Below are 69,555 nucleotides of genomic sequence, written 5' to 3' on the forward strand. Positions count from 1 at the left end.
TGTATTTTTGAACGGTCAAAGTGCCTGCAACTAAACAAAGGTCCTATGCAGAAGCTTGATAGAAAAAGGAGAGTTTAGGTGCAAGGAGTATGGAACTATGGAAAGCAGAGACTTGGTCAGTGCAGCAGTGTCTGTCTTTCTGTTGCAGGATGCGCGTGGTGGAGGTTGCCGGTTACCCAGTGCTGCTGGTGAGGGAGCATTTGCAGATCCTTGCGATGGGAAGCAAGTGTCCTCATGCTGGAGCACCCCTCTGCAAAGGCAAGCTGGCTGATAGCCCTACGCAGGGGGAAATCAAAGTGGGCCTGACCCCTCGCTATTGACATGGTCCAAACTCCAGGCCAGGGCCCACAGCAGTAACAGCTGGAACTGATCTGGGAGATTCCTTTCCAAGGGAAGGGTTGGCCTGCCATCTGAACGTGCCATCGTGAGTCTGGATCCTGGAGAGGCTATGGGCAAGAAGCTGCTGTTGGCACTCATTTCCCAAACATTGCATGGGGAAAATCAGGAGCCAGTTTGATGCAGTGGTTAAGTGCATGGACTCTTATCTGGGAGAACCGGGTTTGGTTCCCCAGTCCTTCACTTGCAGCTGCTGGAATGGGTCAGCCATAGCTCTCACAGAGCTGTCCTTGAAAGGCAGCTTCTGGGGGAGCTCTCTCAGCCCCACCCTCCTCACAGGGGGGTGTCTGTTGTAGGGGGGAAGATAAAGGAGATTGTCCCCCGCTCTGAGATTCAGAGTATAGGGTGGAGTATAAATCCAATATCTCTTCTCCTTCTTCAAAGACTTCAACAGGGGGTTACGGAGGGCACCCTCCAGTACAAACCCCCAGCCGTTTGCATGTACAAGAAAGAAGGTATAGAAGAGAAGGCATCTTGGATCATTTGGCAGAGCTACTTTTGACCTTCTTGGCTGTCCCCTGCCCAACTGCCCGCTTCCCCCACATCCTGTTGTCATCTCCTTCTGAATTTCAGGCTTCTTGAGACATGGGCGGTTGCGCTGTCCCTGGCACGGTGCCTGCTTCAGCACCCAGACGGGTGACATTGAAGAGTACCCAACGCTGGATTGTCTTCCCATTTTCCAGGTGAGCACAGACCGGCCTGCCTCTTCACCTCTCTGGAGTACTTACGGCTAGCTGATGGAGGGGAGAGGCTGTGGCTCAGTGGCAGAGCACCTGCTTGGCATGTAGAAGGTCCCAGGATCAATCCCCGGCATCCCCAATTAAAAAGGACCAGGCTGGAGGTGATGGGAAAGGCCTCTGCCTGAGACCCTGGAGAGCCGCTGCCACTCTGAGTAGACAACACTGACCTTGATGGAGGATCCGATTCAGGAGAAGGCAGCTTCATGCGGACAGGGACTCCGTTTCTCTGGCTCGGAATAACTCTGTTGATATCCCGTCTACATCTGTTGATTTATTTCTCCCAATTGATCTCAATGCAGATGCCACTTTCTAATGCTGTAGGCGGGATACAAATGAATCAAACAAACAAACAGTGCTGCCAGAGAAAGCTGTGCCTTGGCAGAGAACGGCGTTTCTCAAAGGGACCCAGGGCTGGCGAGACAAAGCTTGCCAGGGAGCCAGTGGTGCTGTGTGGGTGTGCAAGCCAGAGGCAGAAAGACAAGTTACTTTGGGGAACACGGCAAGCAGGAATCAGAGAAATGGGGGGGGGCAGTGAAAAATGGGAGTATTTTGTGAAATCCTCCCTTTCCGTTCAATGATTTGGTCTTTGCAGGTGACAGTGGAAGATGGGAAGGTGTCCATCACGGCCAGTGTGAAGGTATGGACCTCTCCAAGACATGCTTTCTTACTGAAGGAGGTGGGGGTGGGACAGGACATCTTCAAGGGGAGGCCTTGGCCTCTGTGCCTTGTTGTCCCTCCGGAGCAGGGGTGGCCAAACTTGCTTAACGTAAGAGCCACATAGAATAAACGTCAGAGGTTTGAGAGATGCAAGACAGAAAGGAAGGAAGGCAAATAGATGGGGAGAGAGGGGTGGAAAGAAAGCAGCTTTAAATGCAATTCTCCATGTGATTTAAAGAGAGAAATGCCTTCTCCAAGTCAACCAATGAGGCGGTGGGGGCTTTGAGAACCACACGATATGTGTGAAAGAGCCACATGTGGCTCCCGAGCCATAGTCTGGCCACCCCTGTTCCAGAGTGACTGGCTGCTGTATACTTATTTGCTGCTATTCACAGGTCTTACCAACTGCCTTAATACAATCTTAGCGATATCTGTTGCTCAGTTAGAACAAAGTTTGAGTCCAGTGGCACCTTTAAGACCAACAAAGTTAACTTCATTGAAAGACACAGCAGCCAAGAAGGTCAGAGCGCCTGCTCCGGCTGCAACGCCACTGAGGATGTTCTCCGCAGCTGAGAACGAAACGTCTGGAAGGAAAACTTTCTCCAGTAGAACACGGCACTTGAGCCCGAAAGATTCTACAAACCCTAATGATGTTACCAGCCGTGAAAACCTGAAATCTTTGACAAGCTAACTTCCATTTCAAGGTGTCTGAGGAAGTGTGCAAGCACACAAAAACGCATACCCCGAATAAAACTTTGTTGGTCTTCAAGGTGCCAACGAACTCTAACTGCTTCGGACCAACATGACCGCCCACCTGGATCTATTGCTCAGTTACTTATGCCTCTTGACTCTAATTAGCCCTTCCTGACAACACCCTCCTTACCCGCTACCTATACGTAATGGTTGGTGACTCCTGTTTCAATGTGTCTGAAGAAGTGTGCTTGCACACAAAAGCTTATACCCAGAATAAAACTTTTTTAAAAAGGTAAAGGTAGTCCCCTGCGCAAGCGCCAAATCATTACCAACCCATGGGGTGACGTCTCATCATGACGTTTTCACGGCAGACTTCTTACGGGGTGGTTTGCCATTGCTTTCCCCAGTCATCTACACTTTACCCTCAGCAAGCCGGGTAGTCATTTCACCCACCTCGGAAGGATGGAAGGCTGAGTTAACCTTGAGCCGGCTATCTGAACCCAGCTTCTGCCAGGATCAAACAGGTGGTGAGCAGAGCTTGGCTTGCAGTACTGCAGCTGACGACTCTAGCCGCTCTTAAAGGTGCCGCTGAATTCAAACTTTGTTGGCTGGCCGCTGTGTGAGACAGGCTGCTGGACTCGATGGACCGCTGGTCGGATCCAGCAGGGCTCTTCTGATGTTCTTAACTTACCTGACCTGAGATGGCTTTGTACTTCCCTTCCCATAGGACCTGGCCAGCATGGGCAAGGTGAAACCTATGAGCCAGCGAAGCCCACTTGCCAGGCAGGTGGTGCTGCTCCTGGGAGCAGGTGAGGTCCCAAGATCAAAGCTTCCCCTCCTCGGTCTGAAGCAGCAGCTCCAGCTTCTGCCCACCAGAAGAACAGCGGGGATCACTGGCATTGTTTTTCTCTCCTAGGGCCGGCGGCACTGACGTGTGCCGAGATTCTTCGTCAGGAGGGCTTCATGGGCAGGATCCTCATGGTGACGAGGGAAAAGCACCTGCCCTACGATAAGACGCAGCTGAGCAAGGTCCATCAGGGTGGGCCTTGGCTGGGAGGGGAGGGGGGGAACGCAGGAGCTCTGTGCACGCAGGGCAGACTCCTGCTGGGTCATGCTGCCCTCTGCTGCGTGCTCCAGAACAGGGCTTTTTTAAAAGCAGGAGCGCACAGGAATGCAGTTCCGGCTGGCATGGTGTCAGGGGGTGTGGCCTAATATGCAAATCTGTTCCTGCTGGGCTTTTTCTACCCAAAAAAGCCCTGCTCCTGAGGTTCATCCCGTGTGCCAGCGGTGCTTCCCATTGGCTCCGAAAATCTCCTTTTCCCAAGACTCGCCTGCTTGTTCTGAACTATGATTTTTTCCAGGCATAAAAGGGGCTTCTTTGCCACTTGCAGGACATGGGAGCCAAGGCAGAGAGCCTTTACCTGCGGTCCCAGGGTTTCTTGGATGCTCACGACATAGAAGTCTGGAGGGGGAAAGAGGTGAATGTTTTTTTCAAATACAGGTTTTTATTAACAGATTTTCAGTTCACAATAAAGAACTCTGTGATCTATCACGGTGGCCCCCAATCTTTTTGGCACCAGGGACCGGTTTTGTGGAAGACAATTTTTCCACTGGCCGGGGCAGGGTTGGGGGGGAAATGATTTCGGGATGATACAATTGTGCACTTTATTTGTGTTAGTTTGGTGTGGTGGTTAAGTGCACAGGCTCTTATCTGGGAGAACCAGGTTTGATTCCCCACTCCTCCACTTGCAGCTGTTGGAATGGCCTTGGGTCAGCCATAACTCTCACAGTTATGCCTTGAAAGGGCAGCTTCTGGGGTGAGGTCTCTCAGTCTCACCCACCTCACAAGGTGTTTGTTGTGGGAGAGGAAGGTAAAGGAGATTGTGATCTGCTCTGACTCTGAGATTCAGAATGGAGGGCAGGATATCTTCTTATTCTTATTATTACTACTACATTTAAATATGTAATGAAATAATTATACAACATGGCCCAGTTGCTAACAGGCCATAGACCAGTACCAATCCACAGCCCAGGTGTTGGGGACCCCTGATCTATCACATCAAAGAATGCAGCTTTAGTGAGGATATAATTAAGAAATTAAAAACCCCAAGAAAAAGAAAAACTAATTCATAAAGCAGAGAACCAAGGGGCAGTCGTACAATTATACTGAAGAGCACCCAGTGACAATCCATTCTGTTGTCTGATTTTGCTGTAGGAATGTACAAAGAACTGTCCCAATATTGTATTAACGAAACCCAATTCATCAAACTCAACTATTGAGAGCTCATGCTTTTTTGTATTCAGAGAGAAAGTGAGCCCGAAACATATTAGAAACCCGGCAAATCATGACAAAAACTGTTTTTTGGGGAGAATATTATGTTTGGTGAGGTATTCCACTAGTTGTAAGCAGAACACAGTAAAATTTTCTTGAGGACATTCTGTCAGAGCATCAGCGCTATAAGTTGAGAGAGGAGGTGAATATTGAGTTTTGTGGCAAAGTGGGGGGGAGCTATGGATTGGCAGAAGGCCTTGGTCACTCTGGTGGCATTACACCTAGCAGGAGGCCCAGACAGGGTTGTCAATCCCCAGGTGGGGGCAGGGGATCCCCCAGTTTGGAGGTCCTCCCCCTGCTTCAGGGTCATCAGAAAGCGGGGGGTGGGGGGACGGAAATGTCTGATGGGCACTTCATTCTTCCCTATGGAGACCAATTCCCTTAGGGTATAATGGAGAATTGATCCATGTGTCTAAGGCTCTGGAGGGCTGTTTTTTGAGGTAGAGGCACCACATTTTCAGCACAGCATCCAGTACCTCTCCTCAAAATACCCTCCAAATTTCAAAAGGATTGGACCAGGGGATCCAGTTCTATGAGCCCTAAAAGAAGGCGCCCCTATTCATCATTTCCAATGGAGGGAAAGCATTTAAAAGGTATGCAATCCCTTTAAATGTGATGGCCAGAACTCCCTTTGGAGTTCCATTATTTAGTTTGGTGTAGTGGTTAAGTGCGCAGACTCTTATCTGGGAGAACCGGGTTTGATTCCCCACTCCTCCACTTGCACCTGCTGGAAAGGCCTTGGGTCAGCCATAGCTCTGGCAGAAGTTGTCCTTGAAAGGGCAGCTGCTGTGAGAGCCCTCTCCAGCCCCACCCACCTCACAGGGTGTCTGTTGTGGGGGAGGAAGGTAAAGGAGATTGTGAGCTGCTCTGAGACTCTTTGGAGTGGAGGGCGGGATATAAATCCAATATCTTCTTCTTCTTCTTGGCACAACCTTGATCTTGGCTCCACCCCCAATGTCTCCTGGCTCTACCCCGAAAGTCCCCAGATATTTGGTGACCCTAGGCCCAGATCGCCTCTGTAGCGTGCAATGTCTTTTGCCTTCTTTGGCTGATAACACCAGCAACGACCATGGTTCAAAACGTGTGATCTGGCCACAGTGAGTCACACTCTGATGACATCCAAGTTCGATTACTGTAATGCGTTCTGTGTAAGGCTGCCTTTGAAAATGGTCCGGAAAATTCCGCCAAGGCCAAATGTGGCAACTAAGCAACTGTCAGGGGTGAGAGACAAGGCTCGTATCACTCCAGCACTGAAAGATCTGCGCTGGCTGGCCATTTGTTTCTGAACACCCGGCGTCTATACGGCTTTCTTTTAAGAGCCAGGCTGAAATGTTTCTGTTTATCCAGGCTTTTATTTAAGAGTCTGTGTGGAATTTTTATTAAATGACATCTCATAGTCTGTCTTTAGCATGAGAACTGTTTTAAGACCCCTTTCAAGGTACTCCATGATTTATTGCCCCTTGATTTATGTTGTTTCATGCTCTGCCGTGTTTTGAATGCCGGGTTTTCATCACTTTTTATGGAGTTTTCATTATGTTTTATTTGGTAAGCCGCTAGGCAGGTTCCCAGGAGAGGCGGCATAGAAATAAAGAAAGAAGCAGTGGGATTTACCTCAGGTGGCTTAAAAAAGAAAAGGATTAGATGGGCTCATGGAGGAGGGGGTTATAAAGGGGTTTTAGCCAAGGTCACTCGATGGAACCTCCATGTTCTGGGGCAGTGTTCCTTGGAAAGCCCACTGCAGTAGGTGATAGCAAGGCCAAGGAGGCTTTGGCCTCTGTGCTTTACTTGTGGCCCTTCCTGAGGGATCAGTAGAGCCAGTTTGGTGTAGTGGTTAAGTGGGTGGACTCTTATCTAGGAGAACCAGGTTTGATTCCCCACTCCTCCACTTGCACCTGCTGGAATGGTCTTGGGTCAGCCATAGCCCTGGCAGAGGTTGTCCTTGAAAGGGCTGCTGCTGTGAGAGCCCTCTCAGCCCCACCCACCACACAGGGTGTCTGTTTTGGGGGAGGAAGGTAAAGGAGATTGTAGGCTGCTCTGAGACTCTGATTCAGAGAGAAGGGCGGGGTATAAATCTGCGGTCTTCTTCTCTCAGTGTCTTTTTCTCAGGCATACTTGTGTGGCAGAAAGAAGGGATGCTGTTATTTCCAGTATCTCATGTACCCTTCTAGGCCTGCTCAGGGCACGCCAGCATAGATGGTTGTTGCTACAGCCATCCCTCCTTTCCCCTCCTGCTCCACTTGCCCCCCTCCACTTCTTCCTTGATTGCCTCCCCTATCTAAGGTTGCCCAGTCTGTGTTGGAAAATACCTGGAGATTTTGGGGGTGGAACTGAGAGAGGGCAGGGCTTGGAGAGGGGAGGGGCCTCAGCATGGTACAGTGCCATAGAGTCCCCCCTTCTAAGCTGCTCTGAGACTCTGATTCAGAGAGAACGGCGGGGTATAAATCTATGGTCTTCTTCTTCTTCAGGTTGGCCATTGTGGGGAGCAGACTCAATGGACCATGGGCCTGATCCTGCACAGCCAATGCTGCACTTTCTCCAAATCCTTCAGAACTTTGGTCCAAAAATCAGGCTAGGACCAAAAGGCCCATCCTGTTGTGCAGGCCCGGGCACAGACTGGGAAGGCTCTGCCATATCCTCTCTCTCTCTCCCTCTCTTTCTGCGGCTGCAGGTGGTTTCCCTGGATACCTCCAACAAGAAGGCACATTTCCATGACGGGTCCTCCCAGACCTACGACCGCCTGCTAATTGCTACTGGCAGCGAGTAAGTGACTCTTCCCCTCCACCTCCCCACAATGGGAAGGGGCCCCTTCTGTGAGCCAAGGTGGCCTGACGTGGTCTCTCTGTCTCTGCCGAAAGACGGGGCGTGCCACAAAGGTCCCTCCCAGCTGTGCCGCCATTCCCCAGTGCTGGCATTCCCTCTCCTCCTTGGCTGCCCTGCCTATAGTAAAGGACCTGGGACTTTGGGCAAAAGCAGAGGTTAGATGGCCAGCTTTGGACTGGGAAACACCTGGAGGTTTGAGGGGTGGAGCTTGAGGAGGGCGGGGCTTGGGGAAGGGAGGGATTTCAGTGGGGCAGACGGCCACAGAGTCCACCTTCCAAAGCAGCCATTTTCTCGACTGATCTTTGTTGCCTGGAGATCAGTTGTAATCAGTGTTCCCTCTAAGCTGAATTAGCCTGAGCTAGCTCACAGATTTCTAGCCTCTAGTTCACACATTTTCGCCTCAGCTCAGGAAAAATAGCCCCAGGGCACAATAATTTATGCAGTAGCTCACCACTTTAACGCCACTAGCTCACAATTTTAACACTAGTAGCTCACAAAGTCGACGTTTTGCTCACCAGACTCTGCAGCTTAGAGGGAACATTGGTTGTAATCCCAGGTGATCTCCACCCACCACCTGGAGGCTGGCACCCTTCGCTGGGGAGGGAATGAGCAAATGTGGGGGGACTGAGTGGGGCAGCCTTCTTACCCCATGTCCGGAGCAGGGCGGGTCCCAGTTGGCTTCCAATCCCACCGGTCACATGACCCAAGGAAGGCCAATGGCGAAGAGGCCCATGCAGGCTGCATTGCTGGCAATCTCAGAGGGGTCCAGCTCCAGTCTTAGGCAATACTCCCTCTAAACTGTGGAGTCTTGTGAGCAAAAATTCCAGTTTGTGAGCTACTGGCATCAAAGTTGTGAGGGACTGCTTTTATATTGGTGGGGCTACATAAATTCTTATGCTCTGGGGTCATCCTTCCTGAGCTAAGAGGCTAAAAAACCATGAGCTAGCTCACGCTAACTCAGCTTAGAGGGAACGTTGGTCCTGGGCGCAAGGTAGCCCCCTCTCTTGGCTCACCCCCTCCTCAAGCCCACCCATGTCAGCCGGGTCCTCTTTTGCCAGCCCCAAGCGTCTCAAGATCCCCGGCACCAACCTCCAGAACGTGTGTTATCTCCAGACCCCAGAAGATGCCAACAGGATCCTGCAGTTGGCATCCAGCAAGAGGGTTGTGATCATTGGAGCATCGTTCATTGGTAGGAAAAGAGACCTTTGGGGGCTGCTGGGACCCACTAGAGTTTCTCCCCTGGGAGAGCCTCGGCTGGAACTCTGCCTCGCTCCTGCCTCCCTCGGGCAGATGAGGCTGGCAAGCAGCCAGTGAGCAGCCTCTTCCCCCTGGGTTGGCCCTGATCCTGGAGAGAGGTGGGGCACGTCAGCATCACCGCAAGAGCATCTCTGCCTTTCGCTCACAGGCATGGAGCTGGCTGCCACCCTGTCGAGCAAAGCCGTCGGCGTCCATGTGATCGAGAAGACTGAATTTCCATACCAAGGATCCCTGGGGAGCGAGGTTGGAAAGCTCACCATGAAGGTGGGGAGCCCAGTGGGCGAGGGCGAATAAGCGTAGTTCACGATCCCCAAGATGAACCCTTGAATATCATTCATCGAGGCTTCTTTTGGTGGCAGCAACTCCTTTGCATATTAGGCCACACCCCTCTTATGTAGCCAATCCTCCAAGAGCTTACAGAGCTCTTATTATAGGGCCTACTGTAAGCTTTTGGAGGATTGGCTCCATAAGAGGGTTGTGGCCTAATATGCAAAGGATTTCCTGCTACCAGGAAAAAGCCCTGTCCGTCCATCCATCCATTCCCTTTATTAGGCATTTGCCTCACCAGGAGCAAAGAAATATTTTAAAAGAAGATAAGTGAGTTAAAGAGAAAAATGCCTTCTCCAAGGCGGCTGATGGGGGGGGGGGGGGTTGGGGGCTTTGAGAGCTGCACAATGTGTGTGAGAGAGCTACAGTCTGGCCACCCCTGTTTTAGGCTGTGGTAGCCCTACCCAGAATCTGGTGTAGAGGCCATATTGGGTAACGCCCACTCTCCTCCTCCCTCCAGATGCTCCACGAACAAGGAGTCCTGTTCTCCATGAAGACCGAGGTTGCTGAGCTGCTCGGGGAACGCGGGAAGGTCTGTGAGTCTCTCTGTCTGAGCATCACACCTGCCTGCCTGGAGTGTCTCTCCTCTTGGCAATGAACAGGACCAGGAGGCATCCCTGTGGGTTACAAAGGGGCAGAGCTAGCCTAGGGAGGCAAGCCTATGCTGGACACACTAGGGCAAGGGTGTCGAACTCATTTGTTATGAGGGCCAGATCTGACATAAATCAGACCTTGTCGAGCTGGGCTATGTCAGGTTGAGCTGGGCCATGTGTGTGCCTATTTAAGACTAGGTAGCAGAGATATAAACTTTATAAAGGACACAGACAAACACAAAGATTTTTTCCAAAAAAAACCCTTAAAACATGGTTAAAACGTCAGCTCTCGGTCTTAAAGGTGCTTTCTTTGTATTTCTCCCATGGGATCCAGGGAATGGGTCAAAGGAAGCTCTGGCTCTTCCCTAAGGGACTGGTTGAGAGGAGCCTCTGCCAATAGAAGAGAGACTTTGCTCAGTAGCTCTGCTGTGCGATTGAGAGAGCCAGGAAAAACAAGTTCTGCCTTTCTTTCCTTCCTTCCTCCCCAAGGGAGGAGCATCAGCCAGTTGAGAAAAGAGGTTTTGCTCTGTAGCTTCTGTGCAACTGAGCAAGCCTTGCAAAGCAAGCTGTTATGCAGAAGGAAGCAAGAGACAGGGAGATGGAAGCAGATGACAGCCAGTTGCTCGAGGGCCTGATAGGAGCCCTCCGGGGGCCTGATTCAGCCCCCAAGCTGCATATTTGACACTCCTGCGCTAGGGTTAGGGTTGCCAGGTTTAACTGGAGATTAACTGTAACAGGGGGGTCGGCAACCCTAAGGGGCGCCTCCAAAGCATGTGTGGGTTGCCAACTCTGGGTTGGGAAATTCCTGGAGATCTGAGAGTAGAACCTGGGGAGGGCAGAGTTTGCGAAGCAAGGTCTAAGGCCCCAGAGTCCACCCTCCAAAGCAGCCATTTTCTCCAGGGAAGATCTCTGTAGTCTGGAGATCAGCGGTGATTTTGGGATATCTCCAGGCCCTCACCTGGAGGTTGGCAACCCTTAAGGGATCAGAGGGGGGGGTGGCAGGTGCCAGTCAATAATTTGTCTTGTTTCCTCCCTCCAGGTCACTCATGTACTTTTAGCCAACCGGCGCAAGATCACAGCGGATGTGGTGGTGATAGGAATAGGTAAGGCACGGTGGAAGATTTGGGGATTCAGAGGAAGGGCAGCTTCTGTGTAGGGAACATCACTTTGTCTGTTTCCTACACAAAGAGCAAAGCCTGGGTACCATAAGCCCCACCCCTGCCCCAACTCCACCCAAGGCTTGCACTTTAACCCAATCTCAAAAGAGGAAACGAACTTATATAGTAATTTGCTGAAAGGGAGGAGAAGGGTCAGTGGTGAGTCATTTTTTCCTATGGCGAAGAGCTACTTCAGCAGGAGGGGCCCAAACCATGCCACGCACATGCATTCCAGTGAATAACTGTGCTGGTCTGAAGCTGCAGAAGGGCTTTTTTTTGTAGCAGGGACTCCTTTGCATATTAGGCCACACCCCCTCGATGTAGCCAATCCTCCAAGAGCTTACAGGGCTCTTTGTAGAGGGTGCACAGTAAGCTCCAAGAGGATTGGCTACATCAGGGTTGTGTGGCCTAATATGCAAAGGAGTTCCTGCTACAAAAAAAAAGCCCTGCAAAGGTTGAGTCTTGTGGCAACAGATCAGCAAAGTTTAATTCTGGGTACAGGCTTTTGTATGTGCTCACACTTCTGCAGAATAGATCCAGGTGGGTAGTTGTGTTGGTCTGAAGCAGCAGGACACAGTTTGAATCCAGTGGCACCTTTAAGACCAACAAAGTTTAATTTGGGTAGAAGCTTTCATGGACATGCTGTCAAGTCGGCAGATTCAATAACAAGTCTTTGTTGAAACAAGATAACTAGTTTATTGATATTGTTGTTCTCGACTACGTTGAGATTGAAAGACTAAAGATCAGGCAGTAGAATACAATCATATAAGGTATACTTCAAAGGGATTCTTGAGGGAGGGGTACTATGCAGGGTACATTCACACATTGATGTTACTACTTCGTTCTCAGGCCTGGTTTGGCCCTGAGCATCTCTGGCTCCAACCTCCCCCAGTGCCAGGTCTGAGAAGGCTCAAGTAAACCGTTCACATATTCCCATTTCAAAGCAGTACTACATAACAAAGAAAAGGAGGGGGGTAGGGAGAGTTCAAGCTAGCAGCAATGAAATACATTTTGGCTTTACCCAGGATGCTTTTCTCCTGAGCCAATGTTAGGCACAGTCCTGACCAGAGTTTTAAGCAGACTTGACACATGCAGATGTCTTCAGACGGCGCTCGTGTGCAAGAATAAGTTCCCACTTGCATTCTGCGCTCTGACCACAAGGGAGTGCCATTTATGCAAGCAATGGGAAATCAAGGCCCAAGAGAGGCTTGGAGTATCCTGGGATGAGGATCAGGGCCGACTGCACAGGGCTGAGTCCTCTGGCCCAATGGAGAGTTGCTGCCCATTGCTCGACCTCTTCCTGCCACTTGCAGCTCCCAAGGGCAAGCTAAGGCATGTGTCCCGCTATCTAGGGGTGCCAATCCCCAGGTGGGGGCAGGGAATCCCCTGGTTTGAAGGCCCTCTCCCTGCTTCAGGGTCATCAGAAAGTGGGGAGGAAAATATCTGCTGGGCACTCCATTATTCCCTGTGGAGACTGATTCCTATAGAGCAGAGGTGGCCAACGGTGGCTCTCCAGATGTTTTTTGCCTACAACTCCCATCAGCCCCAGCCATTGGCCATGCTGGCTGGGGATGATGGGAGTTGTAGGCAAAAAACATCTGGAGAGCTACCCTTGGCCACCCCTGCTATAGAGTATAATGGAGAATTGATCTGTGGGTATCTGGGGCTCGGGGGGCTATTTTTTGAGGTAGAGGCACTGAATTTTCAGCGTAGCATCCAGTGCCTCTTTTCAAAACACCCGCCATGTTTCAAAAGGATTGGACCAGGGGGTCCAATTCTGTGAACCCCCAAAGAAGGTGCCCCTATCCTTCATTGTTTCCAATGGAGGGAAGGCATTTAAAAGGTGTGCAGTCCCTTTAAAAGTGAGGGCCAGAGCTCCCTTTGGAGTTCAATCATACTTGTCACAAACCTGCTCCTGGCTCCACCCCCATCATCCCCAGATATTTCTTGAATCAGACCTGGCAACCCTGTCTGCCACCCTAGAATGAGAAGAGGGGTGGGGAGGAAGGGCATTTAGGACACTATGACCTAGCAAGCAAACAGCGGATGGAGGCTTGTGGGGGGCAGGGCTGCAACAAAATGCAAACGTCCCTCCCCTTGACAATCTAGCCATGTCCGCCACCATTTGCCACCTCGCCAAAGCAGTCTATTCGCTTTGTCAGGCCTGGCTCTTGACTTCCATTTCCCCCCTCCAAATGGCCCTTCATAAGGCCAGCTGCTGGCTCGCATGGCTTGTGCCCAAGGACGTGGCACCAAGGGAAACCCACGCTTCCCTCCCTGCAGCCAGGCCCGGCTCCTCAACGTCCATCTTCTCTTTCCCCGCAGGGGTTGATCCCAACACCCGCTTCCTTCGGGGCAGCTCCGTCACCCTGGACCGGAATGGCTGCATTCTTGTGGACCTGGTAGGTTGAGGCTGGCAGGGGGCCTGGCCTACACCCCAGGGGCCAGCCCCTGAGCTCTTTTGCTGATCAGGCTCTCCTTTCCCCTCCAGTTCATGAAGACAAATGTCCCTGACGTCTTTGCTGCTGGGGACGCGGCCTCCTTCCCTGTGGCCCTGTTCAACTGGAAGAATGCTTACGTCCGCCACTGGCAGATCGCCCAAGCACACGGTAGCTGACCTCTCTTGTACGGGCTTCACTAAGAATTTGGCTGGTATGGGGTGGCTGGAAGAGGCAAGCTGCTAGTCCTCATGGCCAGGGAACTGAACTTGGAAACACAGGCCTCAGTTGTCTGGTGACGCCTCCAAAGACTGGGGGTGGCAGGAAAAAGGGAAGCTGGAGTCCCTGTTGGGGTTGGGGGAAAGGGAGCAGTTCTCCTTCCAGCTCCTGGGGTCACCCTCTGCTAGCCAGCGGATGCTCTCGAGCACCATCGCTTCTTCAAGTTGCAGCTGCTCTTGCAAGAAAATGTCAGGTGTCCGAGACTGTCTTTGGGAGGGAAGGTGACAGGCTGTAGCCCGATCTCATTAGATCTTGGAAGCTCAGGAGGGTGGCTGTTTGGATGGGAGACTTCCAGGGAAGACTGCAGAGGAAGGCAATAGGAAGCCTCTGCCTCTCTCTTGCCTTGTAGGCTGGTTGGATTCACTGTCAGTCAGTTGCGGCTTTACATACATACATGCAGAGCTTTTCTTTTTAGCAGAACGCACAAGAACGCAGTTCCAGCTGGCTTGGCATCAGGGGGTGTGGCCTAATATGCAAATTAGTTCCCGCTGGGCTTTTTCTACACAAAAAGCCCTGCATAGGCAGACTGGCCTCCTGGGCTGAAACATGGCACCATGCTTGGAGTTTTAAAAAATAGGTGGGAGAAGCGGCTGTGGCTCAGTGGTGGAGCATCTGCTTGGCTTGCTGAAGGTCCCAAGTTCAATCCCTGGCATCCAGGGCTTTTTTGTAGGAAAAGCTCAGCAGGAACTCATTCGCATATTAGGCCACACACCCCTGTCATCACCATTGTTTGGCACCGGGCTTTTTGTAGAAAAACCCCAGCTGGAACTCATTTGCGTATTAGGCCACACCCCCTGATCACACCATTGTTTCACACAGGGCTTTTTTGTAGAAGCTCAGCTGGAACTCATTTGCATATTAGGCCACACCCCCTGACAACACCATTGTTTCACCGGGGTTTTTTTAATTGAAAAAGCCCAGTGGGAACTCATTTGCATATTAGGCCACACACCCCTTGCATCACCATTGTTTTGCACAGGGCTTTTTTTTGTAGAAAAAGCTCAGCTGAAACTCATTTGCATATTAGGCCACAGCCCCGATGGCACCATTGATTCACATGGGTTTTTTGTAGGAAAAGTCCAGTGGGAACTCATTTGCATATTAGGCCACACCCCTTGACATCACTGTTGGTTCACACAGGGCTTTTTTGTATTAAAAGCCCAGCAGGAACTCATTTGCATATTAGGCCACACCCCCTGATGCCAAGCCAGCTGGAAGTGCGTTTGCGTGTTCCTGCCACCCCCCAAAAACCCAGCTGGCATCTCCGATTAAAAAGGACCAGGCAGTTGGAGGTGAAGTGAAAGACCTCCGCTTGAGACCTTGGAGAGCACCCACCAGTCCGAGCAGACAATACTGACCTTGATGGATCCAGGGTCTGATTCAATAGAAGGCAGCTTTATGTGTTCATTGTGCAGCAGAACTCACCTGGGTCACCGCAAACCCTCGGGGAAGGGTCACAGAGTGAACAAACACATGCGACAGAGCAGCGGAGAGCTTTGTTGTCTAGCAGGCTGCAGATTGTGAACCAAAAGGGGGGCTGTGACTGTGAGACAAATGTAGGCTGAAGGGCTCAAACTCCAGAGTCTGGATGGGTGGCTCTGGAGCCCCTCCTTGCGGCATCAGGAACTGGAGAGAGGACGGGGCAGCTGCAGTTCCTGCTGGTAATGGCTGTGGCCAAGACCCCTTTTTCTTCAGGACTGGTGGCACCCCACCAGGCCCTCTCTGTGCCCCAGGCAGCAGTGACTAACATGTAGGAGGCCCAGTCTACAAACTTTCGGGAGCGCCTGCTCTTGGGGTGCGGAAAGGGCTCGGTTTTCAAAATCTTAGACCCAGCTTTTGGCCAAGGTTGCCAGCGGCCCAGCCAGAGCCTCTTCTCCCAGGTGAACTCTCCTCCCCGGCCTCTCCTCCTTCCCCTGCCAGGGCGTGTGGCTGCCCTCAACATCTTGCAGAGGGAAGAGAAGCTGCACACGGTGCCTTTCTTCTGGACCAAGCTGCTCGGGAAGGTCATCCGATTTGCAGGTAAGGACGGTCGGGGAGGGGGAGAGGTAGGGTTGCCAGGCCCCTTGACCTCTGGCGGGGAGGAGGGGAAGGTTGCCAGCTCCAGGCTGGGAACTCCTGGAGATTTAGGGGGTGGAGCCTGAGGAGGGGAACAAGGCCATAGAGTCCAGCCTCCGTTTGCTCCAGGGGGACTGATCTCTGTAGTCTGTAATTCTAGGGCAGGGGTGGCCAAACTGCAACTCGGGAGCCGTATGTGGCTCTTTCCCACATATTGTGTGGCTCACGAAGCCCCCACGCTCTGTTGGCCAGCTCGGAAAAGGCATTTCTCTCTTTAAATCACTTCTCTAAGCCAAGCCAGCCAGCAGCCTGGAGAATGCATCTGAAGTTGCTTTCTTTCCACCTCTCCCTCCCCTTTTCTATTCGCCTTGCTTCCTCCCGGCTCTCAGAACACTTGACGTTCATGCCTTGCAGCTCTCAAGACATCTGACATTTATTCTATGTGGCTGTTACATTAAGCGAGTTGGGCCACCCCTGTTCTAGGGGTTCTCCAGGTCCACCTGGAGGCTGGTTTCCTGAGGGAGAAGGTGGTTTGGATCCAGGAAATAGCAGCCCCTGGTGGGAGAGCAGAAATGTGTGCCAAGGGGGACGGCAGTGCCAGGCGCTTTGCATGCTGCTTGCTGCTGTTGGGCCGCAGGGAGCACCTCCCCTCTTAGGTGGGCCACCAATTCGGTGTTCCCACCTGGTGCTGCCGCATCCTATTTTTGCCTTGGCCAACCATGAGCCCAACAGGAGCTCCCTCAGCCCATTGGCCAGGCTGCTCTCCAACCACAGATCAGGAGATCTCGCCACCTTCTTTTCTCACTTAGGCTATGGGAAAGGCTACACAGACATAGTGGTGAAGGGCAACTTGGACGACGAGAAGTTTGTCATCTTCTACATTAGGTGAGTACAGAATTTCCCGGCAGGGGGATAGATGGGTAGGGAGAGCTGAGCGGCTGCCAGCCACGCCCCTCTCTGGGTAGCCGGAAAGAGCGGCGACTGAGCAGGAGGCCGAGACAGAACGTTAAGAGAAGCCATGTTGGATCAGGCAAAGGGCCCGCCCAGTCCAACACTGTGCCACACAGCGGCCAAAACCCAGGGAGGGCCAGAAGCCCTCCCACTGTTGCCCCTCCCAAGCACCAAGAAGGCAAAGCATCAGTGCCCCAGACACTGTTCTAGCTGTACCTCATGGCTCATAGCCGCCGATGGACCTCTGCTCCATGTGTTTTTCAAATCCCCTCTTGAAGCTGTCTATGCTTGTAGCTGCCACCACTTCCTGTGGCAGTGACACAGGATGCCCCAAGCTGGGGGTGGGTTCTCTCACTGGGACCTTCTCCTTGCACAGGGACAACTTCGTGACTGCAGTGTCCAGCCTGAACTTTGACCCCGTGGTGTCCATGGTGGCTGAAGTCCTCGACTCAGGAAGAAGGATCACCAAGCAAGAAGCTGAGTAAGGGATTCGGCTTTATGCATAGCCCCCCCCCCCCCAATGCTCTTGCGCTCATTGGCAGGACACGCTCCCCCTGTGGCTGCCTCTACATGAGTCCAGTTGGTTGCCTCTGTGGCGGAACCGGCCCGATTCTGCCTTCAGACCCGGTCCCGTCAGCTCCCTATTGAGTCGCCAACTCCTGGAGGGAGCTATTTCTCTTCCTGCCCCTTGGGCTCGCTGCCACCACCTGCTCAGTCCCGGGGTTCAGATTGAGAGGAACAGGACTCCCAATCCCCCTCTCCAGCTGTGAGGCCAGGCCTCAAGGTCCTCTGCCACCCTGCACTTGGGTTTCACAGAGACCTCAGCGCTTCTTTGGGGCACCCCTGGAGGATTGGCACCTTATCCAACTGCATGCCTTCCCCCCCTTCACCTGGGGCCCCCTTCTTAACACAGCGTGGTCTAAAGCGGTCTGGGGATCTAGGTGGTACAGAGATTGACTGCCAGCATTTAAACAGTAAAAATATATTTATTTAAAAAGAGAAGAAAGGAAAAGAAAAACAAAACAAAAACAGTTGCGTTTAAAAGGTTAGCACAGCACAGCACACGCACAGCAAACAGCCTGACAAACAAAATGTGTTATAAACGCGTCCTGCTGGCCCTGATCTAAACTTGTCCTGTCTTGTGAATTACTTAGTCTGCCTGCCTGGGGGCCTCCCAGGCGGGGGCCTCCATTGCTCACCACATGCTCGCTCGAGCGCTGGCTTCCAACTGCCCTTCTCTTCCTGCTAACACACATGCCAAGAACAAAAGCACTTCCTGCCTCTCTAGGAGATTTTCCCCCTAGCGTTGTTGGTTTGGCTCTGGAAGGGAGGGGGGAGTGAGGGGAAGGCTACAAAGCCTGCTGAGGGATTTACTGACCCCTGCCAAATGAAGCACCACCACTGACTAAAATGGCGTTTCTCCACAGCCTCTTTTTCAGGAGTTTGGATGCAGAGAGAGTGATCAGTTGGCAGGATCCACAGGTGGAGATGGAGTCCGCCGCAGCTCTTACCAAGCTGCAATAAATTATTTAATTCAGCTGGAATCTGACTGTCTTTTTTGTGGAAGTGGGAATCAGAGAGAATGAATTCCTGCAGCACAGACCCCAAACCAGACAGCAGCTCCATTGAGAGGATCTGAGTTTTAAAAAATATTATCAGAAGAGCCCTGCTGGAACCCACCCGCGGGCCCATCCAGTCTTAACGTTGTTTTACATAGCTAAGTGGCTCAGTGGAAGTGTCTTTGCTTGGTGTGCGGAAGGTCCCAGGTTCAATCCCCAGCACCTCCAGTTAAAACAACCAGGCAGTAGGTGATGTGGAAGACCTCAGCCTGAGATCATGGAGAGTCACAGATAGGAGCCGTGGCTTAGTGGCCGAGTATCTGCCTTGCATGCAGGAAGGTCTTGGGTTCAGTCTCTGGCCTCTCCAGTTGAAAGGACCAGGCAGTAGCTGATGTGAAAGCAGGGCTTTTTTGGTAGAAAAAGCCCAGCAAGAACTCATTTGCATATTAGGCCACACCCCTTATGTCGCCATTGTTTCACATGGGGCTTTTCTGTGGGAAAAGCCCAGCAGGAACTCATTTGCATATTAGGCCACACCCCCAATGGCACCATTGATTCACGCAGGGCTTTTTTGGCAGCAGCACAGCAGGAACTCATTTGCATATTAGGCCACACCCCTTATGTCACCATTGTTTCACATGGGGCTTTTCACGCAGGGCTTTTTTTGCAGAAGCCCAGCAGGAATTTATTTACATATTAAGCCACACCCTCTGACACCAAGCCAGCCAGAACTGCATTCCTGCTAAAAAAAAAAGCCCTGGCTTCGAGGTAGAGCAGCCGGTTTGCTTGCAGAAGGCCCTCGGTTCAATCCCCAGCATCTCCAATTAAAAGGATCAGGGAGTAGCTGATGTGAAAGACGTCTGGCCAGAAATCCTAGAAAACCACTGCCAATCTGAGCAGACAGTAACGATCATTATGGAAAAATGGTCTGATTCAGTGTAGGTAGTAGATAGATTCATATATCTTAAGCATTGTTCTAGAAGCATGACAGGTCAAGAGGCCTTCCCCTGATGGTACCTCCTGGTACTGGTATTCAGAGCAGGGGTGGAAGTCTAGCAGGAGCTCCTTTGCATATTAGGCCACACACCCCTGATGTAGCCAATCCTCAAGGAGCTTACAAAAAAGCCTTGTAAGATTGGCTACATTAGGGGTGTGTGGCCTAATATGCAAAGGAGCTCCTGCTAGAATTCCACCCCTGATTCAGAGACGCTGTGTCCAAATCGTAGCTCACTACTGACCCTTGGGTCTCTGTAACCCCATTTCAAATCCATCTGGCTTACAGGCCATTAATAGATTTCCTGGTAGCGAAGTCCAAAGTTTATGCAGAAGCAGAACTATGGCCTGGCCTCATGCGGAGTATTCTGCATAGTTCTGGTTGACTCTCTCTTACATATCTCTAACTGATAGATCCAAGTGGGCAGCCGTGTTGGTCTGAAGCAGTAGAACAAAGTAGGAGTCAAGTTGTACCTTTAAGGCCAACAGAGTTTTATTCAGAACGTAAGTTTTCGTGTGCTCCAAGCACACTTCATCAGATGAGGAACTGGGTACAGCGAGCAGAGCTACATATAGCTGGTAGGCAGTGGTTTAGAATGCAAAATGGTACAAATTTAAGACCCAATGACAGAATAGTAAAATTAACAAATTGAGCAAACCTTTGATCTGGGTAGCATGAGCATGCCAAAGCAATAAAACAGTAATATGTCAAAATGTGAGAATGCTTGTCAATCACTATTATATAAGCCTGGGTCAAAAAGAGGGTATTACTTTCTCAGAAGTGTTTCCCATCTAACTAATTTACCTTTTAGCATGTAACGTACATATAGTTCGCCATTAGAAGAAAAATACATTAAAATATAGTGGAAGATGCGTTTATTTTGCAGAGATGGATGGAACAAGTACAGAAGAGGGCAACCAGACTGATTAAGGGGGTGGAGCACCTTCCCTATGACAGAGTCTGGGATATTTCAGTCTACAGGGGAAAAAAACACACACGAAATAAGAGGTTTATAAAATTATGTATCAAGCAAATTAAGTGGACCGTCAACCCCCCAGAACTCAGGGGTACCCAATGAAGTAGTTAACAACACAGGCATCCTTTTAAATCTGGCGGCACCTTTTCTGATTTGGCATTATTCTATGAATGCCTCGGCTTTCAGTAGTTTCCTGGCATGCTGGAGGGATTTAATTCTCTTACTTCCTTCTGTTAATTTCCTTCTGATTAATCCCCCTCGTTTCAGCCAAGTTCCTTCTTTTGAAACTAAAAGTGACCGGAACTTCGGGGACGACTTTCCATTGACACGAACGCCAAACTCAATTGTGTTGCACTCGCTATGCCCAATCAGTGCAACGATATCTACCCCTTATATCGGGTCTTGGGCCCCCATCAGCGTCACGTTCAGAGCTGCTACATCTCTAGTCGGCTGTGTGACGCACGGTTTCCATACACAGTCATTTGTGATGTGTAGAGACCCTGATTCTCCATTTACCCTGTTGATGCAAAGGTCACTGAAGTCATATGGTATTACGACATCTCCTGCTTTAGCCACCTCCCTTATTTCCATCCCAAGATCTCCCTTGCGGTTCCAATAAGGGGGAGGGGGGACCACCCATACTAGAAGATGATGATATTGGATTTATATCCCGCCCTCCACTCTGAATCTCAGAGCGGCTCACAATCTCCTTTATCTTCCTCCCCTACAACAGACACCCTGTGAGGTGGGTGGGGCTGAGAGAGCTCTCCCAGAAGCTGCCCTTTCAAGGACAGCTCTGAGAGAGCTATAGCTGATCCTTGCAAGCTCAGTACTTCCACCCATAGCAATTCAGGGTGGCAGTGGTTATTCCCCTTCAGTTTTCTAGCCTTGTTTTAACACTGTCCTCTTTGATATACAGAAAGCTTCCCCCTCAACATGCCCCTGCTTGGCCCGTCTACCCAATCTGCATCCAGGGATAACAGTGGGCCATTGATTTCCCCAATCCCACCAGGTTTCTGAAAGGTCAACTATCTCTGGTGGCGGGAAGTGCCTTTCAGTCGCAGCCAATACGACCCTGTAGGGTTCTCAAAGCAAGAAATGAACAGAGGTATATTGCCATGGCCTGCCTCTGCACAGTGACCCTGCACTTCCTCGGTGGTCTCTCATCCAAATACCAACCAGGGTCAATCCTGCTTAGCTTCCGAGATCCACAAAGAGGAGGCTAGTCTGGGCCTTCTAGGTTTAGGGCTCATTTTGTAGCAGGAGCTCCTTTGTATATTAGACCACACCCTCCTGATGTAGCCAATCCTCTAAGAGTTTGCAGGGATCTTCTTACAGGGCCTACCGTAAGCTCCTGGAGGACTGGCTACATCAAGAGGGTGTGGCCTAATATGCAAACGAGTTCCTACTCCAAAATAAGCCCTGCTTATAGCTACATTAGGGCGAAATGGCCAGCACTCCAGTTCATTTACTGTCACTCAAGAGGCTTCCAGAATTAGCACAGGAGCACGGGTGCCTCATTTCCCTCTCTAAGGGCCTTCCGACGCCCTTGGCCTTTAGGGTTCCTCACATGGTCCTCCTTCACTACCCTTGTCTGAGGCACAAATTCTATCCCACTCCCACCAGTATCTCCCAGTTTCATCACACCATGCTTTTGGGATGGGTCATCCCAATCAGAGTTTCCAACAGCTTTCCCCCCTAGGAGCAAGTTTAGAAGCTGGGAGGAAGGGTTTAAATTGCACAAGAACCAGACACCTTTCTAAAAACCTAACTTTTGTTGGTAGGCTAAAGGCAACACCAGGGCTTTTTTTTTGCAGCAGGAACTCTTTTGCATCTTAGGCCACACACCCCTGATATAGCCAATCCTCCAAGAGCTTACAAGGCTCTTAGTGCAGGGTCTACTGTAAGCTCCAAAAGAATTGGCGACGTGACAGGGGTTTGGCCTAATAGGCAAAAGAGTTCTTGCTACAGAAGAAGCCCCGGAACCAAATGTTAAACATGCCACATTCAGATCCTTTTGAAACCTAGCTGGGAGTCTCCCTCGACCCCACTCCGAAACAGCGCAGCACCTGTTGTGAAGATTCTCATAATTAAGAGAATGCGAATTGCCACTTCTGGAAGCAACTTGGTCTCCTTGGGGGTCCCTATTCGGGAGGGACGGCAGCAGATCGATGTTTCAAACAAATATCAGCTAGGAAAATGTAACCTTTTGATATATAAAATTTTCCCATTTGGTTGAGACAGCCACAAAACAGCCATCTCCCATTTAGTCAGCAGAGGGAGCTCTAGTTCCTGTCATAGGTATGTGTAGCATATAACTTGAGCACTATACAGGAAGGGGGAGAACTTTGTTGGAAGAGATGGGCGGGAGGGGGGGCAAGGCAGAGATGAAGGCAGCCCCTCTGCCCTACAGGGCAGGGCAAGGCCCTTCTGACTAACTGGACAAGCAAGCCGCTTGGCACCACTCCCTCCTTCCTCTGCACTTCCTCCTAGGCACATGATAGCTGCAGAAGCACTGGAGCCCAACACGTACTTCAGGCACGGCTGAAACACCACCCCAGAGCCAGCTGCATTACACTAGTAGGGGAAGACGGACAAATGCCTCCATCAGAAGCTCTTTCCCCCTTCCTCCTGTGATCCAGACGCAACATTGGGAATTCACAGCCTGCAGGAAGGAAGCCTAGCCCGCCTGCCATTTCAAGTCACAGCGAAATCAAGGGAGTCTTAAAGATAATAACGTTTATTGTGATAGCACAGGAAGGGCGAGGTGGCCCTTCGTCACAGGCACAAAAGACAAGCGTCTGAGTGGGCCGATGGGCACACGTATTGGGAAATGCCGTTGACAAGGGGTGGGTGGGGGGCTGTGAAATGCCAGCAGCCTGGCAGGCCTGTACCCTTTCTATGCAAGGCCCCAATTGACAAGAACACGGTAGGCCCACTTGTAGGAATGGGCAAGAACAAAACCTTTGCTCGGCTGCAGCAGGCGAGCAAGCTTTGGGCTACATCCAGGCTTCCACTCATTCCGTCCCCAAGAAGGCCTCGTGCTGCATAACGGTGACTGGCAACCAAGCTTATTGGACAATGCTGATGCCCAGGAAGGGCAGAGGCCTTCGCCCCATGGCTCAACTCTTCTGGCAACATCTATGAGATACCCGCAGGTTGTCGGCCAGGAAAAGGGAGCTACTGTATGTGCCCTCAACAGAAGGCACAAAAAAGGGAGCAGCTTAGCAGACAAACCCCCTGACACCCGCATAACCCTTTCTCCGTGTCAGCATGCCTTTTCCAACGCCCAGACTTTCCACCCCACCCCTCAGCCAAAGACATTCTTAAAGGGAAGAGGGCGACATTCAGATCTGGGCTCAGTAGCCAAACTCATTTTTTAGCCACAGGAGACCCCAGACTCAGTGCCAGGCATCTCCCTTGGCAAAGCCCTGTGCACAACAGGTGGGCAAGACACCCACTCCTCACGAGTAACGCCCAACTCCACCCAGGGCAGCTTCAAACTCTGGTACTCCTGGGTTGCGGGGGAACCGAAGAGGAGGATTCCGTTCCTTCGCTGCCCGAAGGAACATTCACACCCTCCAGGGCAAAGAGATCACGTATCTCACCTTGGTAGACCCCAAGAGGCAATGCGGGGACAAGGCGGCTCCAATGAGAAACCTCCAGCCGGCCCGCCCAACGGCCTGGGTTCTTCCTGCCAAGCTCCAGCCCAATGCCACATAGGCCAGGCCAGCTCTGCTCTAGCAGAGTGCCGTGAAAAGCTCTTTGGCCTTCCCTCGAGCTTGCATCGCGGAACAGAGCTGATCCCCCAGACTTTGCAGTCCCAGTCCACTGCGCTTGGGCGGCACTCTCTCTGCAACCACCAGGGAAGGCCCAGGACCCTACCCCACCCCCAGAACAAGGGAAGCCTAACCCCTTACCCCTCCCAGGGGGCAAGGCCCGCCCTAGATAGTCTGGCACCCTAGGCAAGGCTAACTTCTGGCGTGCACCCCGCCCCCCAACACTGATAACGTCACCGAGTCACATGGGGGGCACCCAATTTGGCACTCCGAGAAGGCCGGCGCCCTAGGCAACTGTCTAGGGCAGGGACAGCCCTGCAGGGGGTTTAAAAAAGGCATTGAGGAGGGTGCCTGGAGTCTCCAGCCCTCCTTGGATTCAGAGGGTCGCCAAAGGGCTCTCAAACAACCGCAGCTTTCCCCCAGGTCTCTGGTTATCACCAATAGGGCTCCTCGCAAAGAGGGCTTAATCCACCAGGCTTTTAGGGGGGCGTCACTAGAGACACAGGCAGAGAAGAGGCATAGCTATTAGAAGCCCCCCCCCCCTCCAACTCAGATGAGGGACCCCTGGCTGCACACACGCCCCCCCCCCCAGAGTAGGTCAGGGCCTTCAAAGTCTCGCCCTCCCCTCCCCCCGGGAAGAGACGAAGCTGCCACCGCCCCTTCCCTTCCCCCAAGCCGCCCGACTCACCTGTCTGGCCGGCCTAATCCGCTCCGTCGAGGGCGAGGCGCCGCGAGTGGCCACGGGCAACAGTTCTTCAACTGGCAGCTTTAGCAGCTCGAAGGGACATAAAGCATGCCACTGAAGAACTGCTGCTGGGCGGCCCAGAGCCGGCCGAAGAAGAAGAGTCCCGTCGGAGGGGAGCTTCGCCCGCCCCCCAGCCCTCCTGGCCCCGGCCCAAGGCGGCGGCAGCAGCAGCCCCCGCCGGCCTCCTCGCCCCCTGGGCTGCGACATCGCCTGGCTCCGCGCTCCAGGGTCCGCGAGGAGGGGCGCTCCCTGCCGGCCCCGGCAGCCGAAGGTGGCCACTCAGGCCCGGCCAAATGCCGCGCATTCCAAGCGCGCCTGGGCCAGCTGCTCCGCATTCCAGGCGTCTGCCGGCCCCGCCGCGTCTGAACTGGGCTCTCCAAGGGCGGACTCCGCCCCCAGCCCGGGGCTCGGAGGCATGAATCAGCAGCTCCCAGAGGCCAAGGCGAGGCGGAGGGGCCCGGCTCTGCGCCTTGGCTCCGGCCGCGGGGAGGCTCCGTCCTTGAGCCGCGGCGGGGCTCTCCGGAAGGGCGGCCAAGAAACTTCGCGTCCCCCCAGTCCAGGCTGCCAAAGGCGGCAGGGAGAAAGAGAGAGCGAGAGAAAGCGCTGCCGCCGGCCACACGCCCACCCCGCAAGGGCAATTCAGCCGTCCCCCTCGTGGCAGGAGCCGTCGGGGGAGAGGGGAGCCTGTAGGCGGCCGCCCCGGCTCTGCTTCCAGAGAGGGAGGGCAGGCGAGCGGCGGCAGCGGCCAAGTTTCCACCCACTTGGAGCCCCAGAAGCGGCCTCCGGTTGCATAACCAGCGCCGGCCGTCTGCTCCTTGCTTGCCCCGGGTCTGCCAGGAGGCCGGGAGCTCCGGTGGGTTGGGGGGCGGGCCGCCCTCTCTCGCCGCCGCCGGTGGGGGAAGCAGTCAGGGCTTGGCTTCCCCTCTTGGGCTTCTTCCTCCTCCGGCACTCACCGGCTCTCGCAGTCTCTGATCAGCTGGCTGCCTCCGCCGCTGCCCAGGCGCGCCTCCCTCCGATTGGCAAGGCGGCTCAGCCAACCAGGCGTCCGCGAGGGCTGGCTCGGTCTCCGCCTCCTCCCCATTGAGATAAAACCGCGCGACGCCCAGCTCGGGAGGCCATTGACAGAAAGGGAGTGGCCTTTAAAAAAAAAAGAAAAAAGACAAGCAGATGCGTTCGCGAAGCGTGCTGGGAATTGTAGTCCAAGGGGTTCCTCCAGTTCCCCCCCTCCCATCATGCTCCGCGGACTGTGAGTTGGCATTTTCGAGGTAGGTAAACCTAAGGGCAGGCAGGTTTTTTTTATAGCAGGAACTCCTTTGCATATTAGGCCACACACCCCTGATGTAGTCTATCCTCCAAGAGCTTGCAGGGCTGTTAGTACAGGGCCTACTGTAAGTTCCAGGAGGATTGGCTACATCAGGGGGTGTAGCCTAAAATGCAAAGGAGCTCCTGCTACAAAAAAAAAAGCCCTGATTGGGCAGGTGATGGGGGTCTTGAATAACTCGTTTCCCGCATGGTTTAGGGAATTATTTATTTACGCAAGTCGAAAAGAGGATTCTGTAAAAATGCCCCGCTGGAAAGTGTGGGCAGTCTCTTTCCTCTCCCTTCCCCTCTCCCCTCCTCCCGCGCACTGCCGGCTGAAGAACAAGTGACGCAATAAAGATTCCGAGAACTTTGTGGCAAACTGCTGCAGCCAATCAGAAGTGGCTGGGTCGTCAAGGGCGCACCAATCAGAGTAAGCCGAGGGGGCGCGGCCAGGAGAACTCGGCTGAACCCAGTGACTTGGCAATCCTTGCCGGGCGCGCGATGACTGTGCAAATTCTTTAAAGGGCCAGGCGGCTCCGCGCAGCTCCTGCGGCGACCGACTCCTCGCACAGAGGCAGCACTGTTCGGTGCCAGGCGACGCTAGTCTCCGAACATGTGCGGCTTTTCGAACCCTGGCTCTCGCACAGGAACGCGTGAAGCTTGACGGATGGAGGTGCTCTGAGCATATGCAGAGTGCCTTTCCTACTCCCTAAGCTTCCGGCTCGTCATGCCGGCAGAGACTGCATTGCACAGAAGAGCCCCCGCGCTGCATTCCGCCGCTGGGTCTGCCCTTCGCCCTACTAAGCAATAAGGATGCAAAGCAGCGACAGGGCACTCGAGGGACCAATCCGCTCTTTCCACATCTCGGCCACGTGACTCCCACCCGGTGGAGGAGCCGCAGTCGGGAGGGGGTGGGGTGCGGTGGGAGGATGGCGATTCAGACGTAAGTTTTTCCCCCCGGGAGGAGCGGTGGGGCTGGCTGTTAAAGGAGCCGTGCTGCGAGGGGAAAGGAGTGGGGGGGGGGCGTCTGGTTTATGCCGTGCAGCCCTGTGGTTACGTTCAGAAGCCGGAGAGAGAACGTTTCAGGCTCCAAGATCATGCAGTGGCGACTTTTCGTCCAGACAACTTCAAAGGGAAATTCCAGCGTGAAGCCGCAGAAGCAGAACTCATCAAGAAATGGTCCTGCATTTCCCAAACCCTGGGATTCCTCGCCCATGACAGCTGTTGACTAGCTTGGCAAAACACACAAAAAAGATTGTGTTAGAATGTAGTACTCCTATTATCAACGGCCTCTGCTCTGGTTTATATTTGGATTTCACACAGTAGTCTCACATTTATACTTCCTGCACTTTTCTGGCCATTACAACTTTAGAAATACAAATGAACAGTAAATTGTAATATAGACTTAGTTTGCCCATTTATATCCCATCTTTAACAAAACAGTTTTCATAGTGGTCCTCTTCACCTGAGAACCAGTTTGGTGTAGTGGTTAAGTGTGCGGACTCTTATCTGGGAGAACCGGGTTTGATTCCCCACTCCTCCACTTGCACCTGCTGGAATGGCCTTGGGTCAGCCATAGGTCTGGCAGAGGTTGTCCTTGAAAGGGCAGCTGCTGTGAGAGCCCTCTCAGCCCCGCCCACCTCCTAGGGTGTCTGTTGTGGGGGAGGAAGGTAAAGGAGATTGTGAGCCGCTCTGAGACTCTTCGGAGTGGAGGGTGGGATATAAATCCAATATCTTCTTCACCTGTTTATTTATTTTATTTAAAACATTTTTATACAATGTGTTTACCCAATTGGGCCCACAACGCAGCAAATGTAAAAACATATAAAACAATTTTTTAAAAAATCAATTTAAAATAGAAGAGATTGGGTTTATACCTCATTCTTCATTGGGAGTCTCCAAGCAGCTTGTGTTCTTCGCTTCCTCTCCCCATAACAGACAACCTGTGAGGTAGGTGGAACTGAGAGAGCTCTTGAGGTCACTCCAGCAGCTGCATGTGGAGGAGTGGGGAATCAAACCCAATTCTCCCAGATTAGAGTCCACACTCCTAACCATTACACTAAACTGTCTTTCAAGTATAATACATAAACATACAACACTAGAAGAGGAGCCAAAAACCATTATTGGGAGTATGTCAGATGAAACAAGTTTTCACCTGCTGGTGAAAGACACTGACAGAAGGAAACAGACAAATCTCCCTGGGGAGAAAGTATCACAGTTTGGGTGCCATGACAGAGAAGGCCCTATCTCAAGCCGTCCACCTGTCTAATCTCAGATGGCTTGGACAACTGAAGCAGGGCCTCTAAGGATGACTGGACTAAATGGATCATCCTTACAACCCTGTGAGGAAGGTCAGGCTGAAAGCATGTGACTGGCCCAGGGTCACCCAGCAAGTTTCCAGGGCATAGTGGGGATTTAGATCTGGGTTATTATATAATGTCTACCATTGGAGGACTCACCTCAACAATATGATAAAAATTAATGCATCCTAGGCATGCATCTTGTTCCTAGGCTCAGGAGTGGATTAATAAAACTGCAACTTTAATTTTGCAAGATGCAGCTCGTGATTTCAAGAAAATGCTTCCAAGGATCAGGAACACCCCCCCCCCCCCGTTCAAACATGTCTGGATTCCCTCCCTCAGAACAAAGGTTTGGAAGAACAAGCTAAGTTCTCTTCTTCCTTTGATCCATCAAACCCTGGAATGTCTCCTGGTGCTAGTAGTAGTTTGCCAGGCTCTCAAGCCAAGGGCTGCCTTTTCCAGTCCTGTCATTTGGGATTATTGAGCTGGAGGCTCCAGGAATAGAACTTGATTTTTTTTTTTTACATGTGAAGCTCAAATGCATGCCCTTCCCTGCAAGCATGAGAGCTGTTAACAAAGGGCACTCCTTGGTCTCCTCCATCCCAGCCTGGAATCACTCCAGGTAGGGCTGCTAACATCCAGGTGATTCTTAGACTGACGATACCCTCACTTGTGAGTAGGGCTTAAATTCAGCAGGAGCTCATAGGAGCACAGCTCCTGAACCTCCAGCCAGGGTCTGCATGCAGTGGGGAGTTCTCTCTCCACTGCACAGATTCCCGGGGCATAATCAAATGAGATATGCTACTGAGTTCCTGCACCTTTTTTTCCTACAAAACGACCCTTGCTTGTGAGCATGATATGTATTCCTTTAAAGAGGCTGGTGTTTCTTAAAAAGGGTTTTTCTGGTCTAAATGTTGATCTTGGTTGTTAATTCTGTTTGGTTATGAAACTGTTTGGAGTTGACACTCTCAAACGCTCGCTGTTGTGTAACTAGATCCAAGCGGGCAAGCCGTGTTGGTCTGAAGCAGTTGAACAAAGCAGGAGTCAAGTGGCACCTTTAAGACCAACCAAGTTTTATTTAGAACGTAAGCTTTCGTGTGCTCCTAAGCACACTTCATCAGACGAGGAATTCAGCACAGTGAGCAAAGCCATACATAGCTGAGCAGAGCCATACATAGCTGGTAGGCAGTGGCTCAGAATGCAACTTGGTACAGATTTAAGAACCAATGACAGTAAAATAAAATTATCTGGTAGGCAGTGGTTTAGAATGTAAAATGGTACAAGGAACAGGTAGGTAATAACATATTGTACAGATTCTACTTATACGTCAGAATTATTTCAGTTTTAAGTTTTATGCACCATGTTTATTGTAGATTTCCAATATTAAATTTAAGACATCTGTTGCTGTAAGACCTGTGGAAGAATTTGTGAAATGGGATATTACCGGTCCTCGTAGTCTTTCAAGCTTCAGTTTGTCTCGGCGTTCTTTGAAGTCTTTCATCAAGCCTCATCTCATTTCAGCATGTTCTTATATATGGCCCTGAAACATTGTTCCTTTAAGCTTATTTGGAACATTTTTCTCTTCTGCGTACACTACAAATTTGTGCTCGGATTAGTAAAACAAATGTTTTGTGGTGGTGTCATTTTGTGTGTAAATAATATACCACTTAGATTGGAGGTTTCAGTATTCTTTTATTTTGATCATAATTATTATTAATTATATATTAATTAATATATAACTAAATGTTATATAATTAATAATGATTAAAACTAAGGCTTTTGGGGGGGAAGCCCAGCAGAACTCATTTGCATATTAGGCCACACCCCCTGATGCCACCATTGTTTTACCCAGGGCTTTTTGCAGGAAAAAGCCCAGCAGGAACTCATTTGCATAATAGGCCACACCCCTGGTGCAAAGCCATCCATAACTGCATTCCTGCTCCAAAAAAGCCCTGATCAATACATTAATTATTATTAACCTCCAGGTAATGGGTGACAGATTAGTTCGCCTGGAGAAAATGGCTGCTTTGGAAGGTGGGCTCTATGGCACTGTACCCCACTGAAGTCCCTTCCCTCCTTAGGCCCCACACCCCAAATCTCCAGGTATTTCCCAACCCCGAGCTGGCAACCCTTTCTCCAGAAATCTGGTGCTGGAGAGCCTCTTGCTGTAGCCTTGAATGCATCCAATGAAATGAACTCTCTGACTTGCCAAAGCTTTGGCTGGAAGCAGCCCAGTTTGCTTCTTAAGGTGGCACTGAACTTCTTGTCTTGCCTTGCAGCCAGACTCCCCGGGCAATGGGTGGTGAAACCTTTGGGATTTGCTGCTTCCTTGGTTTGCCAGCCTCCATTTGGGACCTGGAGATCTCCCAAAATTACCTCCATAGGACAGAGGTCAGTTCCCCTGGAGCAAACGGCTGCTTTGCAGGGCAGACTCTAGAGCAGGGGCGGCCAAATTTGCTTAACATTAGAGCCACATAGAATAAACATCAGATGTTTGAGAGCCACAAGACATGAATGTCAGATGTTTGAGTGCGGGAAGGAAGGTAGGTAGATGGGGAGGGGAGAGGTGGAAAGAAAACAACTTTGATTACATTCTCCAATCATCTAGCTGGCTTGGAGAAGTGATTAAAAGAGAGAAACACCTTCTCCAAGCTGGCCAACGGGGCAGTGGGGGCTTTGAGAGGCACACAATATGTGTGAAAGAGCCACATGTGGCTCCCAAGCAATACTCCCTCTAAGCCTGGGGTGTCAAACTAATTTGTTACAAGGGCCGGATCTGACATAAATGAAATCTTGTCGGGCTGAGCCATGCCATGTCAGGCCAAGCCATGTGTGTACCTATTTAAGATGAGGTAGCAGAGATATAAACTTTATAAAGGACACAGACAAACACAAATAAATATTTTTTAAACTTAAAACATTAGCACTAGGTCTTAAAGGTGCTTTCTTGGTATTTCTCCCAGGACAAAGGACAAGGAAGCTCGGGCTCTTTCCTTCCTTCCCCAAGGGACCAGGAGGGGGAGGAGCCTCAGCCAATAGAAGGAAGAGAGGCTTGGCTCAGTAGCTCTGCTGTGTGATTGAGACAGCCTGGCAAAGCAAGCTCTCTCCCCAAGAGAGGAGCCTCAGCCAATGGAGAAAACAGGGGTTTCAGTCTGTAGTTGCTGTGAAATTGAGCAAGCCTTGCAAAGCAAGCTGTGATGCAGAAGGGAGCAAGAGAGAGGGAGAAGGAAGCAGATGACAGCCAGCTGCTGAAGGGCCTGATAGGAGTCCTCTGGGAGCCTGATTTGGCCCCCAGGCTGCATGTTTGACACCCCTGCTCTAAGCGGTGGAGTCTTGGGAGCAAAAATTCTATTTTGTGAGCTACTGTCATTAAAGTTGTGGGCTATTGCATAAATTAGTTTGCTCTGGGACCATTTTTCCTGAGCTAAGACAAAAATGTGTGAGCCGGAGGCTAAAAAACTGTGAGCTGGCTCACACTCAGAGGCAACACGGCTCCCAAGCCACAGTTTGACCACGTCCACTCTAGGGCGTGATACCCTGCTGAGCTCTCTCTGTTCCCTAAATCCTACCCTCCCGACGCTCCACTCCCCAAATCTCCAGAAATGTCCCAATTCAGAGTCAGCGATCTTACCACACACACACCCCAGAGCAAAGGGAAGCCTTTGCAGAACTCCCCTGCCCTTTCGGCTCGTCCCTGTCTGCTGCAATCCCTAAACCATCCCACCCCTGCAGATGGACCAGCCCAAACTGGGCTTGCAAGCAACCCAAGCTGCAGGTGACCCATGCTGCAGGAATGTCAGCAGTTAGCCACCCCCCTCCTCTCTCCCTCCCCCCCAAGGTTCATGACAGGCAAGAGGAAGAGCAGGTTGGCTGGGGAGGCCTAAAAACCAAGAATAGCAGCCCAGGCCAAGGAGCCATGATGGCCAGAAAGCCTTTTTGCCCTGTGTCGGAAATGGTGCTTGTTTGGTGCTAATTCTGCTGGTTTAGGAAAGGCACAATGAGCTTCCCCGGAAAGAGAGAGAGAGAGGCGTCGTCCTGGGGGGGTGGGAATGTTCCTGGGCCAAATCCTGTTTACACCTCATGCCCTCTGTTGCTGGGCCCCGATGGCATGAAGAGGAAGGCCACTGCAACCACGACATGCCCGCGGGGCCTGGAAGGGCTCCTCTTTCAGACATTCCTGGGTGTGAGTCACCCTCAAGGCTGCGTCTCATTTCCTGGCAGAGCAGGGCTGCAGCCACTGAGGCAGGGATCAGCCAGCCCTTCCCAGCAACACAGGCTCGGCCCGGCCCTTCCTGACTCACCAGAAGTCACCCCCCCCCGCCACCTTCCAGCTCAGGCCCGGAGGCCAGAGATCTGTTGCTCAGCTGCTGGAGCAACAGGGGACATGAAAGCAAGCTGGCAGCTCTGCAGATGAATGGGTTTGAATCCTGGCCAAAGTGTGGGAGGAAAGGAAGGGTAGGTGAGATTCCAGGCTAAGTCGCAGGGGTGAGGGGAGGGAATGCAGGTACCGTTTCCAAGGCTCCAGTGCAAGCAGGAAGACCTGGTCTCTGTGAACCCAGTTGGGAAATTCTTGGAAATTTGGGGATGGAGCCTAAGAAGGGAGAGGGAAGGGATCTCGGGTGGGGTTAAGCCACACACCCTGACACCAAGCCAGCCGGAACTGCGTTCCTGCTCCATAAAAGCCCTGGTAATTTAATATCTCTAGGCCCCACCCGGAGGCTGGCAACCGTAGAAGGCAGCCTGGCATTTGAAAATCCCTGTTGTGTCACAAGGAGCAGTGGGTATTCCAAGAGGGGCTTCACATGCTCAGAGGCAGTTTCCTCTCTAGGCTGGGAGGGCACCTCTTCTCTGTGTACGGAAAAAGAGAAAGACCGGGGAGCAAGGGACTGGAAAGGTTGGCACGACATCTTGTCAAAGTGCTCTGCTTCATTCCAGGCAACCCTGGCATTGCCCAAAAAGGGCATCGGCCAAGCCTCCCAAACACTGGCACTTCCTCCACTCCAAACGGTGGGCTCCTTTAAGAGCAGCTGCCTCATCAGCTTGGCTTTTCAAATGCCAGCTGACAGCAGGGCAGGGGAGGTGGGGGGGGGGGGTTGACGTGACTCTGACCTCAGCAGACTTTGCCAGTGAATGCAGCTGCTGTCATTCTAGCCCCCGGGACTGAAATAACTGCAGTCATGCTATCTATAGGCACCTGCCCAGGGCACCAGGCCGGGCCTTACGTAACTCACATTGCTGCCACGGGCAAACACTGGGCACTGGGCCAGCCCCACCTGTCCACCACTTAAGGAGAATGCACCCCTCAGCTCCCCCCTGCCCATGGGAAGTTCCCCATCTTTAAGCCACACGCAGCCATGTCTTCCCCTGGATTCTTTTAGCATGCAAAATCTGAATAATATAAAGCAGAATTGCCATCCATTGGGGTTGCCATCCTCCAGGTGGTAGCTGGAGATTTCCTGCTATTACGATTGATCTTCAGGCGACGCAGACCACTTCATGTGGAGAAAATGGCCACTTGGGAAGGGGAACTCTGTGGCATTATACCCCTCTGAAGACCTGCCCCTCCCCAAAACCTACCCCCCTCAGGTTCCACCCCCACCCCCAAATCTCCAGGTATTTCCCAACCCTAATTCACCTTCCAAAACCCTCATGAAAAATGACCCTACGATGCCCAGGCTGAGAGTGACTTTCCCAAGGCCATGTAAGGGGTTTGTGGCAGAGGCAGCCTAGCTCCACCCCTCTTCTCATGTCTCAGGGTCTTTTCCCTGCCTTCATCTCCTGCCTGTTGCTACTTCCGGCCTGTTCAAGGAGCTCTTTTCATCTCTTGCTGGCCTTGCTACCCACAGAGTACAGTCCCAGCTGCCCAGTCCCCTGGTTTATAGAGATCAGCAAGTGAAGCATTTCACCAAATGGAGGCAGATCAAATGGCCATCTAATGTCCTGTGCTTAGCACTGCTCAAGGGGTAAGATGGTGGCTTGCCACCAAGGGGTCATTTTGTAGAAAAATAGGTGGTGGAGCTCATCCAGGGATTGTTATGCAGCTGCACCTACTATTCAATGGACAAGGAGATGGAACTCTAGAAAGGTTCAGGAGCTGTGCTCCTGAGAGCTCCCACTGAATCTGAGGCCTGCTTGCCACTCCTTTCCTCCTCTCCTTCCACCATCTTCCTGCTTGCATTACATGAGCCTGGAGGCCAGGGATCTTTTTGCGCCACCTTTCCTTTTTTGGCAATGCAAGAGTACTGCACTGTTAGCTCTGGAAGTTTTTCACAGAAGAATTTCTTTTTACGTACTTTGCTCTTTAAGTCTGTACGCTGCCTAGTGCGCCAGTGGTGAAAAAGCAGCTTAAAAGTCTTTTGAACTAAACCAGGGCCTCACTACTTCTTTCCAAATGACCACAACAATCCGGAAAGCCCGTTTCCTTTCAAATCCGACTGCATGCGCCATCTGCTGGTCAGAGCTGTTTGCTGCACCAGGAGTGGAATTGGGAGCTCAGTTTGAGAGTTGGGAATGCCCCAATCTTCCCTCTCTGGGGGTTGCCCAGCTATCAAGGCCGATGAGGTGAGCCACACAAGTGAAGGGGGCTCCTTCCACTTTGAAACAGCCGGAAATGCCCTGCTCTGCCTCTGTACTCTGAGACATCCCCGATCCCCATCCTCCAATCAGGGTTTTGCCTTGATCAGAGAGTGCTTTGAGCCAGGCCTGCCACTCTGGGCCAAACGGTTTTTGCAGAAAAAGACCAGCAGGAACTCATTTGCATATAGAGCCACACCTCTGATGTCCCCGTTGTTTCACACAGGGCTTTTATGTAGGGGGGAAAAGCCCAGCAGGGATTCATTTGCATATTAAGCCACACACCCCGTGACATCATCATTGTTTCACACAAAGCTTGCTTTGTAGAAAAAGCCCAGCAGGAACTCATTTGCATATTAGGCCACACCCCTGATGTCACCATTGTTTCACACAGGGCTATTTTTGTGGGGAAAGCCCAGCAGGAACAACCCCCACCCCCCCTGCAACAGAATGAAAAGCCCCATGACGACAAGAATTCCACTAATTACAACCAATATTTCAGTCGGAAATGCTCATAATAACTTCAAAAAGCACCAGGGTTTTTTTTTTTTTTTAGCAGGAACACACAGGAACGGAGTCCAGCTTAGGGTTCCCAAATCCCCCGCTAGGCCTGGAGACTCCAGATTTGGAGCCTCCTCCCCCCGCTGGCCATAAAAGGGAAAGCGGGGGGGAGGGGAGGGAGGAGAACGGCAGCCAGAGCTCTTCCGTTTTCTCAGGCTGCTTCCCGCCCCCAGTCAGCTGGCCGGTGAAGGGAGGGGAGCCCAGCCACGCCCCCAAAGGACCATGTGCCTTTGCACCTCCGGAGGTGAGTGAGTTCTGTCCCCTGCATCAGATTTCCCAGAAACGGGGGGTGGGGGGGGAGGGGGGGTGGAGAGGGAAACGTCTTCTCATAGGGTATAATGGGGAATTGATCTGGAGGTTTCGGGGGCTCTGGGGGAGCTGTTTTTTGAGGTAGAGGCACCAAATTTTCAATATAGTATCTAGTGCCTCTCCCCAAAGTATCCCCCAAATTTCAAAACGATTGGACCAGGGGGTCCAATTCTATGAGCCCCAAAAGAAGGTGCCCTTATCCTTCATTATTTCCTATGGAAGGAAGACATTTAAAAAGGTGTGCTGTCCCTTTAAATATGATGGCCAGAACTCTCTTGGAGTTCAGTTATGCTTGTCACACTCTTGTTCCTGGCTCCGCCCCAATGTCTCCTGGTCCACCCCTAAAGTCTCCTGGCTCCACCCCCAAAGTCCCCAGATATTTCTTGAATTGGACTTGGCAACCCTAGTCCAGCTGGCTCGGCGTCGGGGTGTGTGGCCTAATATGCAAATGCGTTCCTGCTAGGCTTCCCCCACAAAAATAGCCCTGTGTGAAACAATGGTGACATCAGGGGTGTGGCCTAATATGCAAATGAGTTCCTGCTGGGCTTTTTCTACCCAAAAAGCCCTGAAGAGCACCATGTCACAATATAAATCTCAGAAATCATTCACAATATTAAGTGCATACTAAACAGCCCCACAAACAATCCTCTGCAGTATAAGAATACATCAGTGCAGTATCATGATACTTGCAGAAGTGGCTCTGTCAAAGAAAACAGTCCAAATTAGTCCCAGATATGGCTATGTTCCAGAAGACTCCTCCTGTCACTCTGGACTTCAAAAGAGTAAGAATGGATGAGCTGAACCGGTGACCAGTAACATCATCATCATCATCATTTTATTTATATCCCGCCCTCCCCGCCGAAGCAGGCTCAGGGCGGCTAACAGCATAAATCAATACATTCATTATACAGTAATTGACAAAACAATCAAAAAGAGTAACCGAGCAATCCATTTTAGATCAGGGTGTGACCCAGCTGTGAGTAATGGCCCATCATCCAGCTAAAACATCCAGTTTTAAATGCCTTAGTCTTCAGCTAGCATCAGTTGCAGAGCAACATTCCCACACCTGGAAACTTCCTCAAAGGGAAATGACATTTAAAGAACGGGATACCTCTAGCCTTCCATCGGACAATAATAACTTCGGTTCCTTCTTCTCCTAGGCTTAACTAGTATACCCCAAGTTTCCTTTGTATTGCTACACAAAAAAAGCCCAGAAGCAGAATAAACAAATGGAAGAACCCTGAGCATAGACTGGGACAGCCTCGTTCTTGCCTTGGTCACCCTAGCAATCTGGATAGCATGTAGAGTCGCCAGCCTCCAGGTGGGGCCTGGAGATCTTTACAACTAATCTCCAGACAACAGATCAGCTCCCCTGGAAAAAATGGCTGCTTTGAAGGGCGGGCTCTATGGTATTGCACCATGTTGAAGCCCCTCCCCTTCCCAACCCCCCCTCCCAGATCCACCCCCAAAGTCTCCAGGTATTTTCCAACACAGACCTGCCAACCCTAGATAGGGGAGGCAATCAAGGAAGAAGTGGAGGGGGGCAAGCAGGACAGGGGAGGAAAGGAGGGTTGGATGTAGCAACAACCATCTATGGTGTGCCCTGATCAGGCCTAGAAGGGTACATGAGATATTGCAAAGAACAGCATCCCTTCTTTCTGCTACACAAGTGTGCCTGGGGAATGGACACTGAGAGAAGAAGACCATACATTTATACCCCACCCTTCTCTCTGAATCAGAGTCTCAGAGTGGCTCGATCTCCTTTATCTTCTTCCCCCACAAGAAACACCCTGTGAGGTGGGTGGGGCTGAGAGAGCTCCCACAGAAGCTGCCCTTCCAAGGACAACTCTTGCGATAGCTATGGCTGACCCAAGGCCATTCCAGCAGATGCAAGTGGAGGAGTGGGGAATCAAACCCGGTTCTTCCAGATAAGAGTCTGCACACTTAACCACTACACCAGACTGGCTCTCTTTGGCAGCTCGGTGTAGCGGTTAGTGTCATACTAGCATTTGGGAGACCCAGGTTCGAACCCCCCCCCCCCCCTTTGTACTATGGAACCTTGCTGGGTGGCCTTTCTCACCTCACAGGTTTGTTATGAAGATAAAACGGAGGAGAAGAATGCTGTAAGCTGCTTTGGGTCCCCATTAGGGTGAAAGGTGGGGTATAAATGAATAAAAATTAAAAATATTCATTATATAGGAAGTGTTTAGGGTTGCCGTGTCTGTGTTGGAAAATACCTGGAGAGTTTGGGGGTAGATAAGGAAGATCTGGGGAGAGGAGAGGCCTCAGCATGATACAACGCCATAGAGCCCACCCTTCAAAGCAGCCATTTTTCTCTCTGCCAACTGGAGATCAGTTTCTTCTTCACCCAAAGGGTGTTAACGTGGAATTCACTGCCACAGGAGGTGGTGGCGGCTACAAGCATAGCCAACTTTAGAGGGGGATTGGATAAAATATGGAGCAGAAGTCCATCAGTGGCTCTTAGCCACAGTGAGTGTGTGTGTGTGTATAACATAAGAACATAAGAGAAGCCATGTTGGATCAGGCCAACGGCCCTTCCAGTCCAACACTCTGTGTCACACAGTGGCAAAAAAATTTATATATACACACACACTGTGGCTAATAGCCACTGATGGACCTGTGCTCCATATTTTTATCTAAACCCCTCTTGAAGGTGGCTATACTTGTGGCCGCCACCACCTCCTGTGGCAGTGAATTCCACATGTTAATCACCCTTTGCGTGAAGAATTACTTCCTTTTATCCATTTTAACCTGTCTGCTCAGCAATTTCATCGAATGCCCACGAGTTCTTGTATTGTGAGAAAGGGAGAAAAGTACTTCTTTCTCTACTTTCTCCATCCCATGCATTATCTTGTAAACCTCTATCATGTCACCCCGCAGTCGACGTTTCTCCAAGCTAAAGAGCCCTAAGCGTTTCAACCTTTCTTCATAGGGAAAGTGTTCCAGCCCTTAAATCATTTTAGTTGCCCTTTTCTGGACTTTCTCCAATGCTATATCCTTTCTGAGGTGCGGCGACCAGAACTGCACACAGTACTCCAAATGAGACTGCACCATCGATTTATACAGGGGCATTATGATGCTGGCTGATTTGTTTTCAATTCCCTTCCTAATAATTTCCAGCATGGCGTTGGCCTTTTTTATTGCAAATGCACACTGTCTTGACATTTTGAGTGAGTTATCTACCATGACCCCAAGATCTCTCTTGGTCAGTCTCTGCCAGTTCACACCCCATCAACTTGTATTTGTAGCTGGGATTCTTGGCCCCAATGTGCATTACTTTGCAGAACCCATGCTGAGTCTTTCTCAATAACCCGTGTTTATCAATGTGCCTACTCATTCTGTCCTTGATAATGGTGTCTACCAACTTTCCCGGTATTGAAGTCAGACTGACTGGCCTGTAATTTCCTGGATCTCCTCTGGAACCCTTTTTAAAGATGGGGGTGACATTTGCTACCTTCCAGTCCTCAGGAACGGAGGCAGATTTCAAAGAAAGATTACAGATTTTTGTTAGAAGATCCACAAGTTTAACTTTGAGTTCTTTCAGAACTCTCGGATGTATGCCATCCGGACCCGGTGACTTATTAGTTTTTATTTAATTTGTCTATACACACACACACACATATATATATGGCCCCACACACACACACACACACACACACACACACACACACATATATATATATATATATATATATATATAGCCACTGTGTGACACAGAGTGTTATGGGCCATTGGCCTGATCCCACATGGCTTCTCTTATGTTCTTATGTAAAAACAAGAGTTCTCCAGGCCCCACCTGGAGGCTGGCAACCCTAGGAACATTAGATGTTATACCAACCCATTCCATGACTCCACACAATATATTTTTTGTTTTATTCTCCACCTGGTCAGATCTATTATACTTTACATAATAAATAGGTCGTCAGTGTGTAGCAATTCATCAGTGACCACTAAAGCAGGTTTTATAAGCTAAAATGTGTATGGTAATTATGGAGTTTGTTCTGGTCAGCTGAAAGTGATTTATTTGACATCCACCTGCACACTGCTATTATCCTGCTAATGAATGTTCAGCATAAGGGAGATGCTATGTTAAGGTATTAGACATAAAGCTCCCTGAACTGGAAGGCCCAGGTTAGCCTGATCTCATCAGATCGCAGAAGCTAAGCAGGGCCGGCCCTGGTTAGTACTTGGATGGGACGACCACCTAGGAAAGCCAAGGTCACTAGAGAGGCAGGCAGTAGCAAACCCCTTCCATTTCTCTTGCCTTTAAAACCCTGTGGGGTCACCCTCCAAAAGTTGACCGCAACTCACTGGCCCTTTCTTCCACCATATAGAACAGGGGTGTCGAACATGCAGTCTTGGGGGGCCGAATCAGGCCTCCAGAGGGCTCCTATCAGGCCCCTGAGGAACTGGCTGTTATCTGCTTCTTTCCTCCTCTCTTGCTTCCTTCTGCATCTCGGCTTGCTTTGCAAGGTTTGTTCAATTGCACAGGAGCTACAGAGCAAAGCCTCTGTTTCTCCATTGGGGAGGAAGTGGGGAAAGGCAGAGCTTGTTTTTCTAGACCCTCTCAATTGCACAGCAGAGCTACTGAGCCGAGCCTCTCTTCCTTCCCCCTCCTGGTCCCCTGGGAAAGGAAGGAAGGAAGGAAGGAAGGAAGGAAGGAAGGAAGGAAGGAAGGAAGGAAGGAAGGAAGGAAGGAAGGAAGGAAGGAAGGAAGGAAGGAAGGAAGGAAAGTTTCCTTTGCCCAGTTCCCTGGATCCCATGGGAGAGATCCAAAGAAAGTACCTTTAAGTGCTGACATTTTAAGCATGTTTTAAGTTTTTTTAAAAAATATTTGTGTCTGTCTGTATCCTTTATAAAGTTTATATCTCTGCTACCTAGTCTTAAATAGGTATATACAAGGCTTGGGCTGACATGGCCCAGCCCAACAAGGTCTCATTTATATCAGATCCGGCCCTCATAACAAATGAGTTTGACACCTCTGAGTGGCTGCACAGGCGGGCCATTCTTTGCTGGCTGCACAGGTGCAGAGAGAACATAAGAGAAGCCATGTTGGAGAGCTTGCGGGGAGGGGAAACTGGAGCTTGGGGAGTGGGGGGAAGAGCGGGAGGGCTTCTAGTGTCTGGCCCCACTGAGGCACCTCCAGATGGCACCTGGTTTTTTTGGCCACTGTGTGACAGTGGTGGACTGGATGAGCTATTGGCCTGATCCAACATGGCTTCTTTTAAGAACACAAGAGAAGTCATTTTGGATCAGGCCAATGGCCCATTCAGTCCGACACTCTGTGTCACAGAATGGCCAAAAAACCCAGGTGCCATCAGGAGGTCCATCAGCGGAACCAAGACACTAGAAGCCCTCCCACTGTTGCCCCCCCACCCCCCAAGCACCAAGAATACAGAGCATCACTGCCCCAGACAGAGAGTTCCCACAATATCCTGTGGCTAATAACCACTGATGGACTATAGGAACATAAGTCCTTAAGTGAGGTCAGAGCCTGCTTAGGGTGCATTTACACGGGCTAGTGAACACTGGTTTCCTTCCAGACAGGCCTCTGCTCTTGCAGGGTTTGCATGGCCAAATCATCAGGGAGAAGGGAGTACCCAAGCCCATTTCAGAGACAGCACCTACCACAGGTGCAAGGGGTTATGGGAGAGCCACGATTTGCCTTCACCAAGCAAAGATGGGCCACTAGGCTGGAGCCACTGGATCAAGAGAAGGAATGACAGGCAATTTAGCCTGCCAATTCAACGTCTATTTTCAGTTGCAGCTGTCTGTCAGTAGTGAAATGTGCAGAACAAAAGCAGACTCTCCCAAAGGCATCGGTCAAGAGAAACTCCAGTATAGGACTGGAGAGCAAAATCAAAGGGCACCCCTCACTGACACCAAACATTCCCCCCCCCCCTACGCTCCTCAGTCATTAGAGAATCCTGTGTGGCTCATTTCTTAACCCCTGAGCTAAAACTGCGTGATAGCTCAGTCCTTGGGTCTGCGTTCAGTGAGGAGATCAAACTGAACAAGGGAGAGGCGTGCTCTTCACCACGGTTTAAATACAGGCGATGGAGAACCGTCTTTTTTCAATGAAAGCTAGGGGGCGCTCAGTGATTGTGAGGACTTGGTGGTGAGAAAGGAATGCGCTCTGCACATGTTCAAAGAAAATGTTGGCGAGGGCCCGGGTGTATGAAAGCAAACCGTGGGCGTGTCCCTTCACGGTCGTGCCTGGGCACCTGGGCAGAGACATTCAGCAATGGCGGGTGGGGGTGCACGGCGACTCCCTCCAGACTCTCTGACCGGGATGTTGGGGGGGGGTGTCTTTCGTTCCGCAGGAAGCCGGGGCCTTCTCCAGTTTGGAGCCTCACAGATGACGAAAGCGGCCCGACCCGATCCGCAGGAAGCTCTATTGCAAGCGATGCACTTCCTCACAGGGTTGCCAGATCCAGGCTGCGAAACTTCTAGAGATGTGGGGTTGGAGCTTGGGGAGTACAGGGACCAATGGGGTACAGTGCCAAAGAACCTACCACCCTCCAAAGCATCCATCGCCCCCCCCCCCCCACACACACAAGGGCACTCATCTCTGTAGCCTGGAGGTGAGTTGTGATTCCGGGGAATCTTCAGGTCCCACCCGGAGGATGGCATCCCTATGTTCCTTACGGCCGTGCAGAGGACCGCGCCATGTCCCAGATGTTTCCAGGCGGCCCGGAGCTCCCACCGGGGCATGGGCCCATGCGCCTGACTGCAGAGAGAGGAGGCGTCCTCGTCCACTGTGGTCCAAACGAAGAAGACTGCAGATTTATACCCCGTCCTTCTGTCTGAATTGGAAACACCCTGTAAGGTGGGTGAGGCTGAGAGAGCTCTGACAGAAGCTGCCCTTTCAAGGACAACTCCTGCCGAAGCTATGGCTGACCCAAGGCCATGCCAGCAGCTGCAAGTGGAGGAGTAGGGTTGCCAAGTCCAATTCAAGAAATATCTGGGGACTTTGGGGGTGGAGCCAGGAGACTTTGGGGGTGGAGCCAAGATCAAGACTGCGACAAACATAATTGAACTCCAAAGGGAGTTCTGGCCGTCACATTTAAAGGGACGGCACCTCTTTTCAATGCCTTCCTTCCATAGGAAATAATGAAGGATAGGGGCACCTTCTTTTGGGGCTCATAGAATTGGACCCCCTGGTCCAATCTTTTTGAAACTTGGAGGGTATTTTGGGGAGAGGCACTAGATGCTATACTGAAAATTTGGTGCCTCTACCCCAAAAAACAGCCCCCCCAGAGCCCCAGATACCCGTGGATCAATTCTCCATGATTTTCTATGGGAATAAATTTCCATAGGGAATAACAGAGTTCCCAGCAGACATTTCCCTCCCCTCCCCCCGCTTTCTGACGACCCTGAAGCGGAGGGAGGGCCTCCAAACCGGGGGATCCCCTGCCCCCACCTGGGGATTGGCAACCCTATGGAGGAATGGGGAATCAAACCCGGTTCTCCCAGATAAGAGCCCGCACACTTAACCACTATGTCAAACTGGTTCTCCACCAAACGAGGTCCCGACCCCTCCCCCGCTCGCTCAGGCGGAGGGAGGGAGGGAGGGAAAGCGGGGGCGGGGTAGTGGCCCCCTCCCAGCCACGTGGCGTTTGTGTCTTTCCCGGGAAGCGGCGCCACGTGACCGGCGGCATCAGCTGATTCAACATGGCCGGGGCCGGAGCAGCCGCCGCCCGCCGAAGATAGGAGCCGCTTGCGGGCATCTTCGCCCCCTGAACACGTGCAGAGAGGCTTCCGCCAGCAAACCGGTGAGACATCGGGTCAGGCCGGGGGGGAGAAGCCTGGGGCTCAGGGGCCGCCTTGGCCAGCGCTTGGCACAGCTTTTCTGCCCGTTGCACTTTCATTCTAGGGCTCCAGGGGACTCTGTTCAAGTTGCCCCCTCCCAAAGCGCTCCTTTTAACTATACGGCCCCCCCTCCAAGGTTAGCCTCGCCAAAACTTGCTCGGCTTTCTCCTAAAGAAGTACCTGCACCTGGGCATACGCAGAGTGCTCTTCCCCAACCCCGCTGAGCCTTGAATCTCTGCTGCGGGTAGGGTTGCCAGCTCTGGGTTGGGAAATTCCTGGAGATTTGGGCGTGGAGCCCTGGGGAGAGCGGTGTTTGGGGAGGGCAGTAGCCTCAGCAGGGTAATGCCACAGAGTCCAACTGCCAAAGTAGCCATTTTTTTAAGAACTGTAATCAATTGTAATAGCGGGAGATCTCCAGGTGCTACCTGGAGTATGGCAATCCTAACTCTGGGCAAGGGGAAGCCTTTGCAAAGCACGGAGCAAGAGCATAGGGCACCTCTGAGTGTAAGCTAGCATGGTGCAGTCTTTGGGCTGGGATTGTTGCGGGCCCTAGGTTCAAACCCTGGCTCAGCTATGCAGCTTCCTGCGTGCCTTGGGTTTCTGTCAGCCTAACCTACCTCGCAGGGTGGTTGTGAAGATAAATTGGAGGAAGAGACCCCTATATGGTGCCCTGAGCTCTTTGAAGGGAAGGTGGGATAGAAATGAGATAAAACTACGTCCTGAAAAAGTGCTTGGTTTATATTGTTGCAGCTTCCCAAAGGTCATGTGCTCGGAGTCCATTCAGGGCTGCCAGAAGGGGTCAGCTTTTGACAGGAACACTTGTTTCTCCCCATAATTCTGACTCGGTTCTGACCAAACGCACTGGAACCCTCTTCCTGCTCATGAGGCTTAGAAGCTTAGAGGTTGGTTGCAAAAAAAGTCAAAAGTACTCTGGAGACTGTTTCCCAGGCACAGAGTTCGTGTGCTCCAGTAGCCCTGGCAATGTGGAATGGCGAGGTGAGCTGTAGGATGCTTGCTCAGATGCTGAGCAACTTTCTTTGTATAGGTCAGAGATCTTGCTTTGTTGCTTAAAAAGTCTGCAAGGAAGCAAACAAAAGTTTAAAACATTAAACCGCTTTTGAAGAATTTCTGCTTTTTATTAAAATAACTGACCAATCGTGACAGTAGTGAAGCAGCTAGGAATCAATAAAAAAAGGTAGTCCCCTGTGCAAGCACCAGTCGTTTCCGACTCTGGGGTGACGTCGCATCACAATGTTTTCATGGCAGACTTTTTAATGGGGTGGTTTGCCATTGCCTTCCTCAGTCATCTACACTTCCCCCCACAGCAAGCTATCCTTCCAAGATCATTTTACTGACCTTGGAAGGATAGAAGGCTGAGTCAACCTTGAGCTGGCTACCAGAACGCAACTTCCGCCGGGATCGAACTCAGGTTGTGAGCAGAGAGCTTGGACTGCAGTACTGCAGCTTTACCAGCTAATATTATAACACCATCCAAGGCTTGAGAGAATGCGTAATGTCTGAAGGAGGAGAATGTGCTGTTGTTTCAGAACCGACTCATGACAACCCCAGCCACGAGGTGCTTCAGGCAAGAGACATTCAAGGTTAGTTTGCTATTGCCTGCTTCTGTATAGCAACCCCAGTCTTCATTGTCAGTCTTCCTTCCCATTAGTTCTGGCAGCTGACCCTGCTTAGCTCCCAAACCCTGAGAAGCCTGGGCTAACTAGGATGCTATCCAGGGATGGAATTCTAGCAGGACCTTTGCATATCAGGCCACACACCACTGATGTAGCCAATCCTCCAAGAGCTTACAAAAAAGAGTCTTGTCAGCTCTTGGAGGATTGGCTACATCAGGGGTGTGTGGCCTAATATGCAAAGGAGCTCCTGCTAGAATTCCACCCCTGACGCTATCACATCTGAACTTGGTGCTGAAAAGGTAGTCTGTTAAGTGCCATCTGAATAAAGCGGGGGGCAGCCACAGAGAAGGCCCTTGCCCCAACCTCTACCTGCTTGAGATCAGAAGGCAGGGAAAGGGATGCATCTCCTCTGACTGTGTCCTTATTGACTTTCTGTGTTTTCTGCAGGGAATGATTTGAAGCCCTCTCCCCCCCCTCCACCATGGAGAGCCTCCTGGAGCATGTAGAGAAAGACCTGGGCATTGACCGCAGCCAGCTGGGGGCAGCCCCGGAAGGTGCTCACATCATCGCGTTGGTCCCCGCCAAGTGGCTGGCGAGCCTGAAGGAGCGAGGGGTGCTGCCCAGCCTGTGCCCACGTCCCGAGGGTCTCAGCGAGGCAGAAATCTGCACCTGCTTCCAGCACTCCGTGCAGAAGTTGCCCCCTGGCTGGACCAGGGTGGAGGTCCACAGTCTGAGGAAAGACCAGCTGCGCCACCCGCTGGCCACAACGCACGGCGCGCATAGCGATCTCAAGGGGCGGCCAGAGACCCTGCACAGGTTCATGCAAAACGTGGCTTCGCAGAACTACCGGAACCTGTGGGCCCGAGCCCATCACTTGTATGTGCGGCCCTACCGCCACGCCCACGACCCGCCCATCACCCCGGTCTTGGAGGTGCTTCGTGCTGCTCTTCAGAAACTCTATGGTTGTCCTCTAGTACAGGTGGGAAGGGGTGTGTCCTGCTCCTCTCCTGCCAAAGAGTGGGGCTCGCCCAGCAGGGAACGACAGCCGTGCCCAAGCGTCCTCCCTGCAGAAGTGATATTAGAGTCCTCGGAGATGCTCTACGTGCTCTTCCCGTATGTGCTGTACTCCCTACACGACATTGTCACCTTTAGCCCCGCCAAGCTCTCCAACAGCCACGCCAAGCTCCTCTTTATCCTCTTCCAGATTTTGCAAGCCATGCAAGCTTGCCACGGGGCTGGGCTGGCGTGCGGGGCCTTCTCTTTGCACGAAGTGGCTGTGGACGAAAAGCTGTGTGCTCAGCTCCGGGTTCGCCTGCAGGATTACGAGCAAACGCCAGAAGAGGAAGGGAAGGAAGCGGCAAGAGGCAGCACCGGCAGGAGCCTGGTGGTGGTGGAAAACAACCCTGCGGAGAAACCGGCAGCCCCCCTGGAGGGACTCGGGGGTCTCACGCTGGAGTGGGTGAACGGCCGGCTGAGCAACTTTGACTATCTCATGCATCTGAACCGCTTGGCGGGGCGGCGGGTGGGAGAGCCCAACTATCACCCCGTTCTCCCATGGGTGGTGGATTTCACCACCAAAAACGGCAGGTTCCGGGATCTGCGGAAGTCCAAGTTCCGCCTCAACAAGGGCGACAAGCAGCTCGACTTCACCTATGAGATGACCAAGCAGGCCTTCGTGGCTGGAGGGGGCCTGGGGGGAGAGCAGCCTCACGTCCCCCACCACATCTCGGACGTCCTTTCGGATATCACCTACTACGTGTACACAGCCCGGCGGACTCCCAAAGCCGTGCTCTGCTCCCACGTGAGGTCCCAGTGGGAGCCCAACGAGTACCCGGCCAATATGGAGCGCATGCAAGCCTGGACCCCGGACGAGTGCATCCCTGAATTCTACTCGGACCCCGCCATCTTCAAGTCCATCCACCCGGACATGGCGGACCTAGAAGTGCCGGCTTGGTGCGGCTCTTGTGAGGAATTTGTGGCGGCCCACCGGGCTCTGCTGGAGAGCTGGGAGGTGTCGCAGGACCTCCACCACTGGATCGACCTGACATTCGGCTACAAGCTGGCGGGGAAGGACGCCGTCCGGGAGAAGAACGTCTGCCTCCACCTGGTGGACAACCACACCCACCTGACCAGCTACGGGGTGGTGCAGCTCTTCCACCAGCCCCACCCCAGGCGCTTGGCGGGACCTCTGCTCCTTCCGGCTGAAGCTCCTCTGGCTGTGAAGCCGCTCATTCCCCTGGTGGAGGAGACCAGAGTTCTAGAGGACCTGAAGGACCAACTCACTGATGGGGTCGGCGGGCTTTTCTTGGAGGTGGAGCAAGGAGCCGAGGCCCTGGAGGCCATCCCTGTGGTGGGCAAAGGGGCGGAGCCGCTCGCTCCCGGTCTGCTTCCCGCACAGCCTGCTGGGAACCCTGCAGACGGCAAGCATCTCGGCCGGAGGAGCAAGGCCCCCGCGCAGGCGGAAGGAGCCGAGGAGAAGATTGTGCTCCCGGAGGGCTGCAGCGTGCTGCACGCCTTGGAGGAACTGGAGCGGCTGGACGCTTTCATCCTGAAGGGGTTGCACGGCAAACTGCCCGAGCCGGAGCAGCCCCTGCCCACGCCGCCGGCAGGGCTCTCGGCTCTGTTCCAAAGAGACATGCAAGCGCTGGGGGTCCTGGTGACCGAGATCATCTTTGCCTCCAAGCTGCGGGCCTGGAAGCCGGGCGCCTCGTTGCAGGAACGCTTCCAAGTGGCCCGGGGGCTTTGCCGCTATCACCCCAAGGAGATCCCAGCTCCGCTCCAGCATCTGCTTGAAACGCTGCTGAGGCTGAGTGTCCCGGATGGGCAGCTTTTAGAGGAGCCGGCAGGCTTGGGGAAGACCCCGTTGTTTGCTTACGAGCCTGTGCGGCAAGGCCTTCCGTCCCCGTGCCCGTCCCAGCTGCTGAGCCCTTACGGGGCCGTCCTGCCCTTCCCGCCCTATTTCCCAGCTCTGCACAAGTTCATCTTCACTTACTTGTCCGGGAAGGCAGAGGACGAGGGGCAAGGGCGGGAGCTGGTTTTCCAGCTGTGGCAACAGCTGGAAGGCGTGCTGCGGGACAACACCCCGGAAGGCTTGGAGATCTTGCCCTTTGTCCTGGCGCTGATGTCGGAAGAGAAGACGGCCGTCCACGCCGCCTGGTACCTCTTTGAGCCCATCGCCAAGGCCTTGGGCCCCAAGAACTCCCACAAGTACTTGCTGAAACTCCTGATCGCCGCCTATGAGAGTCCCCGGGGCCTCCACGGCCGCTTCTACCTGTACACCGACTGTTTCGTGGCTCAACTGATGACTCGCCTGGGCCTGCAGTTGTTCCTCTCCCACGTTCTGCCCCACATTCTGCAAGTCCTGGTGGGGGTGGAGGGCTCTGCCCCGGAGGATAACGGGGCTTTGTTGCTGGGAACGGCTGAGGACGACGAGAGCGGGGAGGGCAGCCCGGGGCCTGGCTCCTTCAGGGAGGAGATCAAAGCCGATGCAGACCGGGGCTCGGGGGCCCTGGAGCTGCTGGACTACATGTCCGGCGTCAGCTTGCACGACCAGGGTTACCTGCCAGAGAGCGAAGACTTCCAGAACGGGCTGTACGTGGCGGAGAGCCTGCACGAGCCGGAGTCCCTGAGCCTGGGCCACTTGAGCGATAAGAGCAGCGCCAGCGAGGTGTCCTTGGGGGAGGACCGGCCGGCTGCCGACGGGGAGTCCCTGAAGGACAAGGCCAGCCTGGAGTCACTGGACAGCAGCCAAGATCTGAAGCACAGTGAAGAAGAGGAGGAGCAGGGTCCGAGGGACAGGGAGGAAGAGCAGGAGGATGCTCCCTTGGTCCCGGAGGAGCTGCCGGGGTCTGTGGAAGCCGGCCCGGCAGAGGAAGAGGAGGAAGAGGAAGACGGGTCCGAGCAGGAGTTGCCTGACCACGATGGAGACAAGGAGCAGACCATCTTGCTAGGTGAGCTGCTCCCATCCCTTAGAGAAGGCTTCCTGCAGTACTAGAACCAAACCCTTCGCCCAGAGGTTCTTGCTCAGAAATGGGAATCCACCGCATTTGAAATTGAGGGACTCCGTTTTGCAAAGGTGGCCAAGTCTTGGGAATTCAGAACTGCAAAATATATATATATATATATACTGCTCAGTTGTTTTTTTTCAGAGCAGCACAATGCAGGCTGGAAGAGTCTCATATGGCAACTTGGGAAGGAGGGGCAGGTCAGGGAACCTCCTGTAGTCGCAGCTTGCCTGCAATTGAGGAAAGGGGGGGGGGGAGGACACCGCTAAGAGCCCATGGCAGGAATTGCAAGTTGTGAAGTCCTGCTCTGGATCAGTTTTCCTTTTTTTTTTTTTACAAAATCCCGAATCCAGCAGCATCAGTCTCCAGTTCCACGCCTATGCATGAAAGAAACAGGGGTGCTGGGCCCAGTTAGAGTTTGGGTTGGGAAATTCCCAGAGGTTTGGGGTGGGGGGTGAAAGGCAGGACCTCCACGGGATGCAATGCCGTAGAATCCAACCTCCAATCCCCTCCGGATTTTTTCCATGGGGAACCAGTCTCTATAGTCTGGGGATCAGGTATAATTCTGGGAGATCTCCAGGCCCCACCTGGAAAGATGAATAGAATACAATCCGAGAGAGGTCATTCTAATGGATAACACAAGAAAAAATGCAAGCTAGTGAACAATTTACTAAGAAGTATATAGAAACCAGTCCAAAGGTCCAAAACATGTATATTCAAGTCCCCAAGTAGTGTGGTGACAAGCCAATCCATTAATTCCTTGTTTCTTTCCAGTCTTCATCAGACCTGGGACCAATATTGATTCAATTATATAGATTCCTTACACAATTTTCAAAAAAGAGGGACGCAGAGCGTCTCCAGCAGCAATTTCACATCGGCTACAGCCCAGTATGTGGCTTCTTGCGCAAGATTGGCTTGTTGCCACACTACTTGGGGACTTGAATATACATGTTTTGGACATTTGGACTGGTTTCTATATACTTCTTAGTAAATTGGTCACTAGCTTGCATTTTTTGTTGTGTTACCCACCTGGAAGATGGCAGCCGTAGGCCCAGGCTGCTGCAGCCCCTGGAGGCCTTGCTGGTTTATCGTGGCTGCTTTGCCAAGATGCAGGTCGCCACTGAGCTTTGCCTGGCGATGGAAACTGGCGTCAGCTCAGGAGCCGTGGCCCTCTCTGCTGCTCTTCCATACTGACTAGTTTGACCTGCCCTTTTCCTTATGAGGGATCCTTCACGTTGAGGAGTTGGTGTGAGTCAGGATGACAGCCCGGGAGGGGTGGGGGAGCATTAGGCTAAGGGCGTGGCTGGGGCGCAGGGCGGCTCACCTCCTTTCCCTTTCTCGGCTCCAAGACACAGCCTGCAAGACAGTGAGGTGGCTCTCTGCCAAGCTGGGCCCCACCACGACTTGCCACTACGTCGCCAGGAACCTCCTCCGGCTGCTGATCTCTTGCTATGCGGGTAAGGTTTCCGGGGCAGGTTAGGGAGGACCGTGGGGCAGGAGGTTGTGAGTGCCACTGCTCTGTCATTCCCCAGCTGGGCTCTTTTATCAGCTTCAGGAGGGGATTGAGTAAACATCTGGAGCAGAGGTCCCTCAGTGGCTATGAGCTGCAAAGTACAGATGGGAAAGTGATCAAAGTACAGAGCCGCAAAGTGATGCTCTGTATTCTTGGTGCTTGGCGGGGTGGCAACAGTGGGACAGCTTCTGGAGTTCTGGCCCCACTGGTGGACCTACTGATAGCAACTGAGTTTTGGCCACTGTGTAACACAGAGTGTTGGACGGGATGGGCTGCTTGTCTGATCCAACATGGCTCCTCTGATGTCCTTATGTCTGGGGCAGTGATGCTCGGTATTCTTGGTGCTGGAGGGTCAAGAGTGGGAGGGCTTCTGGAGTTCTGGCCCCACTGGTGGACCGCCTAATGGCACTTGGTTTGGGCCACTGTGTGACACAAAGTGTTGGACTTGAATGGGCCACTGGCCTGATCCAACATGGCTTCTTTTATGTTCTCGTGTTCTCTTTCTCTCTGGCAGGTCCCCACAGACAGCAGTTTGTGGCTGGCACGGAAGGGAACAGCCTTCTGAGTACTGGAAGCATTTACCAGAAGAGACCGGTGCTGGGGGACGTTGTGTCTAAGCCGGTGCTGGCTTGTCTGATGCATATAGCGTACCTGTACGGAGAGCCTGTCCTCACCTACCTCTACCTCCCGTATCTCAGCTACCTGGTCAGTATCCGCAGCCAACAGTGAGTGAAGAGACATCGGTCCCCATCTTGGCCTCCTGCTCAGCCCCTTGCCTTTTCTCTGGGCCTGTGATATGCAAATGGCCGTTAGACTTCTGGGGCCATTCTCGGGCAGCCCCTGCCCCTTGCTGCAGGAATTGTTCTGTGCACACCAAAAAGAACCTTGTTGTCAGTTTGTTAAAAAGCAAAATTCCAAAAAAGACTGCAAGAGCTATCTAGGATGTAGGTGGCTACTGCCAGGGGAGTGCTCAGTAGCCCAAAGGGAAGGAGGGAGCTTTTCAGGAGCAAAGGAAGCATTGAATACAAATTAAAAGCAGAGGGTTTGGCTGCCCAGAATGGGGGCTTGATGGTTTTTTTGTAAGACGCAAAGCATGTTTCCAACTCTAAGCTGCAGAATCTTGTGAGCAAAAAGTCTGCTTTGTGAGCTGCTGGCATTAAAGTTGAGAACTACTGCATAAATTATTGTGCTCTGGGGTCATCCTTCCTGAGCTAAGACAAAAAGGTCTGAGCTGGAGGCTAAAAATCTGTGAGCCAGCTCATGCTAACTCAGCTTAGAGGGAACACTGCTAGTAGGTAGTCTCTGCCCAGAGGGCTGCCTGTACCCTCTGTCAAGCATGGGGGTTCAATGACAAGTCGAAGTTGATACAAAGACTACATTTATTGATAGACTGATACTTCCTGTGTAACAGATTCTTGAGAGTAATACTGCATATACATTGATACAATACTTTTAAGGCTTACTTCAAAAGGATTCCAAAGGATGGGGGTGTGGGGTAGCTCTTACACATAAACTATCATAAATGTCTACATTCTCACAGTGTTATCAGGACTCTGTCCTTGCTTTCCCCAGATGTCTCACACTCCCTACCGGGAATGTATGGGAAGGTGCTGATTACTGATTCTCAAGTTAGTTTCATTTCTCACTACTTCTATTATTTAGGCAATAAAGCAAGAAGGGGGGAGGGAAAGAATAACAAAGCTAGCGAAGCTGGGTCCTCCGTGATACTTCGCAGACCAGGGTTAGGCAGGACCCTATAACAATCAATTATCAATGGAATTTCACCATGCTTGACACCCTCTCCTGTACAGCGCCTTGCACATTCCGCAGGCAAAATTACTGCTGAGTAGCATTTAGTGCCCTTTGTATGAGGGCAGCTGTTTCCCCCGTTGTGTGCCTGAGGTGGCCAGATGAGGACTTTCATTTCCTCCTGTTGAAGTTCCTCTGCAGCTTCTGTTGAAGGTGACGCTGGCTCATGTTCAACTGGAGAGCTGTGTTTGGGTTTCTGGCTGAAGTTATGAGGGGCTGGGCTGCTGCCTTCTGTGCTTTCTGCACTGTTGATACACCAGAACCGCAGGAGCACATTGTCTTTCTCCTCCCCGCCCCCCGCCCGCCCCAAAGTTGGTGATCTAGAGAGAGGAAATGGCCCCGTACCATGTGGTGGAAAGAAGCATTCTGGGAAGGAGTAGAGTGAATCAATGGCAATGATGTTCAAATGACACCAGTGAGTTTAGGAATCAGGATATGGAATGTTGCTTTTTTAAAAAGTCCTTATTCCCCTTTCTTTGCTTTACTGCATCTCTAAAAATAGAAACAAGAAAACACAGAGTGAGCTGAAGAACATGGCCATGTCAGTGGTGGGGGGTGGGGGTGGAGGAAAGTGGCTGTCTATAGAATTTGTCCTGCAAGTTCCACGGTTGAAGGGCAGGGAAGAAAGCCCTGTGATGCTGAATGGAAGAGGCCAGAAGAGATGTTGATCTCTCATCTGATTGGCTTTCTAAATTTTGGCTCCCAGGAAGTCCTTGCAGCTCTCGTATACAGCTTCCAGGCTTCTCAAGATGCACTGTCGTTTTGTGTTCTGGAGATATGATAGGCCAGGGGGGGCCAAACTTGCCTAACGTAAGAGCCACGTAGAATAAATGTCAGATGTCTGAGAGAAGGAAGGAAGATGGGGGGAAGGGAGAGGTGGGAAGAAAGCAACTTTAAATTCATTTCCCAAGCCACCAGCTGGCTTGGCTTGGAGAAGTGATTTAAATGCTTTCTCCAAGTCAGCTGATGGGGAAGAGGGGACTTTGAGAGCCACCCAATATATGTGAAAGAGCCACATGTGGCTCCCGAGCCACAATTTGGCCACCCCTGTGATAGGCCTCGGGTTGGCTAACTGCAAGGCACACAAGTTTCTCTTGCCACCTGTGCCTGCTTCCCCACTGGCTGTGCTCTCAAGTGATTTTCACCAGACCCCTGTGTGCTATGGCCTGGCTTTTCATTTCTGTCTATAACATCATTTTGTGGTAGGCAAGGGCACAAATTTGGGGTGTCCCTCTTCCCTCCAGGTGACCCCTAGCATTGGGGCGGGTGCTGGCCGGCTCAACAGCCGCAAAGAAGCTGGTCTCCTGGCTGCTGTGACGCTGACCCAGAAGATCGTCGTCTACCTCTCAGACACCACCCTGATGGACATCCTACCCAAAATCAGCCAGGAAATCCTGCTGCCTGTTCTCGGCTTCCTCACTTCGCCAACCATCAGGTGAGTCTCGGTGAGGGTGCTGACAAACTGCAGCAAACATAACAGCAATCCCATAGGGCAGGGGTGGCCAACGGTAGCTCTCCAGATGTTTTTTTGCCTACAACTCCCATCAGCCCCAGCCAGTATGGCCAATGGCTGGGGCTGATGGGAGTTGTAGGCAAAAAACGTCTGGAGAGCTGCCGTTGGCCACCCCTGCCATAGGGTGTTCAAGGCAAGAGGTGAGCAGAGGCGGCTTACCATTGCCTTCCTCTGCAGAGTCTTCCTTGGCGGTGTCCCGTCTTAAGTAGTGACCCTGCTTTAATTCCCTGGCTCTTGATGAGCCCAGGCTAAGCTTGTACGACCCCAGAACGGGCGCAGTGAAAGCAGGTCGTGGGTTTCCCAGAAAAACTAGGATAAGGATATTGTCCAGAAACCTTTATGGAATATTTGGGAGGGACGGTGGCTCAGTGGTAGAGCATCTGCTTGGGAAGCAGAAGGTCCCAGGTTCAATCCCTGGCATCTCCAAAAAAGGGTCCAGGCAAGTAGGTGTGAAAAACCTCAGCTTGAGACCCTGGAGGGCCGCTGCCAGTCTGAGAAGACAATACTGACTTTGATGGACCAAAGGTCTGATTCAGTATGAGGCAGCTTCATATTAGGGGAGGGACAGTGGATCAGTGGTAGAGCATCTGCTTGGTAAGCAGAAGGTCCCAGGTTCAATCCCTGGCATCTCCAAAAAAGGGTCCAGGCAAATAGGTGTGAAAAACCTCAGCTTGAGACCCTGGAGGGCCGCTGCCAGTCTGAGAAGACAATACTGACTTTGATGGACCAAAGGTCTGGTTCAGTATAAGGCAGCTTCATATTCTCCTTGCCTTGCATAGAGTGTGATCTGATTTTAGCACACTTACTTGTTTAGCGAAGGAAGTTTTTAAAGTATGCCATGTTAATTTTCACCTGGAAAAAGTTATATAAATCGGGTCTGGTTCAAACACAAAGTGTATTGTTTGTGTTTTTAGAAATCGTTTCAACGTTTGATAGTTGTAGATCCACTATATTTCTGTTTTGTTGTGTGTTTATGCTATGTTGTAAAATTAACTGAAAATGGAAAAAAAAATTTTTTATACAGCCCAGTTCAAACAAATGCAAAGCTATATTTGGAAATGATCTGCATTGGGATAGAATGATACTTGTAAAAACTCAAGACAATAAAACATGCACTCCTCATATATTGTTTGAATTAAACACACGCACTCTAACCTCCGGAGGTTAGAGGTTAGAGCCTTGCAGGACCTCGCCCAGTTCCGCAAGACTTGTAAGACAACATTGTTCTGCCTAGACTTTGACTGAATTTAAACAATATATGGGAAGTGCATATTTTATTGCCTTGAGTTTTTTACAAGTAACTGTGCGTGTCCTGGAAACTGCTGTCACTTTAGCACACCCAAAGAGCTGTGAATGATACGGCATGGGTGTGGGTGTCCACTTATCTTTTAACAGAATTTAACTGTCTTCTATGGAGTTCTTTGGGGCGCTTCAGTTTCTCTGTCAGTGCTGATACCGCCTCACTTGCATTACACATTAGCTCAGTATCAAACCAAATGCGATAACATCTCCTCCATCATGTCCAGGAGGGCAGACTTACACGTAAGAATTTTGGTTTGCTTTTGATTTGAAATCAGCTGAATTCCTAACTTGATTTGTCATTTGGGCTACCTGTGGCTTTATTCCCCCATCCCACCATTCCCGAGTAAATAAAACACTCTACTCTTTTACACTGTTCCTAGAGATAACTGTGTGAAAAGCATTAACTACAACATTAAAACTTCTCAAGCCTGCCTCATATGGCCCTATACGGCTGAGGACCTGCTTACCTTGGGGACCGTCTCTCCCCACATGTTCCCCAGAGAGTACTCAGATCTGGAACACAAGATCTACTATTGATCCCTGGGCCGAGGGAGGCAAGACTAAAATCCACCAGAGAGAGGGCCTTCTCGATCGCTGCCCCCTGTTGGTGAAACCAATTACCAGAGGAGGGTTAGAGCCTTGCGGGACCTCGCCCAGTTCCACAAGGCTTTTAAGACAACATTATTCCAGCCAGCTTTCGGCTGAATTCCTGATATAATAATAAAAGGATACCTAAGAGCGCTCTGAGCCACGTAGTGGAGAGAAAGCTGCAGTACTGCAGTCCTAAACTCTGCTCATGACCTGAGTTCGATCCCCAGTGGAATCTGGGTTTTCAGGTAGCCGGCTTGAGGTTGACTCAACCTTCCATCCTTCCGAGGTCAGTAAAATGAGTACCCAGCTTGCTGGGGGGAAAGCGTAGACGACTGGGGAAGGCAGTGGCAAACCACCCCGTAAAAAGCCTGCTGTGAAAACGTGAAAGCAACGTCACCCGAGTCGGAAATGACTGGTGCTTGCACAGGGGACCTTTCCTTTCTCAAGAGCACTGAATGCCATTGGACAAAACCAAACTATTTTCTGTTATATTACTGAATGTTGTGTTATTTTAAATATATAATGAATGTTTCATTGTGATTTTATTTCTGTGAGCTGCCCCGAGCCCGCTTTGGCAGGGAGGGCAGGATATGAATCTAATAAATCAAATCCTATAGTATTGGGAATGGTCAGTTGTTAATTTTATGAAACAATGAGCTTTTAGAAATGAAATGTTTGCCTTTGGAGGGGGCACTGGAAAAATTAAAAAAAAAATTCCAGTTTGGAAAATGTTTTGCTTCACATCTCTGAGTGGATGTCAGTGCAAAGATAGAGGCAGGATACCCACAACATTTCCTTGCTTCAGTTTCCCTAGTGGGGTCCAGGCCCGGCTCGTCTTGTGCATCAAGGGCATCAGCCTCGTGGCGCTAGTGGCTTTGCGGATCGGGTCAGAAATGGTGCAGCAACACCTGAGCAGCACCCTCCGGATGTTCTTTGAGGCGTTCTCGTTGCCGCTGGCGGAGCAGGTATGTTGGCTGCGGCGGAGCACGGGGCGGGCTCTGCTCTTTCCACGGCGCGGCTGACGCTTGTTAACCATCGAGGCTCTAAGGCGCAAGAAAAAGGTTCTTTCGGTGCAGGCCTCATTTCAGGTTTTCAGGAGCCTACGGAGAGAGCAGTTTAACATGTGGAATTCACTGCCACGGGAGGTGGTGGCGCCTACAAGCATAGCCGGCTTCAAGAGGGGATTGGATAAACATATGGAGCAGAGGTCCATCAGTGGCTGTTAGCCACAGTATTGTTGGAACTCTCTGTCTGGGGCAGTGATGCTCTGTATTCTTGGTGCTTGGGTGCGGGGGGGGGGGCACAGTGGAAGGGCTTCTAGCTCCACTGGTGGACCTCCTGATGGCACCTGGGTTTTTTGCCCACTGTGTGACACAGAGTGTTGGACTGGATGGGCCATTGGCCTGATCCAAAATGGCTTCTCTTATGTTCTTATGAGTGCCCGGAGAACTGTCCCATGCCTACTAGACCCCCCTTCTTATCCCCCACCCACCTGCCCCCACGTTTGGGCATCTTTTTTTTAAATTGCATGTGTAGTGTGTGTGTGCACGCACACATGTGCCTGGCAGTCATGGCTGACTTTTGGCGACCCCTATTGAGGCTGGGAGGCAAGGATGCTCAGAGAGGTGGCTCGCTGCTTACTGCTGCCTCCCAGTCCTGGTATTCCTTGGAGGTCTCCCATCCAAGCACTTGCCAGGGTCTGCCCTGCTTAGTTCCGAGATCTGACAAGAGCGGGCTTGCCTGGGCTATCCAGGTCAGGGTGCTTCTGCATCTTTCTCTTGCCTCCTTGTGGGCTCCCCCACCTGCTGCAGTCACAGTTGCTCCCACTGACTGCACAGCCTTTTCCTGATGGGGCTGGTTCAGGTGCAGCTAGGAGTGCCCCTGCCATGGCCACTGGGGTGTTGATGCTTTGTGACTGTTGCTGAAGGCAGGTGGAGCCCTCTCTCCCAGAGGACGATTCCTGCTGGCTTCGGATGTTTGTGGTTGACTGGCTGGTTTCCTGCCCAGGGTCTGCCCACAGAGCTGGCTATGGGCCAATCAGGTCTGCTTCCCCATGAGCCGTCAGCTCTGGAGGAGCTGCAGAAGGTCTTCGACCCCGAGATGGCTTACTCCACCTTCGTGCCCTTCTCTTGCTTGCTAGGTAAGGTGTGACTGCTTCTTCTTTACTGGCTCACTGTCCCATCTCCCTCTCATGACACACATACCAACTCCAGGCTACTGTGTGGGTTTGAACGTGGGTGGAGAAAATGTCCAATATGGTCCTGGGTAGGACTATGCCACTTGCAGGCAATTGATGGTGGTTTTCTCTGGGTGCTTCTGGGAGCTTGCTGAGAAGGCCCTGAGAAACAGGCTGGGGCCTCCTCAGTCGTTTTCATTCTCCTAGTTTAGCTGCCTTGGCATGGTGAGAACCTCAAGTTCAGGTGATCAGGGTTGCCCTGGGTAGGACTAAACCACTGCAAGGGGAGTGGGAGAGCCAGTTTGGTGTAGTGGTTAAGTGCGCGGACGCTTATCTAGGAGAACCGGGTTTGATTCCCCACTCCTCCACTTGCACCTGCTGGAATGGCCTTGGGTTAGCCCTAGGTCTCACAGAGTTGTCCTTGAAAGGGCAGCTTCTGTCAGAGCCCTCTCAGCCCCACCCACCTCACAGGGCTTCTGTTGTGGGGGAAGGAGATAAAGGAGATTGTAAGTCGCTCTGAGACTGATTCAGAGCGAAGGGCGGGGTATAAATCTGCAGTCGTCGTCTTCTTCTCTAGAAGGTTGCTGATGAGGTCCTGAGAAACAGGCCGAGACCTCTTCAGCTGTCTTCACTCTTTTGACCTAGCGGTGTAGCACTCGAGCCCCATAAGCGTGGGCAGCCTGGTTTGCCCTGAACAGAATGAAGCCACTGGGGCTGGCTTTCTTGGGGTGCTTCTGGGAGTTTGCCGAGAAGACCATGAGAAATAAACTGATGCCTCCTCAGCTGTCTTCAATGTCTTGGCGTAGCAAGAATCCCCACGCTTGGGTGGTCTGGATCATCAGAGCTGCTCTGTACAACTGGTACAAATGAGAGGTGATACGGCCGCCACCTTCAAGTACTTGAAGGACTGTCACGTAGAGGATGGGACTGAGTTGTGTTCTGTTGCCCCAGAAGGTTGACGGTCGGGGACAAAGGGTGGCGATTGGGGAGGAACTGTCCCGGAGACACACGCTTGACTGCGGGGTGCCTCAAGGGGCGGTGCTCTCCCCGATGTTATTTAACATCTACATGCGCCCCCTTGCCCAGATTGCCCGAAGGTACGGGCTCGGGTGTCATCAATATGCTGATGACACCCAGCTCTATCTGCTTATGGACGGCCGGCCTGCCTGCGCCCCAGAAAATCTGGACCGAGCGTTACAGGCAGTGGCTAGGTGGTTTAGGCTGAGCGGGCTGAAGCTGAATCCGGCGAAGACAGAGGTCCTGTGCCTGGGTCGCTGCGGCCCGGGAAGGGAAATCCCCCTGCCAGTTTTTGACGGCGCGCCGCTAACAGCGTCGGGCAGGGTCAAGAGCCTGGGGGTGCTGTTGGAGCCTTCACTGACAATGGAGGCCCAGATAGCAGCCACTGCCAAGTCCGCGTTTTTTCACCTTAGGCGGGCGAAGCAGTTGGCCCCCTTCCTGGAACGTGACGACCTGGCAACAGTGATTCATGCTACGGTCACCTCGAGGTTAGACTACTGTAATGCCCTCTACATGGGGCTACCCTTTTGCCGGACCCGGAAACTGCAGTTGGTGCAGAACGCTGCTGCCCGGCTGTTATTAGGGCTCCCAAGATGGGAGCACATTCGGCCGGGGCTCCGGGATCTGCACTGGCTGCCGGTAATATTCCGAGTCCGGTACAAGGTGTTGGTCATTACCTTTAAAGCCCTATATGGCCTAGGACCTGTCTACCTTAGGGACCGTCTTTCCCCACACGTTCCCCAGAGAGTACTACGCTCGGGTTCACAAAACCTGTTGGTAGTCCCCGGGCCAAAGGAGGCCCGTCTAAAATCCACCAGGGATCGGGCCTTCTCAATAACGGCACCTTATTGGTGGAACCAGCTGCCGGAGGAGGTGCGGGCCCTGCGGGACCTAGGGCAGTTCCGCAGGGCCTGTAAGACAGCCCTCTTCCGGCAGGCCTATAATACTGACTGACAAGGAAATCTTTTGGATGGAACGAAATGCATCTGTAGACCGCCGGTTTTATCTATCTTGTTTTTATTAATTTATGGTTTTAATTCTACTTGTAAGTGTTTTAAATTGTAGTATTAAATTATTATGTTGTAAGCCGCCCTGAGACACTTCGGTGTGAAGGGCGGGGTATAAATTCCAATATAAATAAATAAATAATAAATAAGGTTGGGCCAGAACCAACGGGTTGAAATTAAGTCAAAAGAGTTTTCGACTAAACATTAGGAAGAACTTCTGAACAGCAGTGGAACAGGCTTCCTGGGGAGGTGGTGGGCTCTCCTTTGAAGGTTTTCAAGCAGAGGCTAGATGGGCCATCTGACAGCGATGCTGACTCTGTGAACTTAGGCAGATCATGGGAAGGAGGGCAGGAAGGGTTGCATCAGTGCTTAGTTCTCCTGGCCCTTTCTTACACACCCAGGGGAATGCTGATTGCTGCTTTGGGGTCAGGAAGCAATTTTCTCCAGACCGGTTTGGCCAGGGATCCTGGAGGTCTTTTGCTGTCCTCTGGGCATGGAGCAGGGCCCACTGTGTGTGTGAGATATTTGTAAATTTCCTGAAAGGGGTTGGATTAGATGGCTCTGGAGGTCCCTTCCAACTCTATGATTCTGTGGTTCTCTCCTGCTGGCCAGGGGATGTTATCCACGCCATCGTCCCGAATCATGAGTTGATTGGCCATCTGGCAAGTCAGTACCTGGCGAGCCTTCCGTCCAGCGAGGAGCCTGTGCCCGGCGTGACTTCTCTGGAGCGCAGCACCCTGGGCGCGGACCCCTTCTCCAGCCCTTGCGAGGACACTCACTCGGGCACCTTCGGGAGCGTCTTGGTGGGCAACCGCATCCAGATCCCCGTGGAAGCCCAGCAGGAGGTCTCGGGCAGCCCCAGCAGCTTCTGCCTCGCCGCGGGGGGCAAGGAGGAGAGCGCCCTGAAGCAGGAGCTGCCCCGCAGCGCCCACCTGCTGTGCGGCAACTGGCTGGCCTACTGGCAGTACGAGATCGGGGTGAGCCAGCACGACGCCCGCTTCCACTTCCACCAGATCAAGCTGCAGAGCTTTGTGGGCCACCTGGGGGCCATCAAGTGCATGGCCCCGCTGAGCGGCGAGGACTTCTTCTTGAGCGGCAGCAAAGACAAGACGGTCTGCCTCTGGCCTCTCTACAACCGGGGCGACGGCACCCACGAGGTCAGCCCCCGCCTGACCTATGCCCAGCACAGGAAGTCTGTCTTCTACGTTGGCATGCTGGATGCTCCGCAGTACGCTGTCAGTTGTGACAGCACTATCCATATCTGGGACCCCTTCACAGGTAAGTCCACGGAGAGGAGATGGGAGGGGGGTTCACCTGTACTCCAAAGGAGGGAGCCAATCCCCTTTCCCTGAGAGCCAGTTTGGTGTGGTGGTTAAGTGTGTGGACTCTTATCTGGAAGAACCGAGTTTGATTCCCCACTCCTCCACTTGCACCTGCTGGAATGGCCTTGGGTTAGCCATAGCTCTCGTAGGAGTTGTCCTTGAAAGAGAGCCCTCTCAGCCCCAGCTACCTCACAGGGTGTCTGTTGTGCGGGAGGAAGATTGTGAGCTGCTCTGAGACTCTGAAATTCAGAATGGAGGGCGGGATATAAATCCAATATCATCTTCTTCCCTGGGGAGGATGGGGTCTCTGCCAGTGTTCCCTCTAAGCTGAGTTAGCATGAGCTAGCTCACAGATTTTTAGCCTCCAGCTCACAGATTTTTGTCTTAGCTCAGGAAGGAGGGCCCCAGAGCCAACTAATTTATGCAGTAGCTCACAAACTTTAATGCCAGTAGCTCACAAAGTAGAATTTTTGCTCATCTGCAGCTTAGAGGGAACATCGGTCTTTGTGAGAGCCAGCAGTGGTGTAGTGATTAAGAGCGGCAGACTCTAAACTGGAGAACTGGGTTTCATTCCTCACTCCTCCTCCCCATGCAGCTGGCTGGGTGACCTTGGGTGAGTCATAGTTGTCTCCGAGCTGTTCCGATCCAGTTTGGTGTAGTGGTTAAGTGTGCGGACTCTTATCTGGGAGAACTGGGTTTGATTCCCCACTCCTCCGCTTGCACCTGCTGGAATGGCCTTGGGTCAGCCATAGCTCTGGCAGAGGTTGTCCTTGAAAGGACAGCTGCTGTGAGAGTCCTCTCATCCCCACCCACCTCACAGGGTGTCTGTTGTGGGGGGAGAAGATACAGGAGATTGTAAGCCGCTCTGAGTCTCTGATTCAGAGAGAAGGGTGGGGTATAAATCTGCAGTCTTCTTCTGGGCCATCAGGCCGACACAAGTGGGAAACGGAGCGCTGGCCAAACTGGACTCCTGGTGGAATTGAGTGGGGTCGCTCTTACACGTGTCCAGCTTGCAATCACACTCAGCGTAACCAGGGATGGGTGGGGTCTCCATGCTTTTTGCAGGCAAGCTCATCCACGCCTTTGAGGCACCAGACAGCAAAGTGCCCATCACAGCCGTGAGCACCATGCCACCCCCCTACAGCAGCATCGGCATGGCCAGCGCCGATTCAGTCTTGCGTTTCATCGACCACCGGAAACCAGGATTGCAGGTACTGGCCTGTTGCTCCCTGCTGGCCTGGGCTTGATCTGCCCTGGGGCTTGAGGTCTCCCTTAGCCATGACCGTGAACCCTTTCCCACCTTCATCATCTGCAGCACGAATTCCGGCTGGCCACGGGGGCAAACGCTGGCCTCATCCGTTGCCTGGCTGTCAGTCCCAGTGGGCGGAGCATTGTGGCCGGCTTCTCTTCGGGCTTTATGGTCCTGCTGGACACCAGGACGGGCCTCATCCTGCGGGGGTGGCCAGCGCATGAGGGAGACATCTTGCAGATTAAGGTAAGAGCTGGGGCAGGAGCTTGTGGATTATCCCCCTGTACCTTTTTCATGGGTAGGGTTGCCAATCCCCAGGTGGGGGCAGAGGATCCCCCAGTTTGGAGACCCTCCTCCCATTTCAGGGTCATCAGAAAGCAAGGGGGGGGGAGGGAAATGTCTGCTGGGCACTCCATTATTCGCTATGGAGATCGATTCCCATAAGGTATAATGGAGAACTGATCTGGGGGCGATTGTTTGTTTTTAGGTAGAGGCACCAAATTTTCAACATAGCATCCGGTGCCTCTCCCCAAAATACCCTCCAAGTTTCAAAAGGATTGGACCAGGGGGTCCATTTCTATGAGCCCCCAAAAAAGGCACTCCTGTCCTTCATTTCCAATGGAGGGGAGGCATTTAAAAGGTGTGCAGTCCCTTTAAATGTGATGGCCAGAATTCCCTTTGGAATTCAGTCATGCTTGTCACACCCTTTCTCCTGGCTCCACCCCCAAAGTTGTCAGATATTTCTTGAATTGGACCTGGCAAACCTATTCATGGGTGGGGGTCACGAGGCTTCAACCTGCCTCAAAATGAATTGGGCCTACTGATGACAAAAGAAGAAGAAGATGATATTGGATTTATATCCCACCCTCCACTCTGAAGGGTCTCAGAGCGGCTCACAATCTCCTTTACCTTCCTCCCCCACAACAGAGGTGGGTGGGGCTGGAGAGGGCTCTCACAGCTGCTGCCCTTTCAAGGACAACCTCTGCCAGAGCTATGGCTGACCCAAGGCCATTCCAGCAGGTGCAAGTGGAGGAGTGGGGAATCAAACCCGGTTCTTCCAGATAAGAGTCCGCACACTTAACCACTACACCAAACTGGCTCTCCCCACAAGTGCAGGAGTTGTGCAGTTCTGGGATGAGGCCATCCAGCTTCATGGTTTGCTGCGTGATCTGGCACTGCAGGTTGGTTCTGGGATGGAGAAGCTGTTTCCCCGCAGCTCTGAGATCTGCTCTCTTCCTCCCTCCCCTGCCCAACAAACAGCTCCTGGCATTTTGAGCTTCCTGCACAGATGGGAATCCAGGCTAAGGCTGTGGTGTTGCGATGAGGAAGCATCACCAGCCATAGGAGATGGAGGCAGCGCTGAGCACAGAGACCAGGGTGAAGGCCCGCTCTTGGGCCTGGGAGATCGCAGGGCCATCCCTTTGGGGGCTTGTGCCATGCCCCTGTAGTTGCTCAGAGAAGCCACTGCAAACTCCAGCTTCTTCCATGCAGAAATTCGTAGCTTTTGTGGTGTAATGGGGTGGGATTGCACTCAGAATTTGCCACAGCCGTCAGTCAGCTTTAAAAAAAAGTTGCCTCAAAAGGAGACACGCCCGACACAGGCACAGGCCCCACACGTGCTCAGAGAAGTGTTCCGACTGCTCCTGCACGTGTGGGGTGCATGCATGGTGTGCCCTGGCCATTCAGACGGCTCGGAAAAGTGCCATGCGGGCACTTCAGTGATTTGCCAGGAAGTACCGGTGGCAGTGTCCCCTCTAAGCTGAGTTAGTGTGAGCTAGCTCACAGATTTTTAGCCTTTCGCTGACACCCTTTTGTCTTAGCTCTGGAAAAATGGGCCCAGAGCACACTAATTTATGCCGTAGCTCACAAAGTAGAATTTTTGCTCACAAGATGCTGCAGCTTGGAGGGAACATTGACCGGTGGCTGTTCAAAGCATGTACGAGGTATCATAGAATGAGGTAGGGACGGGAGCAGCAGGGCGGGGACTAGATGTGTCTGTGTGAACATGCCTGTTTGATCTGGAGGGGGGAGATGGCTGTGGCAGGCCAAATCGCTCGTCTGATTGCACCCAGAAAAAAATCTGAAGAAACAAGAGCCCAGTAAAGTCTCAAAAGCCTAGGCAGCCCAGCTGTCCTGCGTCACAAAGCACACGGAAGATGCAGTACTTCATAACTTGTGATGCTTTTCTCTAAGTAAGCCCATGGAGGAGGGGAGGACCCAAGCCCTTGTGCAAGGGTGAGAGGGAGGGGCCAGCCTGGACTTTCCCCACCCCATGCTGGCCAGCTGCCCTGCCTCTCTTCTTTGGGCCCTCTTCTAATGAATAACCCTCCTGTTTGTCTGCTCCAGGAAGCCACAAGGCGCTGCGTCCTTCACCCAGCGCCAGTCAAACACAAGCTGCTAACATTTCCGCCCTCAGCTTGGAGGCTCAGAGCAAGGCCCTGCGTCCCGGCTAGCTTCCACGGAGGCTGGAGGGGGGCACTCCCTTCCCACCCCTTGACTCGGTGACTGACCAGTGAGAACTGGCAGCCACTTCGGTGTGGGGTTAAAGCCATGGCTTCTCGAGCCCTTCCAACTGCTGGGTTAGGCAGGCCCCTCCTGTGCAGGAGTGACCAGAATCCTTTGGCTTATTTGGACTTTGCCCCCCATTCTGTTAGGGGGCTGGTCAAGGCCGGTACAGAAGATCTGTGTGAGTTAACCCTGCACGTTGGGCCTTCATGTTTGCCAGAGCCTGTTTAGGTCCTGGATTCTCTGTTGGGAAGGGAATAATAGAGAAGAAGGACTTGGGCTTGGTGGGGAGTTGCTTTTTCTCACTGCTGAGTAACCACAACTAGCCCCCAGGCAACTGGGATTTGAGACAGGGTATCTTTTCCTTTTGTTTTGGAAAGCAGTCAGTGTCCCTGCATCTGGGCTGGAAGAGGTCAGTCCTGATTCAGCGATCCCAAATGTGGTGGCTTTGGTCCCCACCAGTGTACAACGCGAACACACCTTATACTGCATCAGACCCGTCGTCCATCAGTGTCGGTCTTGTCCACTTACACTGGCAATGGCTCTCCAGGGTCTCAGGCAGAGGTTCTTCACGTGACCTGCTGCCTGGTCCTTTCAACTGGAGATGCTGAGGATTGAACCCAGGAACTTCTGCATGCAAAGCAGAGGCTCTTCCTCTGAGCCATGGCCCTTCCCCTTTCCTAGCACTCATTTGCTTCTCCCCTACCCCAAACAGAGCCTGGTTTTCCTGTACCTGATTGGAGCAGAAGGTGCTTCAGAAGATGGAGATCTCTGGTCCAGAAAACATCTAGGTGTCTCCAACCTAGTGGAACTCTCTGCCAAAGGACGTCCTTCAGTTCTGCAGGGCTTATAAGGCAGAGATGTTCCACCACACCTATGGTTGAAGACAGCAATGTTTTAATCAGTTTTTAATCGGCCTGGCTTTTTCTGTTCCCTCTCCCTCGAGGTAAGGGAATTTGATTTTAGATGCCATCTGAAATGCTTCTAGTAATCGTTTTTAACTATTTTATATTGGATTACAAAGCCCCGTGGTGCAGAGTGGTAAGCTGCAGGGTTGCAATACCTGAGTTCGATCCCGGCAGAAGCTGGGTTCAGGTAGCCAGATCAAGGTTGACTCAGCCTTCCATCCTTCTGAGGTGGGTAAAACGAGTTCCCAGCTTGCTGCGGGGGGAAGTGTAGATGACTGGGGAAGGCAATGGGAAACCACCCCGTAAAAAGTCTGCCGTGAAAACGTCCTGATGTGACATCACCCCATGGGTTGGTAACGACTCGGTGCTTGCACAGGGGACTACTTTTACCTTTTTACTGTTGTAATTTTGAATGTTGTACACGGCCCTGAGCCCCAAGTTTGGGGGAGGGCAGTTTAGAAATTGAATAATGCTATTAAAAACATCAACAACAATAATGCCAACAGACATCAAAGGTGAGTGCCCACTTGGGAGCAGCTGCTTGACCGTCTCTTCCCAGCATTTTGTGATTGGCAGCCCTTTTGTGGTGACCTCCTCATCTCAGCAGTGCCCCACAAGGTCTGTGTCGGCCAACGGTAGCTTCCTCTTCCTTCCCCTCCAGGCCACAGAGGGCAACACGCTGATCAGCTCTTCCTCCGACCACTCGCTGACCGTCTGGAAGGAGCTGGAACAGAAACCACTGCAGACTTACAAGTCCGTCTCCGAGCCGATTCACGCCTTCGACCTCTACGGCAATGAGGTGGTGGCCGGCACCGTGGCAAACAAGATCGGCGTCTACTCGCTCCAGGAGTCCTTGCCCCCGAGCGTCACCAAGCTAAGCTCCGAGAACTTCCGAGGCACCTTAACCAGCCTAGCTGTCCTCCCCACCAAGTGCCATCTCCTGCTGGGCTCGGACAACGGGACGGTTCGCCTCCTGGCGTAGCCCTTCTCCGCTGGGCATCCGGGATGGATTTCCTTTTGAGGACTGTAGCGGAGCCTGTGGCCAACGGAGCGCCCCCTCCAACATGCGAGGGGAGGGAACAAAAGATCTTACTGAATCATTCTTTCTGTTCTCTAGAGCCTCTTAGAACAATGGAACCCATTCCTAGCAAGAGAGCTGCTGGGCAGCCAGTGGGCGGAACCCTCCCATCACCTCACGTGCCTAACTTTCTTTGGGAACAAGGAGTCTTTCCCAAAGAAAACCCTCTGAAGAGGGGCCTGTAATTGCTTCCCCTTCCCCCCGCCATGTAGCATTTCCACTTCCTCAGATCTGTTTGGGGGGGGGGGAGTGAATGTTTCCTCTGCTTCCCTTCAGTTGTTATATTCTTGGCTGCCCCCTCTCCTGAAGCGGGGCCAACTGGAAAAACTGAAACAGGAGTTGAACTTGTCTTGCCAAGGTTGGTAGTGTGAGTAGGCCTCGGTACCCGAAAGGTGAACTTGGGGTGGCCGGAGGGAAGGGAAAGGTGAGTTGTTGCGGTCCTAGAAATAGCAGAGCACTCTCTCGCCACGCTGCCCTGGCCTATGCGCCTTCCCCATGGAAAATGCTGGAGCGAGGCCTGGACTAAGCCGTAGAAACCCCTTTGTACAGAAGGACCAGCTCTTACTGGCCTGTCCAGCAGGGCTTCAGAGAGAGGCCCTTGGCACCCGACGGCCAAGTCGTCGTTCTCCAGTGGGCTGGACTTTCCACCCACCCACCCACCCACTCACACACAACAGTGGTCCAACTCTGTTTTGCCACTTAGAAAACTGGTGTTCCACTGAGAGGCTGGAGCGGCGGCGGCAATGTAAGCGCTTGCTTTCATCCTTTGCCTGGGGTGGGGAAAGGGACAGCCCCTGGGTGGCTGATTAATTGCAATAGATTGTATAAATATTCTAATAAACACTTTGGAGCTGACGATGGCCATGTGTGTGCGCTTCAGGCAGTATGTTGATGTATGCCAGTGAATGTACAGGACCACGGGGAAGGTAGGGGGGACATGGTCCTATGCTGTCCGTGTGTCGTCAGGGCTATCGGCGGGTGCAGCTGGAATATTGTGGCAATAGGGGGAGGAGCATCATAAAGATGAAGCTGGCCAAACTTGCTTAAAGTGCCACATCAGATGTTTGAGAGCCACAAGGAAGGAAGGCAAACAGATGAGGGAGGGAGAGGTGGAAAGAAAGCAACTTTTAACTCAAAATGCATTTTCCAAGCTGCCAACAGCTTGGCTTGGAGAAGTGATTCAAAGAGAGAAATGCCTTCTCCAAGCCAGCCAATGGAGCAGTGGAAGCTTCAAGAGGAAGGCAAACAGATGGGGAAAGAAGGGAGGCAAACACATGGGGGAGGGAGGAAGAGGTGGAAAGAAAGCAACTTTTAACTCGAAATGCATTCTCCAAGCTGCCAGCAGCTTGGCTTGGAGAAGTGGTTCAAAGAGAGAAATGCCTTCTCCAAGCCAGCCAATGGAGCAGTGAGGGCTTCAAGAGCCACACGATATGTGTGAAAGAGCCACATGTGGCTCCTGAGCTGCAGTTTGGCTACCCCGGTCAAGAAGCAGCTTGTCCTGCCCTGGATGGCCTAGGCCAGACCAGCCTCATCACATACTTGGAACCGAAGCAGCATTGGGCTTGGTTAGTTCAGGGATGGGAAACCAGGGTTGCTGTGCAGAGGCAGACAATGGCAGACCACCTCTGAACATCTCTTGCTTTGGAAATGGAGGGGAGGGGGTTTGCAATAATTTGGCTTTGACTTGATGGCGCTTTCTGCCACCAGCCTGCGTCAAGGAACGGGACCTTTGCACACCACTGCTGCCCTTAGCAATATTGGGCTAAGCCAATGCAAGACCCCTGTGAGGAAAGGCTGAGGGACTTGGGAATGTTCTGCCTGGAGAAGAGGTTTATTTCTTATTTTATTTATTTTATTACATTTGTATCCTGCCCTCCCCTGACGGGCGCAGGACGGCTAACAATTACAACGTAGTGCTAAAATAAAAATCACAATAAGGTCATTAAAAACATTTCATACGATTTTGCACAATTTAAAACAATCCTTCCGTTTCAGTTTCATTCCCTAAAATCCAAGATGGCGTGGTTAGTTCTTATTGAGCACTTCATGTAATAATGATGTTAGGTGGTGTTTAGTGCTGTACATTTATATTGGGATGGGTTGAAATACTAATGCTGTGGGATGGTGGAATAGTGGTTGCCTCCCTATTAGACGTTAAATGCCAGCCTAAACAATTCTGTTTTGCAGGCCCTACGGAATTGTGGCAAAGCCCTGATGTTTTGGGGGAGGGCGTTCCACAGGGCAGGGGCTGCCACCGAAAAGGCTCTAGCTCTAGTGGTAGTCTGCCGAGGTTCTTTTGGC

The 69,555-nt window shown here is 52.1% G+C and overlaps 2 protein-coding genes across 2 annotated transcripts; both read left to right on the top strand.

The window, feature by feature from the left end:
* The first annotated feature begins 835 nt into the window (after positions 1-835).
* Positions 836-17,196, top strand: LOC132587368 (apoptosis-inducing factor 3-like). Its single transcript, XM_060259645.1, has 16 exons — positions 836-851; positions 970-1,079; positions 1,729-1,773; positions 3,214-3,295; positions 3,403-3,515; positions 3,878-3,964; positions 7,487-7,578; positions 8,697-8,827; positions 9,044-9,159; positions 9,683-9,758; positions 10,796-10,918; positions 13,298-13,374; positions 13,464-13,581; positions 15,610-15,708; positions 16,554-16,629; positions 17,072-17,196. Exons 1-16 carry the CDS (start codon positions 836-838, stop codon positions 17,178-17,180), a joined length of 1,470 nt encoding a protein of 489 aa, XP_060115628.1. The 3' UTR covers positions 17,181-17,196.
* A 26,279-nt stretch (positions 17,197-43,475) lies between these two features.
* On the top strand, positions 43,476-68,109 carry WDR81 (WD repeat domain 81). Its single transcript, XM_060258775.1, has 11 exons — positions 43,476-43,589; positions 45,708-49,210; positions 50,614-50,721; positions 51,292-51,482; positions 53,831-54,021; positions 56,798-56,957; positions 58,000-58,132; positions 60,805-61,470; positions 62,580-62,725; positions 62,830-63,009; positions 66,838-68,109. The coding sequence occupies exons 2-11, from the start codon at positions 45,742-45,744 to the stop codon at positions 67,156-67,158; spliced, it is 5,565 nt and encodes a 1,854-aa protein (XP_060114758.1). The 5' UTR covers positions 43,476-43,589; positions 45,708-45,741; the 3' UTR covers positions 67,159-68,109.
* The last annotated feature ends 1,446 nt before the right edge of the window (positions 68,110-69,555 follow it).

Source organism: Heteronotia binoei, chromosome 18 (genome assembly GCF_032191835.1).
Source record: "Heteronotia binoei isolate CCM8104 ecotype False Entrance Well chromosome 18, APGP_CSIRO_Hbin_v1, whole genome shotgun sequence".
Taxonomy (NCBI): domain Eukaryota; kingdom Metazoa; phylum Chordata; class Lepidosauria; order Squamata; family Gekkonidae; genus Heteronotia; species Heteronotia binoei.

Bases quoted from the DNA above. Each gene is read 5' to 3' on its own strand.
- LOC132587368 (XM_060259645.1), top strand. The intron at 3,296-3,402 runs GTGAGGTCCCAA...TTTCTCTCCTAG, and splicing joins GGTGCTGCTCCTGGGAGCAG to GGCCGGCGGCACTGACGTGT. The intron at 13,582-15,609 runs GTAGCTGACCTC...TTCCCCTGCCAG, and splicing joins GCAGATCGCCCAAGCACACG to GGCGTGTGGCTGCCCTCAAC.
- WDR81 (XM_060258775.1), top strand. From the start codon at position 45,742: ATGGAGAGCCTCCTGGAGCATGTAGAGAAAGACCTGGGCATTGACCGC. The intron at 51,483-53,830 runs GTCAGTATCCGC...TCTTCCCTCCAG, and splicing joins TCCCGTATCTCAGCTACCTG to GTGACCCCTAGCATTGGGGC. The intron at 58,133-60,804 runs GTAAGGTGTGAC...CCTGCTGGCCAG, and splicing joins GCCCTTCTCTTGCTTGCTAG to GGGATGTTATCCACGCCATC.